This window comes from Dipodomys ordii, unplaced genomic scaffold (assembly GCF_000151885.1).
Source record: "Dipodomys ordii isolate 6190 unplaced genomic scaffold, Dord_2.0 Scaffold98, whole genome shotgun sequence".
NCBI classification, from domain to species: Eukaryota; Metazoa; Chordata; class Mammalia; order Rodentia; family Heteromyidae; genus Dipodomys; species Dipodomys ordii.
The window spans coordinates 8,098,972-8,171,060 of NW_012267314.1; positions in this window are offsets into that span (position 1 = coordinate 8,098,972).

Consider the following 72,089-nt stretch of genomic DNA (forward strand, 5'->3'; position numbering starts at 1 on the left):
TTAAATTTGAGAGTAAAAAGCTAGATCCTTATATATCACCCTGCACCAGAATCAACTCCAAATGGATCAAAGACCTCAGAGTCAAAGCAGACACCCTGAAAACATTACATGAAGGAATAGGAGAAACCCTAGGTTTCATTGGCACAGGCTGAAATTTTCTTAATAGAGACCCAGAAACACAACAAATCAAAGAAAGGTTGGACAAATGGGATTGCAAGAAATTGCAGAGCTTCTGCATGGCAAAGGACATAGCTAGCAAGATCAATAGAAAGCCCACGGATTGGGAGAAGATCTTACTAGCCCTACAACAGACAAGGGTCTCATATCTAAAATATACCTGGAGGGGCTGGGAAGGTGGCTCAGTGGTAGAGCGCTTGCCTTGCATGAATGAGGCCCTGGGTTCGATTCCTCAGCACCACATAAGTAAAATATACCTGGAACTCAAAAAATTAAATCCCCCAACACAAATCCTCAAAAAAACAACTCCCCAATAAATAAGTGAGCAATAAATAAGACTTAAAGAGAAACTTCTCTGAAGAAGCAAGAAGGATGGCCAATAGACACATGAAGAAATGCTCAACCTCTCTAGCCATAAAAGAAATGCAAATCAAAACAACATTGAGATACCACCTCACCCCAGTTAGAATGGCTATAATCAAGAACTCTAATAACAACAGATGCTGGAGGGGATGTGGACAGAAGGGAACCCTACTGCATTGTTGGTGGGAGTGTAAACTTGTTCAACCATGTTGGAAAGCAGTATGGAGGTTCCTCAAAAGACTCCACATAGAGCTCCCTTATGACCCAGCAATCCCACTTTGGGGCATTTACCCAAATGATCTCAAACAAGACAATACTACCAGCACAACTATGTTTATTGCAGCATTATTTACCATAGCTAAGATATGGAACCAACCCAGATGCCCCTCAGTAAATGAATGGATCAAGAAAATGTGATACACACACACACACACACACACACACACACACACATATGTATATATGATGGAATTCTATGCCTCTATCAGAAAGAATGACATTGCCCCATTTGTTAAGAAATGGAAAGACTTGGGAAAAATTATAGTAAGTGAAGTAAGCCAGACCCAAAGAAACATAGGTCCCATGGTTTCTCTTATTTGCAATAACTAGTATATGTCTGAGACAAATAGAAAAGGTCAAAAGCTATGTACATATGACCAGATAAGAGGAAATTAAGTGAAATGAACTTCAAGTAGGGACACAAGTGATATTTCCTTTCTTGCTATTGTTTCTAACATATTTATAAGGTACCATGTGATTTTTTTGTTATTTCTTTTATGTTCCTCCCCCACGGTATAACCCCTGTTTTCATTCTATTTGATGTTGGTATACTTTGGGGAGGGGAAGGGAAAAAAACAAAATGTTTAAATAGGGATACAGGTTGATTCGTAACAATGAGATATACAAGACACTATGCTGAAAAACAAACTTTACAATTTCGGCGGGGGGAGGGGGGAGGATGTAGTTGTGGAGGTGGGAGGGAAGGGATGGTAGGGGAAAAACCAAGGAAGAGGCAACAATGCTTGATAAGAAATGTACTCATTACCTTGCTCATTAACTGTAACCCCTCTGTGCAGTATTTTCACAATAAAAAACTTATTTAAAAATTTGAGAGTAATGAAAAGTTATGTAATTTATAGCTTGTGTTTTCTTAAATGTCAGTTGTGTATATATATATATATATATTAATAAACCTTTATTGTTTATTGCTTTGTGATATTGAGATTGAAACCAGGCCTTTAAGAGCACTAAGCTAACATCCCCAGTCATATTTGGGATTATAATTTCCCTGTTAAAATAACATTAGGACATGTGATGATACGTGAAGTGGAATTTCTCTACAAAGAGAATCTTTCGGCTTTTATTTTGTTTGTTCACTTATTTTGCCATTTGTCTTTGTTTTACATTGTTGTAACAGGATACTGAGGAATGAATAATTGATCAGGAAAAGGAATTTTTTCTTACCGTTTTAGAAAACAAAAGTATCCAGTATCAGGTACAGACCTCTTGTTTTGTCATCCTATGGTGGAAGGCAGAAGGGCAAGTGTCGGAGAGAGAAAACAGCAGACTAAGCACAGAGCCATGGCCTGTTTTTTCATTAACTCTTTTTTTGTGTGTGTGAAAATACAGTACAGAGGGGTTACAATTACATGAGCAAGATAATGAGTACATTTCTTATCAAGCATTGTAGCCTCCTCCTTTGTCTCCTCTTCCTATCCTTCCCCTGCCCCCTTACCCAACTCTCCTCCCCCCCATCAAAGTTGTAAAGTTCGTTTTCGACATAACGACTTGTACGTCTCATTGTTGCAATGGGTCCACCTGTATCCCTATTTAAACAATTTGTTTTTCCCTTCCCCTCCACAAATTATACCAACATCAAATACAGTGAAAGCAGGGGTTATACCGTGGGGGAGGGACATACAAAGCAACAAGGAAATAATCTTATAAATGTGTTAGAAACAATTGCATGAAAGAAAAAAAAACATTTGAATATATATCTTAGGGTTCATTTCCCTAACATCAACTTATCTGACCTTTTCTGCTTGACTCAGACATATACTAGTTATTGCAAATAAGGGAAACCATGGGACCTATGTTTCTTTGCAGCCATGGCCTTTCTATACCTGCTACTAATCACCTCGTGAAGGTGACCTAAACATCTGCCATTAGGCCACACCTCCCAGCATAATAGCATTGGAGATTAAGTTTTCAATAGTTTTTGAGTTAGGTACTGATTCAAATTATAGCCCCATTCAATAGCACCATGCTAATCAATCACTATTTTCCCACAGTGGCTGCTTGTACTAGACCAATTTTGGAAGTCCATTAATGGTCATTTAAAAATGAGAACCTTAGCTACTTCTAGGGCACAGGCATTTAGATTCAAGTTGCATTACCCAAATCTGAGTTTAGTTTAAACAGTATTTAAAGAAAGTGAAATTTAAAAGAATAAAATATATTTGAATATCCACAACCTGTTAAACATTCAAATGGCCAATTGCCAACTTGCTCCTTGTTTGAAATAGATCCACAAGTAGAGATGACATTCTAGAGTTCTACATGAAACAGTGAACTAATCTGGAGCTTGCCTTATTCTTTTCTGTTTTTTTTTTTCTCTTGTTTGTTTTCCAACACTAAGGATCAAACAGCACCTTCACATGTTAGATGTTCTAATGATGAGCTATATTCCAATCCTCTATGTGTTTTTCTTCCTCCGTCCCTCCCTCCTTGCTTCCCTTCCTTCCTTCATTCTTTCCTTCCTTCCCTCCTTTCTTCCTTCCTACCTTCCTTCCTTCCCCCCTCCTTCCTTCTCTCCCTTCTTCCTTCCTTCTTTACTTTCTTCTCTCCCTTCTTCCTTCTTTCTTTCTCCTCACTTTTTTCTGTTCTCCCTTTTTTCTTTGTCTTTTTTTGTTTCTTTTAGCAGAATCCAGCTTTTATTAAATTAAATATATTACAACAAGGTTTAGCCAATAAACCAAAGCCCATATCCTCATCAGACTCCCCTGCTTCTCCCTGCTGTACGTCCACTTCCTTTTCCTCAGCCTGGCAAGGGGGGGGCAGGACCCACTGTTGATGTTGAACCAGCACCAGAGCAGGACCAGGGCCCCTACTTTGCACACACGTGAGGATCTCTATCTTCACATTGGCTAGAGCCATTACAAACAGACCTGGCTAAAAGTATTTGGAATTTATGCCAACTACTTTGATGAAGGCACTGCTCGTGTCCTCCGTGTTGGTAAGCTGACTATTGTGCAGGCTGAGGGCAGAGTAGATATGGGTGAGCCTAGAGATGGAGGCCATGGTGCAGATTGCCACAGCAGGTGCGGGTTGTCAGGTGAAACTTGCAACTCAGCCTTAGCTTCTTTCTCAGAAGAACAGAGCATCGTGGCTGAGGCTGAGTAGAACCTTGACCTATTCTGACCAAACAACACACACAAACTCAGGGTATGGCTCTTTCAAATACAAACGTCTCTATACTAGTACACAAGGGAGTCTTTTCCTTCTGCAAACTCTGTTGAGTCTAGGAAAAAGATATTTTTTTCTTTCTTAGTGCATAGAACATAGTTCCAGGTGTGCATTAAACATATGATCTCATTGAATCATCCTTTATGTACTTCCAACTGGTCATTATCCCTGTTACTCAGAGCAAATTGATAAAAAAAAAGTTATTTGTCAATACCTGTTTAAATTCTAAAATAAATTTCAAGGATTGGTTTTGATCATGGGGAATGTTTTGCATTCTTAAAGGAGAATTGATTGGGTGATAGCAGGATAAACTTCATTTTTTCTTACTAAATAGATCAGCCCTTTGACTTCTCACTAGAAGTCTGTCTGTTCCTCACTTTTATAGTTATAAGTATGGACCACCAGTCATATGTGGGTTCACTGTAAAAACTGTGGCTCCAAAGTATCAAATAAATATCAAAAGACTGATTCTAGTTGCCATAGGTGGGAGAAAGAAAACAAAAGAAAGAAGACCCTCTGGTTATTTCTTTCAATTTGACAGGATGAAGAATGTAGCTGAGAAGATCACAGGAAGGCGGGGCAGGTGTGTGGGAGGGGACAAAGTTTCATGAAGACAGGTGAGTTATTTTGTATTGTTGGGAAGAAAGGAGTCAAGATAGAAATCATGAGTGCTGTAAGATCCAATTGTAATAATTTTGTTGACTTGGCCAAAATCCCTCGTTGTCTCTTCCAAATGGATGCATTTTCATCTTTGTTTGATGAGCTTGTCTGTGGAGTTTACAAAAAGTGTGTTATAACAACACTGTGTGGGTCAGGGTGAAGGCTGAGTAGCAGGCCAGCAGGCTAGGGGAAAGGATCAAATCAGTGAGTAGTTAGCTTGGTGAACCTTGAAGAGCTCTTAAACTACTTCTGGATCTTACTTTTCCATAAAACCCATCTTGTGACATTTTATGACCCTAGTAGCCTGATTGACTTGTCACCTGTAATTGGAAAAGTAACACGTAATTACAGTGCTTTCTTTCAGAGAACCCCTTGTAGTTTTTATTTTCCATTCTCCTCTAAGATCCCTTGTATTTCCCATCATTCATGGCTAACTGCTATCTATCATAACTATCTATTATTGGGAGGAAATGTGAGCTCATTTCCAGTGCAGTCTAAATGATAGAGTTTTCTGCTTTTTCCAACCAAGATTCCTCAGTGGGTGGTGAAAACTAGAAAATGGAAAGCATTCAATGTTGATTATAAGTTTAATTCAACCTCTTGGACTTCATCGCAAGACTGTGAGGACACATGTCGAGGAAATAGAAGCTCAGCTCAGAGTCAACTGGAAAACGGAGGTGCCAGCTGTTTGACAATGGAAAAGCAATGGCTACTCAGAGAAGAGAGCCTCTGGTAGATGAGACACTCTAAGTACCACACCACGGGCCCTCCCTTCTATTATACACAAACCAACCAAGCAGATTTATTTACTACAGTTACATTTGCTTTCTCATATTAATGGCTATAAAGAAAAATGCATTGCTAATCATTCTTTCATACTGCCTTTAAGAACTACAAAATTTAAAGAGAAAGAGAACACTGTGAAATCTCTTCTCTTATCCTGGAGGATGGGTTAAATGTGCCCTGGAAAATCTTAAAAATAATCCCCATTAGAGAGACACCCAAAATGAATGGGGTCAGGCCCATCAGACATGCCTTTGGGAATTAGCTCAGCTCAACTGTATTCGTTTTCCTCACTGTTTCAGAGAAATCTGACCAGAAGATTTATTTTTCTCCAACAAGAGGGCGAAAGACAACAATCCTAGCGAGGGTAGCACTAGGAAAGCCTTTAATACTTTCATTTATACTAAATTGGTCACAAAGAAGAAAATGTTGCTTTAAAAGCTTTTCATAGAGCTTCCTATCCTGGGGCTACCTCATAGATGAAGATAATCACCTCCAGCTGACCCCTAATTACCTCGTTTGGATTGGATCCACACCGATTATGTACCGCCAAATGGATTTCACTGAAATTCAGATTTTCTAAAAATAAAACAGCCAACAACCCAGCACAAGTAACAGTCTCTAGATGATTCATCCTAAAGACTAAACTTAGCAGGATTACGATGTGTGCTTGCCAGAGCATTTGCTGTCTTGTTTTTGTGGATATGATATTTTTCGTCTTCCTCTAAAATCCTTTAAAATCAGCAATCGTACTGAAAGTCGCATGTGCTTGGTAAACTGAAAGATAGCTTCTGCACGAAACCAGGCCTTCTAGCCAGGGGCTATTGCCATGATGGTAGAAAGCAAAGCCAATGGCAGATGAAATAGCTCAATGGCACTCTACCGAGATAGAATAACACTATCACTAATGCACACAAGATTACTACCCACCAGACAGATGACACTGCCTACTGACTTGTCACTGTGCAAGTCAGTCGAAGACACTGGGAGAGGAAGTCACACTGTTGAAGGTACAGGGCTCACCTGATGCCCTTATTCTAATGATAATCAGAGGGACACAGGAGAGTGAAAGGAAGCATTCCTACAAAGTGAGAGCTCCTGGGACATTCACCACACCACTTGCTCACTGGGTAAGTTTAAGGCGATTTACCTAACATCTCTGAGCCACAGCCTTTTCGTGGACCGAATGGAATATTAGAATAATAGCGTTGTTGAATGAGATATTTTGTAAACTGAAAAGCATTCTACAAATATTTGTTTCCCTGTTGCCTTTGTATTAAGTAGTCTCAAATTAAGCTAACTAGAATAAGAAGCAGTGAAAGTCAACTACGAAAACAGAAACAGTTGAACTTATTTATTCAACAAAATTCATCCTGTGTATCAGTTCAAAAAGCGTCTAACTAGGTCTTAGGCATAGCAAAACAGACAGACAGACAGACAAATACATATGGAGCTTACATTCCCATAGAGAAAGAAGATTAGTTCAAGTTTCATAGATACAATGAGACAAATCAAGGTGCAATGTATTTTAAAAATGTGGTGTATGGGGTGCAAGAACCTAACATTTTAAAAATAGTCCTCTTGGACATAATAGTTGACTTAATCTTAACGGTATGAAGTTGATAGTTCTCACTGTAACACATTGGGAAAAGATGGGTTGTTGTAGGTGTCATATAGAAAACAGAAATGTTTAGTGAGTGTTTGAAGTCTCTTATGTTTGACTTCCTCTTTATTGGAATTAACACTGTGTGTTCTTCAAGGATGTCAACTGCCATTCTTTTATTCATGCTAAAAACTTCTTGGAGTAAGGGCAAATGGACAGATTTGATAAACAGGTGCTTACATTGGAGTAAGAAGAAAGAGAAGACTCTCAGTTTGGTACACTGCCATTGTGCTAATTGAACACCCTATGTATGTGCTCACTGACCCAAATATGTCCCTCTAAGGATGTCTATCCTTCTTAGCTATTTTCTCCTTTGCTGTGGAACCATGGTAGGGTGAGCTAGCCACTCAACTTACTAGCTGTCAGAAATAATGAGATGATATCTACAAATCTCATGATAAAGTTCTAGAAAAATTGAATCAACAAAGTTAGTGCAAGAATATTTATCTCAGCTCAGCTCATTGTCTATTTCCATATATGATCTCAGTGTTTAGGCCAACACATGAAAAAAAATCCTGTTTGATCCCCAGCACTGCAAATAAAGGAAAAAATAATGAAATGGATTCTAAGGGAATTAGCCACATCCTAGTTGGCCTTGGATTCCAATGTCTAGAGAAATAAATTTCCAGTGAAGAATAATTCTCTTCCACGTTTGGCACGTGTTTATGTCTGAGTATCCAGTAAGGTTTACAAATACACATTTTTGAATCTGGTTATTTGAAGCCTAACCAAGAGCAAAAATATGGAGCTGAAAAACAAATTTTATTGACTGAACTGTTTGAGATATCAAGTCAACTTTGAATGACCTCGGGCAGAACGCTGACCTTCCCTAAGCCTCAGCTGCACATGTGAGTGAAGGCAATATGTAGTATTTGCTCAATCCTTTTTCCTCCAGGAACTGTCATATAGACATACAGAAGAAGATTTGAGAACATCATGCGCTTTGGAATAAGTATTCCAACTAGCCATTTTAAAAAAGATTTTTAGTGCTGGAATACATGTGTGAGAAGTGGAGCAAGTACCTTAGCTGATCCTAGACTTGATTTTTCCAGTGTCATGCTTCTAATGGAGTGTGGAGGAATGCTTTAAAAATACTAAGCTTTTCTCCCATGGCTCTGAAGAATAAACCAAAGGCTATATGACCTTTCAGCCTTTATAATAGTATGAAGAAAGGCCATTTAATAAGGCAGAAAAAAGTGTCACAAGTTTATGAGTAATGAGAGAAGCCAAGGACATTCCATTTTCAAGGAGAGCACTGTGTTCTATCTCTGCTTTGGCAATGGCTTACCACTTATCACTCTAGTAGAATAAGTGAATAATTCTCTAAGATGGACCTTCACAATGACATTTCCAAGAAGCAACAAAAATACACTAGACGGAATACTGTCTGAGGTGCTGTGTTAACATAATTCACTGTCGTATTTACTCCCTATCCCGTTAACCAATACAGAGTTATATGTCAAGCATTTGCAGCTACCATATGCCCTATTCTGTTTGCGAACCATCAGTACAATGCTAGAGTATAGTACCTAGTCAATTAAAATTCTCTAATACTCTCTTATGCTTCTTGTGTTGAACATCCATTCAGAACGATTAAATTCCATTGTTCATTCAGACAAATTTTCTTTAGATAGAAAAAAGCACTAAGCTGGGAATGTGGCTCAGTGGTAGAATGCTTGCCTAGCATACATAAAGCCCTGGGTTAATTCCTCTGTACCACATACACAGAAAAAGCTGGAAGTGGCACTGTGTCTTAAGTGGTAGATTGCTAGCCTTGAGCACAACAAGGCTAGAACAGTACCCAGGCCCTGAGTTATTTGCCAGGACTGGCAAATAACAAAATAAAAATAAAATAATAAAAAAATTAAAAATTACATATTAAAAAAGAAGAAATAACACTAGAAATGTTTAAACACACTAGAAATGTTCTAAGAAATGAATATGTAGAAAGAACATTTTAAGAAATTGGATATGGTTTGAGTGTGTCCCTCCAACAATTCAGGAATTGAAAGCTTGGTTACTAGTGTAAGAGTATTGAAGTAGTGGATTTCGAACAGGTAGTTACATCACCCACAGAAACTATTAATGTACTTTGTGCAGAACTGAGCTAGAGTGTATGAGAATTGTCATAACATGAATCAACTCACTGTGTTATATCTCTTCTAAATGCATCCACGTTCTTTCTGCTTTTCACTATTATAACACAGACTTGGAGGCCCTCATTAGATACTTACACCTTCTCTTTGGCCTTTTGAACCACTAGAGTAATGAGACAAATAAAACTTTTCTTTATACATTACCCAGCATAAAGTATTTTGTTATAGCAGCACGAACAGGTATAAAAGACAGATATAAAATAAGAGAGGTATAAAATCAACAGACACACATATAGACATTATCTATGTTATGGAAAGGAGAGCTGTAAACAAGTCACTTAATCCCTGCTATGCTTCAAATGCACATGAAGAACAGGTGCCATGGATCTAAAAGAATAACCAAGAAATACTGTAACTGTCATTGCTAATCAGTGCTCTTAGGTCACAGCTCCTGACCACCCAATGATTAGTGGTGATGGAGGACCAGCTCTGATGACAGTCCAGAAAGAAAAGGCAAATACCTCTGGGAGGGTGAAAAGATCTAATTCTCTTTTAATTATCCCTAGCCCAACTTGCCTTCAGTTTCATTTGTACTTTCATTTAGTTTAACTTTTAGCTAACTATTACTTTAACTATTCAGCTTTTAAAATGTAAATCTTGGTTTCATTTTGAGGTTTTTTTTATTTTGTTGAGTTGTATCCTAAGTGCCTTCTCTTATAAAAATGAAATACCCATCTTTGTTTGGATGACATCTTTCATTTTTTATTACCATTTATGATTGTATTATTTTGAGCTTTTAGTATCTAGTTATTATTTTTATTATTTTATTAGTTTGAGTTTTGTGGCACAAATAAACATCAAAAGTAGAAAGACTTATTTCATGAAACATAAAACTTCATGAAAACAAAGTTGTTGTTGTTTTTTAATCTTGATGGTGACAGAGGAGAATGATTCCCCAAATCTACCATGGCATTTTGTTTGTTATGAAGTATGAGAGTACCATCCCAAACTTGAGATAAATAAAGCACCAAAATGCCACTTCACGGTAGTCAAGATTCATTTGCAATGCACCATTGGCTGAACTGACATTAGATGACCTTTCTGTACTGGTCATCTAGAGCCCAGAAGCATTTCTCAGTGTCAAGATCAGATTAATAAAAATCACAGAGAAAACAAGAAACTAGAAATAATCCTCGCCATTGCATCATAGTGTTTTCTCACATAAACAAAAAGCAACAGCACCCTGTCCAATTTTAGCAGTTGCTTCAGTGTGAGCAGTGGCCATGAACCTGCACTTCTCAAAAATTCATATAAAGAGGTAGGAAGATTTGAACCAATTCCTCAGTATTTCAAAGGCTGGAGAAGTGAAGTCTGGCTTAAAAATTTATTTACAAAGAAACTGTATTCCCAATTTACTAACATTACATTTTTGGACTCATATTTCCAACTTAAACTATTATAACTTAGGGAGACAGCAAACAGAACCCATTGACTAACGAAAGGAAGATAGAGACTCCAGGATACTTCACGATTTTAACCTTGAGGTTGACCAGCTATCCATACTTTTCCTACCATTTTCATTCTTTTCATTTTTCTTCTTCTTTTTTTAATTTTTTTTAATTTTATATGTTTTTATTGTAAAAATACCATACAGAGGGGTTGCAGTTACATGAACAAGGTAATGAGTACATTTCTTAACAAGCTTTGTTACCTCCTCCTTTGTTTTTCCCTTACCACCCTCTCCCTCCCACCTCCACAACTACATCTCCCCCCTGCCTAAATTGCAAAGTTCATTTTTCAACATAGTGTCTTGTACATCTCATTGTTACAATGGTTCAACCTGTACCCCTATTTAAACATTTTGTTTTTACCCTTTCTTCCTTGAATTAGAGCAGTGTATATACAAGATGCAGGGCACTGACATCAAATACAGTGAAAACAGGGTTATACCTTGGGGGAGGAACATACAAAGAAACAAAAAATCACATGGTGCCTTATAAATATGTTAGAAACAATAGCAAGAAAGAAAAAACCATGTGTATCCCTACTTGAAGTTCATTTCACTTAACATCATCGTATCTGGTCATATGTACATAGCTTTTGACCTTTTATGCTCTTCAGACATATACTAGTTATTGCAAATAAGGGAAACCATGGGACCTATGTTTCCTTGGGCCTGGCTTACTTTACTTTACTTAATATAATTTTTCCAAGTCTTTCCATTTCCTAACAAATGGGGTGATATCATTCTTTCTCATGGAGACATAGAATTCCATCTCATATATATGTATATATGTGTGTATATATATATATATATATCACATTTTCTTGATCCATTCATCTACTGAGGGGCATCTGGGTTGGTTCCATATCTTAGCTATGGTAAATAATGCTGCAATAAACATAGTTGTACTAGTAGCTTTAGTATGGCCTTATTTGTGATCATTTGGGTAAATGCCCAAAAGTGGGATTGCTGGGTCATAGGGGAGTTCTATGTGAAGTCTTTTGAGGAACCTCCATACTGCTTTCCAAAGTGGCTGAACAAGTTTACACTCCCACCAACAATGCAGTAGGGTTCCCTTCTGTCCACATCCCCTCCAGCATCTGTTGTTGTTAGAGTTCTTGATTGTAGCCATTCTAACTGGGGTGAGGTGGAATTTCAATGTTGTTTTGATTTGTCTTGCTTTTATGGCTAGAGAGATTGAGCATTTCTTCATGTGTCTATTGACCATTCTTATTTCCAATTCAGAGAAGTTTCTCTTTAAGTCTTTAGCCCACTTATTTATCAGGCAGTTGTTTCTTTGAGGATTTGTGTTGGGGGATTTATTTTTTTGAGTTCCAGGTATATTTTAGATATGAGACCCTTGTCCGTTGTATGGCTAGTGCAGATCTTCTCCCAATCTGTGGGCTTTCTATTGATCTTGCTAGCTATGTACTTTGACATGCAGAAGCTCTGCATCTTCATGCAATCCCATTTGTCCAACCTTTCTGTGATTTGTTTTGTTTCTGGGTCTCTATTAAGAAAATTTCAGCCTGTGCCAAGGAGACCTAGGGTTTCTCCTATTAGTTCCTGACCTTGGAGTAGTTCTCTCTCTCTCTTTTTTTTATCCTACCTTATCTTCTGGCCTACTTTTGCAAATATCTGACCCTTTCAGATTCCTTGATTTTCCCTTTCTTTAGATGGCTAACCAATCACTTACTATTTGTCAAACATTGTGTTAGGTTCTGGGGCCTAGAAAGGTACAAAGTCTATGACCTCAAGGAGATGCCCTCGTTCTGCCTTCAGTTTCACTGTACTTCCAAACCTTCTGTTTTCTGATTCCTAACCATTTCCCTTAAGAGAAGGAAACGTTTTTAATCAATCAAAGCCCCACTGATTTTCAACCAAAATATTGACATTTCTATGGAAAGAGTCAGATGTGCTTGTCCATCTTTTTAAGGGATGTTCATGAACACCAGACTTCAAAAGAATATAGAGAAATTTACACTTATTTCTTAAAGGACTGATGCCTGATTTTCTTCAGATTCCTGTGATCCTTATGAAATATATGGATATCCAATAAGGGATTAGAGGCTCATTCTTCACTCAGTCTGAGGGATCTTGCCTTACAGGTTTTCTTCTTAAAAGAACAAGAAACATATTACAGTTGTATTGTCAATATATATACATATATGTATATATGTACATATATATGTATCATTGGCTTTCACTTTATTACACATTCTGAGTGTGAATTCCAGTAAGTATATATAGTTAATTATCCAAGTTATTCCTTGCTGTTATGACATGATTGCATCTACCAAGAACTAAGATGAAGTAGGTAAAAGTTAAAATTAACCAGAGTATAAGACTGGATTCCAGGAAGGCTTGAGTACTCTCTTACAAAGCATTTCCTCTGGGGCCCATGAGAGTTTGGGCCACCCTCCCCCATTCTTTGTTTTGTCTTCAAATTAAGAACGATTTTCTACAAGAGAACAATGGGAAGAAGACAGAAATATTAATTCATTCCCACCCAGTTACTGAAATAAATAAGTAGATACAAAACAATAAAGTAATATAAAATCAAAATATGATTCCAGAGGAAGGACAGGGGAAAGAAATCAATCTCTTTAAATCCAGCTATTGGAAAGGAATCCAGCTGGAAACAAACAGGCATTGGGTAGAAATTGATCACTTGGAAAACAAGACAGAAGAGCACAACAAAAACTAGCAAAGCTTACAGAGTAATGAAACGAAAAGTGCAGGGTTAACATTCACATAATCAATAACTAACATTCAGATTAATGATCCCCCTGGCAAGAGTGACTAACTTTCCCATAAGACACCTTTGAAGGGGATATGAATATCAATCCAACTAAGTGGACAATAAAAAGAACTCAAATTTACCTACTTGTCATTAAATAAAAGGAGATTGTACAGAGAAACCTGGTGTCTGTCCACTTTATTCTTCAGAAAGAAAGTAAAAGGAAAGTGAATGACTAAGAATAAACCTATCAATTTTCAGGAACCACATTATAAATAAAACTTTCCAGCTAGAAGAACAGAAGACTAGAGGTAGAATAAAAGCCAAAACAACAAGAATCAAATATTATTTCTAACTCAATCAGCAGCTTAATAAACCATATAAATAGAATACTTCTAATAACAGTTTGCAAGGTTTCCCCATGATGCATAGCTTCTGAAAAATCATTACTTTTTTGGAAAACACTCTAATCTGATTATATATCTTTTAACTTGCTTCTAGTTGCATTTATCCTAATTATATATATAAACAAACATGAATCAATTTATTTCATTGTGACAATTAATTGGACTATTTAGGACTGATTCAGGATTTTTAATAATTTTACAACCAAAATAAATATTTAGTTAGTAGAATTTGTAGGAAATTACATTTGGAGAGGAAGGAGCACTTTATCTCCATCAAAAAATAGAAGCACATCCATTTGTTATTTTTTAAGTGGTGACAGTAAAATCAATTCTAAGGGGAGGGAAGGAAAATGAGATTTTGAGTTCCTCACCAAAACTCTCGGTCCCACTTGACACACAAATTAGTCTCCCATCCTCTTTATATTTTTTGTATGCCTTACAGGATGTGTGCCTGGAAGAAAAAGAAAACTGGTAACACATAAGACTGACAGTGACTAATGAAAAGGACAGCAGAGAAGTGACAATTCCTTTGAATGGAGCCATTAGCTACAAGCTGTTAGGCTGTTTTCTCAGCTCTAGGCCTCAATATTGTAGCATCTTCAATTGTTTACAGAGAGTCCTATGGAGAGCTACAGAGAGTCCCTTGTTTGTCTCTGATCATTAGGTACTTGCACAATTAAGGTAGGTATGTCTTCTCTGTCTTTCTCTTCCTATTGTTGCTTTCCTCTTGAGCCTAAAGAGGAGTTATAAGAGTATTTCCTTACCCTATCATCTTGCAACATTTAGAAGACATATTGTTTAAAGTTTTGAATATCAAATATAAGTGAGAGCTAAAATCCCAGAATCCATTGCAAAATGGCCATCTGCATTGTTCCCATACCCCAAAAATTAATTTAAAAAAATAATGAGTCTAAAACAATGAGGCTTATTTTAGCACTTGTAATTTTAGGGGGTCCTTGACACAACACAGAATTATATTGGTACTTAACCAGAAATCACCCATCTCAAGTCAAAGCATGTGACTTAATCAAAGTCATTAAGAAATGGTAATGCACTCAAGCATAAGAGACCATCAGTATTACTGCACTTGGTCAGGCAAAACAGAGCAGATCTAAGGGGAAAAACAACAATCACAAAGCATCTTTCAGCTCTTTATTCTTATCTTGTTATATCTTCTACAATTTACTGCAGAACTAATTTTTTTCTGATTAAATTGAGGCCTGAGATTATTTATTCCTAATAGAATTATTTAAAAAAAATGTAACTTACACAAGTGATCACTAAGACCTCGTTTTAAAATTTTAGAGTGAATGCAGCAAATTGACATTTAGGGCTCAACCTGAAGTGTGTGTTGTGGGTAGGGGGAGGAGATCCTGTTGCTGTGGAAACCAGCATGTGTATGGCATTTGTATAACGTCTGCTTTTTTGTATCAAAGGGCTTGTTTTCAATGCATAGATGCTCACAGACAGACTGATCATGCTGACACTCTCACTTTTTTAACTATTCTCTGCACACATGTACATATACACACCCACACACCCACACACCTCATTGAAGTTTAGAGTACAAATAATCTGGCTTTGTCAACATCCTAAGAGAAGTCCCTTATCTATTTGCTACATTCAAGGCTGGCTCTCACTAGCTGACAAAGTGGAATGAACTCTAGCATCCAGTTCATTCTTTCAGAGAACATCTTACATATGAACACGTCTGTCTCTTGCATTTCTGTCTACTTCATGGGCTTCTCTTGGGCACTTCCTTCCAGGGACTATTAACTGCTCATAGTTAAGCAAATTCCAAGCAGGCAGAAGGAAAGCCAGGATTACCTCCAAACTTCTATGAAGGTAAAAACTGACAAATGTTTCAAACAACTCGCCTTCCCAGTTGCTTCCAATATGAATAGACACTTGTTCTCAGTACCTAATTTTTTTAATTTGATTTTATTATCAAGGTGATATACAGAGGGGTTACAGTTACAGTTGTAAGGTCGTGAGCACATTTCTTGGTGAACTTGTTAATTTTTCTGTGCACAAATTTTGAGGAACCTTGAGAGAAGTGAGTAAAGAAATTTCTAATAGAACACAGATTGTTTGTTAATATCCAATACTTGTAACATTTGATTCAGCCATTGAACAAAGCTGCTGAGCATGAAGGCCTTCCTCATTTAATGCAAAACCTACACAGATGTCCTTCAAATTCCCACGTTGCCTAATTACTGTGAATGAGTAGATTTTATTTTGACCTGTGGTAAATGGCTAGCTATTTATAGTCACAGAGAATTTGGTGCTTAGTTTTCATTGCTTCCTTTAATGAAAGAGTGTGGTTTTCAGTAAAAATTTCAATCAAATGAAGTCTTGCATTCTTGATTTCTTTAGTGGGATGAAGGAGAAAATCCAGCATCAAGTATTTCGATCTAGTCTTACTATGCATTTCTATTTAGCCCCTTTCCTCTTTGGAACCTCAATGATCATTTATTTATTCATTTATTTAAGCAGTGTGCTTGATCAGAACAGGAATGGAACTTCCCAGCCTTTGGGGATCTTGAAGGTATAAATAAACAACAGTAAAAGAAATGAAGGGAAGGAATGGGGTAATAGACTGGAGAGAGTGTTATGTCTTTGCTGGGAATGGGTCTAGATTTTCAGAGAATTTGGGTACTACCTTTTATACACTCCTTTTATGGTGAGCCTTAATTATCCTTTAATTCCTACCATGTCTTTCTTTATCAAGGCAAAAAAGTGAACTAGAATAAGATATGCTAATAGATAGATGGCGAGCAGATGGATGTAACAAGCTAGCAGTAGTCATATAACTATATATATATATATCCTTCCAGCTACAGACATCAGCTTCAGGTTAACTAAGAAGAATTGGGATAGAGAATGAGAAATGTATGCATAGGTAAAACAGTCCCAAATCACTATCCCAGACTGGCTGACCATTGTCTCAGTCCTTGGAAAAGTTCTGGAGAAGTTATCATTTGATCACTGGCACGGTTCAGGAACAAGTTGCCTGGTTGGTGAGGGGTTCTGACTTTTCATCTGTTTTATGATGATGAGAAGAAGGCATTGTCTGTCTGAGAGGTAGCTTGCCTTCCACCTATGATGTGTATTAGTGAACTCTGTCTTTCCTGAAGCCAGGGATGATTGCAAAGGGACTACAACAGAGAATATCTCAGATATTGTGGACATGGGAGGGAAAGGATGGTAGGGGAAAAACAAAGGAGGAGGTAACAATGCTTGATAAAAAATGTACTCCTTACCTTGCGTGTAATTTTAACTCCTCTGTACAGTATTTTCACAATAAAAACTTATTTAGAAAAGAACAAATATTCAAGTGAATTGCAGTGTCTATTATTAATATATAGCTAACATAATAGCAAAATAAAATCCTATATCTTAGCTTTTTAGGCTTCTTCATGTGCATATTAAGTAAAAATAACTAAAGAGAAATAATTTAATCATAGCTGGATTTGATAGTATCATAATATATCTATTTAAAAATAGTTCCCCAAATCTCTTTGGTAACATATATTTGGAGTCTCACTAAGTTAAATACAGTAATGAATATCTAATGAATATCTACACCATTTCCAAAGAAGATAAAAAATACTGAAATTTAATTGCTGAACATTTTTTCCACTTCTTATTACAGTTTCTTATTGCAGACTAACTGAATATAATTCATCTTGGTGTCAAACATGTTTTCATATTATGTTGAAAAATTGTCCCTGGGAAGTTCGTACTTCTAACAATTAAATTTACTGAATATTAAGAATTCTAACATTGGAGATGTGACTCAACTGGTAGAGAAAGTACAAGGCTCTGAGTTCAAACCTTAGCCCCCCCCCCAATAAAAAGAATTGTAATAAACATAGGACAATTTAAACTAGAAATAATAAGAGGAATGACCCATCTCAATATATAAGTGAAGACATAACTTTTACAATGTAGATTTTCAGGTTTAATAAAGAGAGCAGCTGGCCATGAGGGAAAAAGCAATGGGAACCTAGAATGAAGAGTGAGATCACAAAGTTTCTGTGAGAAAATATTGTCATCAGACTTGATGAGTTATAGAAAGTCCTTAGCCTTGCAGACTGGACCTAGGAAGAAGAATTTGTCAGAAGCACTCTCAGTAAGTCCTCAAATTCCAAAGGCTAAGGACATGGTTCTTACCCTAGAGACAATCTGCCTTCAATCCACTGAAACTCTATCTGTAACAGGTATTTAAATTGTTTATCCAACAACAGCTTAATTAAACATTGGAGAAAAGCCTGGCATCTCTGCTTCCATTTGGTGAGTGTCATGGTTCTAAGTCCTTCCTTCCACAATCACTTTGCAGTCACTTTGGTACCAGGAAAGACCGGACTGATGGATAGAGGTGGGACTAGACCCCCCTCTAAGGAACAGCAAAAAAGTCTTGTAAGGTGGCTAGTCCCCAAATAAGGATAATTACCAATAATGACCAAGAAGAACCTGGGAGCCAGGAAAATCATCTCATGAGAACCCAAAGGCTCCCTTCAGGCGATGACAGTGATAAACAACTTCTCTGGAACCTGGGAGAAGGAGAACTGAAACATTGACTAAGGTAGGCCATACCAGTAACTTGGACTCTTAAACTATGCATACCTTTGCTCCTAATTCTTCCTCTGTTTAAACCTAACACTCATATCTGTACTCAAAGATGACTGAAAATGAACTAACCATCTTCCCACACTATTGTGCCTCATAATCTTTCTCTGCCATACCCTGTCCTAATAATCTTTTCCAGCACTTTCAGTGTATTTGCCTGAATTCTTCGCCTGCCAGACGCAAAGGCCAAGTTTGATTTGTTGTGCTGACTTTCTGGAAGCAAAGTTTCAAAATTGGCTATCTGTAAATAAAAGGTGGTTTTGTTTTCTGAATAGAAGGATTAGTTGTTCTACAATGGTAGAGGAAGAATATAGGAAAACTGAGCAAATATAAGAAAGCTGTAGACATTTTGTGAAAGAAATATTTTGGAAAATACACATGTGATCAAGCTGGCTAAGACTTGAGTAGATTCATTTATGCAGCTATAAACCACAATGGACTTTAATATTTTAAAAAGTTACCGGAAACCAGAGATTTGAGATAGAAAACTCCACCTCCAAGAGTCCCAACTGGATTAGGTTGGAACATCCATCCCTATCAGAGCCAGGACAGTGCAGGAAAATGTCCTAGAAAATGGCAGCTAGATATTCAGAGATAAGCACTGTGTTAACAAATAGCCGATTCAAAGCATGTAAAGAATTTCTTTGCTTTAAGCCTTAACTCCCTCAATAAGCTGCAACATTTAGAAAAAAAACCCACAAAGACAATTAGCTCTTCATCTCCGAACATTAGTATCTGCTCAGATGATTGGTGGGCTCTGCACTGAGCAAAGATTGCCTTAAAGAAAAACACTTGCCCTGGAACACGAGATTGAAAGGACCAGTCTCTCCAGTACTGAGTGTTTGCAATGAAACGTTCCTATTTGGGGAATGAAGACTTGTCTTCAGCATATGGCTGAATCTATCACTTATTTGAAGGTTTGCTTAAACATTGAAGACCCAAGTTCAAAGAATAGACCAACCTTGAGTCTTTGGACCAAATTGATAAAGATAAAATAACAACAAGAATAACTAAATATTTCAGGTGTCTGATCAAGGGGGAACATTTATTCTAAGGGAAATTTGAGCTGGATTTCCCAGCTCTGTTTTTTTTTTCTCTTTTCTTTTGTTGTGAAAATACCATACAGAGGGGTTTACAATTACATGGGCCAGGTAATGAGTACATTTCTTATCAAACATTGTTGCCTCCTCCTTTGTTTCCCCTTCCCATCTCCCCCACCCCGCCCCGTTGCGCCCCCCCCCACCAAAATTGTAAAGTTTGTTTTCACTGTATTTGATGTTGGTATAATTTGTGGAGGGGAAGGGAAAAAATAAATCGTTTAAATAAGGATACAGGTCGACCCATTGCAACAATGACATGTATAAGACGTTGTGTCGGAAATGAACTTTACAACCCAGCACTGTTTTTTTGTAACCATAAATGCCCCTTATATCCACCTACCTTAGGCATCTCATTCAGAGTGAAACTGAGCATCAGGGTGTCTCCCCACCCCCAACTCAAACTTCAGGAGTCTCACCTGCTGTGTTAGGTTCAGCCACTTGCTCCCATAAGCCAAACAAAGGAAGATGGTAAAGGGCAGAAAGAGGAGATTTATTAAGTGACAGCCACAGAAAACAGCACTTTTGTTCATCTTTAGCCAGCCTCAGAGGTAGAAATATTTACCTTACCTTTCAGTAGGAAACGAGGAGCTATGGGTGATAAAAGTATTCATAGTTAAAATAATTCCAGGTTGCAAGTATGGAATTTCTCAAATTAGTTATTTTCATTCCTTATGAAATAAGAGATACTAAACTAATTATACTTACCTTTATAGGAAGTATTTTTTATACACTACATGCTTTTATTACAAGACTACTAAGCATACAAGGGAAATTCACCATTCAGTATCTACAGTGAAAGCACAGATATTTGAAAAAAGAAAAAAAGATTCATTAACTTATGATATGATTAAACTATGACCAAATAGTAAATTTATATAATAAAGCCAGAAAAAGTTGTAAAATATAGTTCACAATAATTATTCACATTCACAGCTGTACATCAATACATACAACAATGGTGTCCCGAACATGGATTCAATCCAAATAATTCATCTAGTAGAATTTAAATCACACAGACTGAACTAGAGGCCAACCTTAGCCAGCAAATAACCTTACATAAGAATAAAAATACAAACGTGCATATTCTAGAATCACCACATTATTTATTTTCTTAAGTTTTAAAACAAATTTGCTTTGTGTGTACATCACAGTCACAGCTACGGACAAGGTAGAAAGTGTTGCACACGTTCTAACTGACTGCCACCAACTTAAACAACAGCAACATACTATCAATTCATCGGATTTCAGTTATGAACAAGTTGCAGCAGCTCAAAATACTGTTATGTTTAACTTGCCCACATCCAATCATAACAGAGTCATAACAGAGTTTCACACTGACATAATGACCTATGCATAGTAATTATGCCAGATAGCTAGACTAGGGAGGGCTGCAACCGTGCCCTTTGTAAAATGTTGTACTTTTTACAGACATTTGGTTTCTTCATATTGAAGAAATGAGTTGCAGGGAAATTTCAGGGCCATCCATGAATTCATTTGCCCTCCATCATCATCATCATAGGGACAGAATGTTTTTAATAAGAAATAATGTTTAGAAGCATGAATATTACTGAGTGTCCTGCATTTGTGTGGAATATCTAAAATCTAAGCCTTGATATAATACCTCTAGTTACAATCCAGGTTATTGTATTAAAATGTACATGTGTACCATGGAAAAAGTCAAATTACATTGTCAATCACATCATTATTATAATGTGTGCTCATGAGATCTTTAATCATAACCCTTCTAATACTTGTCATCCACAGAGTTCATTGTTTTATTCTGATATTCATTTAGCTTTTGCAAGTAGCTGCATCCTAAATTCTTTCATCTTCGAGGAGATTAGTAGATAAGACTCAGACAAGCGTAAGATTATAACTTCAAGAACAAACCATTGAATTGAGTAACAATATTCAAAACTCTAATGATGAAAGTGGCTTCAGACCTCTGCAAGCCCAAATAGAAGAAAAATCAAGTATATCAAACTGAATGAAGAGAAGATTAATTTTATAGTTTTAGTTCGAAACATTGCTGAATTTTTAGTCTTTTGAGAGTTAAGGAAATTTTTTTCCTCTCCCTTAAACTATCTATGGCCTGCAGAAATTGTAAAATATATACTTGTGAATAATGGTACAATTACTTTCCCTATATTATTTTTCTAGAAATGTAAAAGCACTAGTAAGTATTCTTGTTTTAGGATGATGTAATAGTATACATAAGCTGAAGAAGTTGATCTTTTGGCAACAGAATATAAATAAAAATATTAGTTATATTATTAATAATTTCAATGGAATATCCATTTTGAGAATGCTCTTATAATCAGATATGACCTGAAAGTTGAAAAAAGCTAAGACTGACTGTGGAACCAAAGAAATAACCTGTTACTTGGTTATAAGGGTTACCTGTCTTTATGATAAGGCAGGCCAAGACACTGAAAAAAAAAAAGTAAGGGGTAAACCTGTATAAGAATTAATCCTTCATATTGTCTTTCATCTTGTTTTTTTAGATCTGTATTCTGAATCTTGCTTCCAGAGCTGTTTTCTAATTCATTAAGTTTCTCTTCAGCTATTATTTGGTCTGCTTTAACTTATTCATATGAATTTTACTTTGCATATTTTTAATTTCCAGAGATTCCTTTGCATTGTCTTTTCAATAGTTTCTTGCTTGCTCGAATCTGCCAGTTTCATTTGAGTTTTTTGTTTTGTTTTGTTTTTAATAGTTTATTTTATTTTTTATTGTGAAAATACTGTACAGAGGGGTTACAATTACATGAGCAAGATAAGGAGTACATTTCTTATCAAGCATTGTTGCCTCCTCTTTTGTTTCCCCTTCCCATCCCTTCCCATGCCCCCCCCCCCCGCCAGCTAAAGTTGTAAAGTTCATTTTTTAACATAATATCTTGTACATCTCATTGTTGCAATGGGTACCTGTATCCCTATTCAAGCAATTTGTTTTTTCCTTTCCTCTCCACAAAGTATACCAACATGAAAAACAGAGAAAACAGGGGTTATACCGTGGGAGAGGGACATACAAAGCAACAAAGAAATCATCTTATACATATGTTAGAAACAATCGCAAGAAAGAAAAAACATTTGAATCCTTATCTTGGGGTTCGCCTAATATCAACTTATCTGACGCCTCCATCAGAAAGAATGACATTGCCCCATTTGTGAGGAAACGGAAAGACTTGGAAAAAATTATATTAAGTGAAGTAAGTCATTTGAGTTTTTTAAAAGACATAGGCTACCATCCACAGTTTATAGGTTACATTCAGTTTCTGATAATACCTGAAGTTTTTGTAGGGCTATATTAGTACGCCTTGCCTGACCTATTCTCAGCTTTCAGACCTTTGTGGTGCCTTTTGTTTGTTTGTTTACTGTGAGCTTCCCATCAGTGGGAATACTTTGAAGCCTGAATGAAGTTAATTCCCCTCAGAGGAAATTTGTATTTTACCTATGTCACCAGGCTAGATTTACTTCCAAATATGGATCAATTTAACTTTTGTGATTATGATTTTTTTTAGGACATGCAGAATAAAACAAGAAGATATATCCTGACAGAGGCTGGATTTATTTACAAATTCTCAGATGGGATCATTTTTTCCCCGCATCTCCACCTCAAGGTAAAGATAGTTAATGTGAAGAATATAATTATGTAATTCTCTGGAGTCTGAGTTCTATTTCTAAGTCTTCTGGAAGTTCTCCATTTATGTAATTCCGAGGCTTTGTATCCATCACTTCTGCAAGGTCTCAATGCCAAAAATACCTACTTGGCCTTCAGCATTCTTCCTTAACTTTGTGTTTGCTTCTGTCCGCATGTGTTTCAGGCTTTTTAAAGTATATTTTAATCTAGAATTTTATTTATTTCAATCAAAAACTGTCATCAAGGTGTCTAATTTGCTGTATTGATGGGAACAGAAATTCCTGGGAGAAAAAAAATTGGGGGTTTATTTTTAGATTTTGTTTTGACTTTATAAAGGAGTTACACAGCTCAGTTATGTAATTAGGAATAATATAATTCATGACCATCCTCCAGTAGCTTTGTATTGTATAGTGTATATGGACTGTTGCTTAATATGCAATAACATATAAAGTGAAAAATAGCCCAGGTATGGAGGAAAGCTCTGTCACTAGCTCTTCATCCAACACGAGGTAAGACTAGGACCACGACTGAGTCCATCTACAGCATTTGTCTGTCAGCCACAAATCTTCTAAAATTGCTGCAGCATTGGCTGGCACAAAATGATTCGAAGCTGAATATTTGAGAGGCCCGGTTGAACAGATGGTCTCTACAGCATGCCTATTTAATCTGTACTTTTCAACTCTATTATTGATCATTATTTGTAAAATTACTCCAATAAATTTTCTTTTGCTTTCCTAAATTTTTTGGATTGACAGCCAGTTTTTGTCACAAGTTAACTCAAAAATTTCCAACTCTATTTGTAAATATCACTGGAAAACATGTTTCCTATTTACTGCAGTGCTACTGTTTCCCTCCATTCTTTTTTTAAATTTAAATTTTCTTTTATTGTAAGGGTGTTGTACAGAGGGGTTCCAGTTACATAAGTAAGTAATGAGTACATTTCTTGTTAAACATTGTTACCCCCCCACTCTCATTTTCTCCCACTTTCCCTCCCCAACCAACTCCCTTTTCCCCTAACTTGTAAAGTTCATTTCCAACATAATGTCTTGTGAGTATTGTTATTGCATTGGTTCACCCTTTGTGCTTTGTCTCATCGTTTTGTTATTCTCCTTCCCTTCGCCAAATCAGATAAATGTATATACAAGACACAGTGACAACAGGGGAGAAACAAGAGGGGGGAAAATAAAAGAAAAAGAAATACCTTTACACGGTATATTACAAAACAAAATCCCAAAAGGAAAACAGAAAAAAAAACCCTGTTGTTTCCATATCTTGGATGTCATTTCAATTAGCATAATTTTATATAGTCATATGCACATAGTTATTGAGCTATTCTGATCCTCTGCTAAGACTATCCTAAACATATACTGATTATTATGAATGAGGAAAACCATAGAGTCTATGTTTCTTGAGATCCCTCCTAACCCCTGTTAGAATGGCCATCAAGAAAACAAGTAACAGATGCTGGACTGTTGATGCTGTACTGTTGATGAGAACATAAACTGTTTCACCTGAAAAGCAGTATAGAGGTTCTTCAAAAGACTAAACAGAGAGCTCCCCTGTGATCCAGCAATCCCACTTCAGTGCATTTACCCAATCACAAACTAGACCACACTAAAGCTACCAGCACAATTATGTTCATTACAGCATTATTTACGTTGCTAAGATACGGAATCAACCATTCATCAATAGATGAATGGATCAAGAAAAGGTGGTATATATACACAATGGAATTCCATCAGAAAGAATGGCATTGCACCATTCATAAAGAAATGGGAAGACTTGAAAAAAATCATATTAAGTGATATAAGCCAGACCGAAAGAAACGTAGGCTCCATGGTTTCCTCCATTCTTTAGAGTCAGCCTCACTAGGAGCAACTACAGAGCATTGTTAAGCCCTTTTTTCCCCAAATGTCAGGATGCTAAGATTAAACACCCTTTCAGATTCTTTTAACATGAAAGAAAATTAGCTCTCTCTTGCTAGTCTACTAGTAAGTTGGCTCATAATTTCGTCTTTTTGTTTTGGTATTTAGGCTTTTTAATCTTTTCACTCATAGCTGGTAATTTACCATTTGAGCCAAACTTCACGTGCATAGCATTTTGATGGCTAATTGGAGATAATAGTCTCACACTTGTCTTCAAACCAAGATCCTCAGATCTCAGCCCCTGTGTAGCTAGGACTATCGGTATGAGCTACTAGTGTCTGGCTTATTATATTTATAAGCCAAAATAGAATTGATAGCTTTGTCTAAGTAAGACTTTGTATTATGACTTCTCTTCTATAATCTTAACAGTGATTCATGGATTCTCCAATATCAGGTTAAAAAAATCTTTAAAAGAAGTTTAAGAAATCTAAAAGTTAGAAAAGAAGGCAAAAAAAAAATCAAGAGTGGTTTGAAAATGTTGGTACATATGACAAGAAATCAGAGGGAACCATTAATGAAGATAAGGAAATCAAGAACATAAAATGACTTTATTTAAAAAAAAGAAGAAATTTATTTTTGACTTATTAACTTAATTTGACAAATGAAGAAAAATTTTGACCTAAATATCAAAAAAGAAAACTAGTACTCTAGAACAAAGATAATTCAAAACCAGAAGCCAAAGAGAATGACTACAAAGAAATGAAAGATACCATGCTTTTTGCAAATCACAAGATTACAATGAAATAAGCAAAGAAAAAAATGACTCACAACCTGCCTTTCAAAGAGGCCTTGTGTTGTCTTTATGGATGGATTATATATTTTTTTGGTCGGTTGTGGGGCTTGAACTCTGGGCTTGGGTGCTGTCCCTGTGCTCTTCAGCAATCTACCACTTGAGTCACAGAAGACCCATTGTAACAATGAGATGTATAAGTCGTTATGTTGAAAAACAAACTTTACAACTTTGGCCAGGCTGCGGGGGGGGGGGGGGGCAATGGAAAGGGGAAACAAAAGAGGAAGCACCGATGTACGCATTACCTTGCCCATGTAATTGTAACTCCTCTGTATGGTATTTTCACAATAATAAATTTTTTAAAAAAGAAAGCATTTCATTCATCACCAGTGAGGATTACTGAGGATATCAACTAATCATTTCAAAAATTCATAAAGAAAATAAGATAATTTTGCATACTGTCTCTTTTCTCTATGAATTATATTAGAGGATAAGAAAATAGATGATCAAGAAATTTCCTTAGAGTAATTCCAAGTAAATAGAAATAAAATAATGATTTTTCCAACTTTTCATAAAATAATGTATCTAGACAAAAACTGTCAAAGTCATCCAGTTTGATGGAAACTTAGCAGTGATCTCATGGAGAGCAACAACCTAATGACCAATAAGAAGAGACAAAATATTATGTGCTTAAATAGGTGATTTGCTAGAAAATACATGGCATTATCTATGTATAATAAATTCTTGTCTAAAAATAATCCAACCTAGACCTGGCATATATGAAACAAGATTATAAAAATATTGGCAGCTTTTAAGTTAGGCAATGGAAACCTGGGTAGATATTGCATTATTCTTTCTACTTTGTATACATATGAAAATCTCCATGGAAACAGTTTTTAACAAAGGAAATTACAGAAATACATGGAATAGAAACTTAAAGCTGGGAACAAATATAGAAGCTATCTAAACAAAAATAAAGCAAAGAGAATTGAGGGGTTCCTTAAAGAGGTTAAGAAAAGAAGGAAGGTTTTTGTTTTTATTTTTTAAAGAAGAAGAAGAAGAAATCCCAGGGGAAAATCCATATTAAGGTGTGTCAGGAGAAAAACAACCAAGGAAGGGAGCCCAGAAATATCTAAAAGCACGACTGATACAACCAGGAACAAAAGGTATATACCACTCTTGGGGGGAAAGGAATAAATTCTGATTCAAAAAAGACATAAAGAATTGTGGTCAGTATTAAAGTTGGTCAATATTAATGATGGGAAAAGATGATATTCAAGTTTGAAAAACACAACCCTTTCAATCAACAGGAATCAGAAACATTGTTTGAGATTGGATGGCTTCGGGGGGAAAATTGTTCTAATTCATCAAAAAATTTTTCTATTTGTCTGTCTGGGAGCCAAGAAATGGGTAGTTTCATGGACACTGATGTGCGGGTATAAATATTCAGAAGATGAAAGTAAATTTCATTTGACATGGCAATAAAAGATATATTACGGCATAGAAATCCATGTAATGAAAGATTTTTTTAATCTCTGGTAAGCAGATCTGGAAGCTACAAGAGGAAAGGTTGATGGTTTTAAAATAGCTTGATGGGGATATGATTTCTGCATGAAGGGAATATCGTTTCTCATTATTCTATACTATGAGAAGTACAATGAATATCCACTGTGCTCCTTAACAGAGCCATGTAACCTAATGCATGCAATGGTTTTCATTAGATTCCAGAGGATGTTGGCTTTTTACAGTACCGTACCCAGGAGTAAGTTGGGTATAGTACTATAAAAATGTGGTTATAATAAATCATTTTTAAAATATTTTCCTCCTTGCCCCATTCAGTTTCCCCAGAAACAAGCAGCCTGTCCTCAACACATTCCACTTAGATAATATCCTTTATCCAACCTCCCTGAAATAAAATCCAGGCTGCTTACTGCTGAAACCGACAAGAAAAATTAATCCAAACGTATTGTCACATCTACAACATCTGGGGAGGCACGGTACCCATGGCCACAGGGAAATTTTGGCAGGATTTTTTCCTAATACACCATTAGCATCTGCAAATGAAGAGAGCATATGTATTTATAATTAGAGAAAATCTCATGAGATGACATCATCTACACATGAACTGAAGTGTACACTTCCATAAAATGAAACCAAATATTGTATTTCTGGCAGCAATCTAGCTCACAAAGATTCATAAATCCAGTCGCCTAGAAAATGTGAAAAAAAATTTAAAAAATTGGCATTAGTTTTCAGCTTTACCCCCTTCCCTTGAAGCACTATACAGTACAGGAGTTTTTGATAAGCTTTGAAGTACCTTAATAAACTCTTGAATGGGCTTGAATTACTGGAGTGTGATTTTATATATTTCAAGATATGTTTTATGGATTAAGATTGAGGGTGTTTGACGGGATAAACTGAGATAAAAGTGGAGAAAACAATTCTAAAGATAAAATAGATGACTGGAGTAAATTTGTAATCCAAGTACATTTATGCATGTTATAACAAATGAAGGTATATTTTACTAAGTATAAGTTTTAGGAAGACTTATTTCAACAGCATGGTTGCTAAAGCCTGTAATTCTGGTTATTTAAGAAACTAAGATTGGGGATGGTAGTTTGAAGCTAGCCTGGATATAGAAGTTTACACGTGAGTTCACCACCCTTGATGACTGAGCACAGAGATGTGTACCATTCCCAGAAACACAGGGAAGCACAAGAAAGAGGATCAAAGCCCCTGCTGACATGGGCATACAACGAATTGTCTCATGATTATGAGGACCAAACTGTCCCAAGATCTACATACTAGAGGCTGATGAAAGCTAATGATTCAATTCTAGTATGATGGCTGGCCTGAGAACCAAGGAAGCTTATGGTATAAGTTCTAGTATGAATTTAAAGGCAGGAAATCAATGTTTCATTTCAAATACAGTCAGGCAGAGTGTGTATTGTCTTTTGTTCTATTCAGGCTTCCAGTGCAAAGACTGATTCCAATAGACATGAAAAGGAGAATCTGTTTTATTAAGTTTGCTACATTAAATATTCATCACATAAAGAAACATACATACACACAAGCACAAACACAAATGTTTAGCCAATTATGTGAGCATCTATGCTTCAGTCATGGACACATAGAATTAATCAGGTACTTCAACTCAATATTATTTCTTAATCTTTAAGAAATACTACTTATTACTCAGTGCTTAGAGTGCTGGGCCTTCTTCTCTTCTTCATTCTGTCCCCTATGCTCTGCGAATGAGAGCTACACATGTACATATACATGAACATATATGTGTATCTATGTGTACACATACATAGGTACACATACTTGTAGGTATATATATTTTATAATATATCTGTGTATGGATCAGAATTAGCAGTTTTATAAAATAATAGCTTGAGGATCTATGGTTCTTTCCCATACTTTGTATTCTATTTTACTATACTTTTATTCATTTTGAAATGTTGGTCTTAACCCTTTAAACTGATGTAATATCACTAATAGATTATGACTCATACTGCTCTGCTTATGACTTTAAACAATATCTATATGCTGAGGATCCTCAAATCTCTCTCTCTCTCTCTCTCTTCTTAGTTCTGGATTTGTAAATCCAACTGCCTACTTGCAACACTATAAGAAGATACAATATGACCTCATAAAAACTAAAATCTCTAGATTGCTCACAAATCTCTATTTTTTTCAATTAATGAATGATACTGCTACTTTGTACCCAGTTTGTCAAATTTGCAAACACTGGGCTGTTCTTGTTTTTCCTTAGCTTTAGTACCCTCCCTTCATCACACAAAGAAACAGTCTGGTTTTATCAGTTCTATGAGAATAGATAATAGGGTTTGAGATTACAATCGATATCATTATAAAAACTGAGGTCTAAAGGCAAACTATAACTTTTTACCTGGAGTTCACCAAAGCCATTCATACTTCCCTGTTTAGAGATAGCTGTGTACAGCCAGATTTGTACAGGTAGGCCCTACCAACTTTCTCATGGAAGAGTGAGTATGTTAGTATGTTAGTATGAGTCCAGTTCTTCTACCATTATCTCAACATGAATGAGGAAATGCAACCAAAATCTGTATTTCAAACCCATGCATTTAACATATTCCCTCTTTCTCAGTTCCAATGCAAGCATATGGATGATGACAAGAAAGAGCGTTGTAATGGGCTTAGAGATTCTCACTGGTCATTAGCTAATTGACTAAGAGGCAAGACACTAAAAGATCAATCATCAAATGATCAGTTTTTCACATTCACTTATCCAGTGACTACTTTATAATGTCTACAGTATTCTTCTGGAGCCTCATAGTCGCTATTTGCAATTCCTCTTTCTCTGCTCTTAGTCTTCCCCTCTCTTGGGACTGGCGACCTCCATCTTTGCACTGGCAGGAAGCTCCCTCACTTTGCCCACCTTCCAGTCCCTGTGGCAGCAGGGAGTCGGGACAGATGCAAACTGAATGTTTGCAACTCACCTACAAGGCAGATAGAGATCAGAAGTTCATTGTGGAGTGGACGGGCGGGGGGGGGGGCATTTTCTAGCATATTGGAGAATTCCAAAGGTGCATACATATTCTAAAATCCATTGAGCTCTACCCTAAATGTTATATACTTTTCTATGCCCATGTTGCACCTCAATAGAAAGTAATAATACCAAGCGTCATGAAAAATGTTATAAATATCTCATGCTATACTAAATTTGATAAACGTCTCAAATTTAAAATAATTATATTTTGTTAATTTGGTAAATGTAGTAATGACTACGTTTTTGTAGTCACGTCAAATGTAATAATGACTCACACAGCCAAGCCTAAACAAAAAAAGTCAATGTTTTTATAAAACAGAATGTGATTTCAAAGGATTTGCAAAAAAAATAAAAAGAATGGGTTGACATTGAAAAGCTCAAAGTGAAATGCTAAGTGTTGGAATATTTCCCTGAGACTAATATATTTAATATATTCAAAATATTTTTATGGAGCTATTTAAAAGAAGGATATATTCTTGTGGTTAGATTGCTCTTAATTTTGAACTAAGCATACCTTAAATTTGAATAAACCATATATTCTTGCAATATGTACTGCAATTGAAAATGTTCAAGAAGAACATCTGTATTAGCATATTCAGAAGGATATATTCCTATCCACCGCATACATTTAAGAAAAGGTTTCTATTTTTTGAAGTCTTGCATAAATAAGTTATTTGCATATTTAAAGAATTGTCGTTTCAAGCGATTCTTAGTAAAGAATTGATCTGCTCTTAGATGAGAGTGGGACTAGCTTTTTAAATCCAGAAAGTGCTGGAGTTGGCCACACATGAAAGCTACATTGGAGTAAGCAAGTAGCCAAAAGTAATGGCAAAGTCAGTGCCCCTCTTGGTAGGAACTGGAGAGACTCCGGAGGAGCACTGCGGGCTTGGCCTCCTCTGGCAAAGTCAGTGCCCCTCTTGGTAGGAACTGGAGAGACTCCGGAGGAGCACTGCGGGCTTGGCCTCCTCTGGCAAAGTCAGTGCCCCTCTTGGTAGGAACTGGAGAGACTCCGGAGGAACACTGCGGGCTTTGCCTCCTCTGGTGCTGCCGGCCAGGCTTCCGTCTGTGTTCTTCCCTTCACAGGAGCAAATAAGCCGCTGCTTCCAGTTCTAGAGTCCTCTTTTGCCCTCCTCATGCCTTTGCTGCTCAGTTTTCACTTGCCTTGGAAGTCTTTTAACATAGTATAATTCCGGATGCTTCATCTGGAATTTGTGTTTCTGTTTCATGTTCTCCTTGTGATGTTGGTATGGTTTTCAAGAAAAGAGAAGAGGGAAAATGCTAAGCTCACAAACCAAACAAGGATGACTGGCTGGTATATATATATTTTTTTGGTGGAGGGAGGGTCTGGTTGTGGGGCCTGAACTCTGGGCCTGGGCGCTGTCCCTCAGCTCTTCAGCTCAAGGCTAGCACTCTACCACTTGAGCTACAGTGCCACTTCTGGCTTTTTTTTCTTTTTGCTTATGTGGTGCTGAGGAATCAAACCCAGTGCCTCATGCATGCATGCAAGGCAAGTGCTCTACCACTGAGCCACCTTCCCAGCCCCTGGCTGGTATATTTTTAAAGCAAGTGAAGTGTTAGGGAGTCGGTTTTGATCAGAACCAAACAAAAGATTACTTTTGATTAAACTATTTTCTGGGTGAAAACAATCTCATTTTTAAATAATTCAGCAAGCCAAAAACCTTTTGGAGATAGAATAGAGGAAAATCTACAAGAGGAAAAAAAGCTGAATTGGGCAGCTAGGTCTCAGAGTCTTCTGAATCTCCTTCGTTACTTCAACCATGCCCATCAGGTCAAGAAGCTCTCCAAACCTCACTCCATCAGACCAAACAGGACAGAAAACAGCTGGTTGATGGGTTTCAGCTCTCTGAAGATGTGCTGTGATCCATGACCCTGGAAACATTTCAAAGACCTTTCAGAAGTACAGAGCAGGGATAGGCTGATAAAACTGACTTGGCATCCTTACAGAGGGCTTGCTGTGTCTCACTAGCAGGTGAGGAATCTGAAGGCTGGGCCGCACTGGAATGAAATCTCAGTCCCAGGTTTCCAGAAACTCTACATCACAGACCCTCAGCCACAAATTTCATCTCCTTACTTCAAAGTTTTAACTGTTTGCGTGAGGCCCGGTAACCTATCACACAACCCATCCACCCCACTGGTTTAAAAGCTCCCAAATCAAAATTCCATCTCTTCATTTCCTGCAACACAAATGAGACAAATCTTTTCCCCATGTCAATCTCATTTTAAAAATTAAGGCACTCTTGATTAAAAATACAGAGAAAGAGAAAAAATATTATAAAAACCCATAAAAAAGAACATGCACATTTTCTACCCTGCAGTCATGAATTTGCTAACATTATATATTCATGAGTAATAAACTGCCCTCCCTCCTCACACATAGGTCAACTCTCATTTTTTTTATTGTGAGAATACCGTACTGAGGAGTTACAATTACATGGGCAAGATAACAAGTACATTTCTTATCAAGCATTGTTGCCTCCTCTTTGTTACCCCTTCCCATCCCTTCCCAGCCTCCCCCAACCCTTTCCTCCTCCCACCCCCCACCAAAGTTGCAAAGTTCGTTTTTCAACATAACAACTTGTAATAGGTCCACCTGTATCCCTAGTTAAACGTTGTTTTTTCCTTTCCCTCCACAAATTATACCAACATCAAATACAGTGAAAGCAGGGGTTATACCGAGGGGGAGGGACATACAAAGCAACATAGAAATCATCTTATAAATATGTTAGAAACAATTGCATGAAAGGAAAAAAAAACAAAAACGCATTTGAATACTTATCTTGGGGTTCATTCCCCTAGCATCAACTTATCTGATCTTTTCTGCTTGACTCAGACATATACTAGTTATTGCAAATAAGGGAAACCATGGGACCTATGTTTCTTTGGTCCTGTCTTACTTCACTTAATATAATTTTTTCCAAGTCTTTCCATTTCCTAACAAATGGGGCATTACAGGATGGAATAGGAGAAACCCTAGGTCAACTCTCATTTTATATAAACTTTGTGGCCAGCCTCCTTCAATTTCACGTTTCTTTGTTCCAAATCCTACTCTTTCATCTGATCTGCTTTTTGACCTCTTGTTTGTCTCCTTCCTCCGGCCTGTGTCACATTATGGACCCCACCCACTGATTGTACTTCCCTTATCAAAAGTGATTGCAATGTATCCTTCCTACAATGGCCGTCTCAGAACTGCGGAAGCCCCTGGAACTATTCCATGGCATTAACATGGCTTCCAATTTGACCTGAATAGCTTTTCATTTTTATTTAACTGGCAGTATGGGATTTGAACTCAGGGCCTCACAGGTAGGTATTTTTCACATGAAGTCACTATGTTAGCCCTATTTTTTGCTGGTTAGCTTTGAGATAAGATCTCATTTCCAGCCTGGACACAATCTGCCTAAAAGTCAAATGGCACAAAATCTACCTCTCCATTGAGTAGGAATTATCTCCAGCTCTCCTGCTTGGGATGACCTCAAACCATGATGCTCATAACAGTTTCCTAAGTAACTAGGACCAACAGACATGAGCCATTGGGTGCCATCTCTGTAAACCATGAGATTAAGTGGAACACAATTCACCTCTCTGAAAAAAAAAATCTCAATTCTAAAATGTTATTGCCTGTCTGCTTCTCTTTCTACTACCTCATTCACATCTTTCCCTTTGAACCCTTCCAGATTTCCTGCCTTCCCAGAAAAAGCAGTGGTTAACAGGTGAACCATTCTACTGTCTTCCTTGGAAAGAAACAGTCAATGCATAGAAGAATCTTTGTTTCTTTCCCTAGCCTTCTGCGGATCTCTCCTCTCTCCCACTGCAGAGACAAGGAACAATTCCTTCCCTGGTGCACAGTTACAATAGCAAAATGTCATATACACATTGGAGAAATCCCCCAAGTCCTGTATTTGTTATGAATTTCCATTTATTCCTGTGGTTTGTGAAAATAGAAAGGTGGTCCTTGACTTACCATGGAGCTATAGTTAAAAATATCTCGAGTTCAAAGGCAACCTGATCATCTAGCCTACCAAACACCAGAGCTTAGCAACACTGTGCAGTGTAGATTATTGGTTGCTTCCATGTGGCTAACTAGAAGCTGTAGGTTAATTGCAACACAACACTGCAAGCATACTGCCAGTCAGAGAAAAGATCGAAATTCAAAATATGAACTGCAGTGTCCACTGAATGATACTGCTTTCACACCACCATGAACTCAAAAATACTTAAGCTGAACTCATAAGTGGGAACATTCAGTATGTCAACTAGAATAAATACATAATTCCCAGTGTCTATAGGTAAAGTACCAATGGCTCACATCTATAATCCCAGCTATTTGAAAGGTAGAGGTCAAAAGGATCACTGTTGTAGGTCATCCTGTGGGGAAAAAAGTTCATAAGACCTCCTTATCTCAAACAATACCTAGATGTGGCAGTGTACCCCTATCATCTAGCTACCTGTGAAGCATAATTAGGAAGATTGCAGTTTGGGCCAGCTGGGCATAAATGTGAGACCCTGTCTCAAAAACAATGAAAACAAAATAGCACTGGAGGGTGTAGTGTAAAGGTGGAGCACATGCCTAGTAAACTTAGGCCCTGGGTTCAACCTCCAGTAACACCAAAAAAGAAAAAGTGTATGTAAACACTTTTTTTTCCCCTAGCACTGATTATTTCTAGTAGATATCAAGAAATTTTAAGTACTACAAAGTCAAATATGAATAAGAAAAATTACTAGTATTCGAATAAAGGAAAGTTAAGAAATTAATTTAAATTTTAATTATTGTAGTACACAGGTAATTAAAATAAATATGATAAGCATTATGGGATTTGGGAAGACAGAAAAGCTAATTTGGGTATATTAGAGTAAGAATAGCAAGGATTATTTGATCTTAGAACTATGCCTTGGAGGTAGGCTAGAAATTGCATAAAATTTTATACAAGTAATTATTTTTGTGAACAAGTTCTGCTTGACTTTGGCTCTTCAAAAATCATAAATTTATACATACACACACATATATAATAGCAAAAAGCTTAAAATTGCATTACCCGGAGAATGTACTGAAAAGGAGAGTTTAAGGACAGCAGTAAATCCACGTAAATAGCCACAGCATCAGGACATACATTTGTTTGGTTAAAGAGATCTATCTACTTCCCTTCATGGCAAGATAAGAAATAGTGACCAGAGGGATCTATTACATCAGATGCTGGCCAAGGAATTAGCTGACATCCTATGCTCAGCTCTGCAACAAATGCACTTCTTGACCTTGAATAAATCTCCTAATTTCCTCTTGTTTACAGAATTACTATCTAATCCATTGGCATTTGGTTTATTTTCTACTTTATGGGTAGCCACCATTACAATTTTATCCTCCACATGTTCCTACTTTTCTGACTAAAGGGAAAAATACACATTCAAATGGTTTTGCCCATATTCACATATCAAGTTCAGAAGGTTCTAAGCCAGAATCTGTAAAGGCGGATGCACTGATCAGTTACTGGTTCCATCAGAATTGATTTTAAATTTCTATGATGAAATTGTTGAAAAACTAATTCTATTTGAAGTTATGGATTTTGATACATAAGTGCTTTCATGACAAGTGTCTTCAAAGTCAACACAACTTGGAAAGAAAGCAGAGGAAGAATAAGTTAGAATTAAATGGCACCTCGTTGTTGTTGTTGTTATTGTTGTGTCGGTCCTGGAGCTTGAACTATGAGCCTGGGCACTGTCCCTGAGCTCTTTCTCTCAAGAGAACGCTCTACCACTTGAGCCACAGCACCATTTCTGGTTTTCTGGTGGTTAATTGAAGATGAGTCTCCTGCCGGGGCTGTCTTTGAACCATGATCATCAGATCTCAGCCTCCTGAGTAACTAGGATTACAGGCGTGAGCCACCAGTGCCCAGCCAATGGCACCTCTTTTTAAGAAACCTTTCTTAAAAGACATCTCTATATCAACAAAGAGAGATATACATGAAAAACAAATGTAGTACACCAGGCCAACTCTAGTTTACCTAAGAACCACATGGAGCTAAAGAAAACTATGACACCTGCCCAGTGACAACCCTATCTGATTACAAAAGAGTTAAAAATGACTCATTAGTGTCATATATATGTGTGTGTGTGTGTGTGTGTGAGAGAGAGAGAGAGAGAGAGAGAGAGTTTTCCTATAGTAAGTAAAAAATGTCCTGTAGATATCAAGATCCTCAGGGAACAAAGAGAAATTCCACCAGGCTTAGTACAAATAATGCTCTAGCAACTAATCTCTTGGTATATCCCTTACCACTTGAACACTATCCTGATCAACTCATCCTCCTAGGATTAGCTACAATCCAAGTAATACATTAATATTCTGAGTAGTGAATCCTGACACCAGGGGCTGATAACATGAAGTCTCTGGAGGCTGAAGCAGGAGGTTCATGAGTTTGATCTTTTTACCTGGGCCACACAGAGAGTTCAAGATTCAAGAGTAGCCTGAATTATGGACAGACAAAGAGAGAGATTCTGTCTCAAACAAAATTGGTGGCAGTGCTCAGCTGCCAATTCAAGACTAAGTTACTTTGGAACACACATTTTTGTTTTCTTCAGAAAAAAAAAAAACCAACCAGAATCACCCATAGCTATGTAATTAAGAATTTAATAGTCACTTAGTCGTACTGGAGAAGAGAGTGGAGTAACTCGAACGCACACGCCCCAGACCGTAACAGTAAGTATTGTGTGTGTCATGGAAGGCCTCTCAGACAGACGAGGGTGTCTCTAAAAACAGAGCGGATGGAGAGGGGGCCCTTTCTCTCCCCCTGGAAACCTCCTGATATAAAGCAGCCCCAAGAGCATATGTCTTCCACCCATGTAACCACAGTGTGGGACATAAGATTCTTAACTACAGCCTGTCTTGATGAGAGAGAAAATAGAATCTTCAGCAACAGTGTAAGTGAAGAGACTCAGCCCTGGGAAATGGAAAGACAGCTGGCAGAGGAGATAAGTGGCCGTTATGACTGGCATTTGTTCCCTTGCAGACAGTTTCAAGGGTTAGGCCTATGGATTTTGTTCCTGTGATTTTGTATTCTTCTTCCTAGGTTGTAGTTTTACCTGACAAGGTAGGAAGATGAATGCAAACATAAAACCAGAACCTTTTTTCTTGAGTATTTGTTATATGTTGCAAGAGTCATTGTATTTTAAAGAATAGGATATGTAATACATAGAGTTATTGCCTCCTTCCTTTTTTAAAATAAACAAGGCAATCATGATTATGTGGATAAAAGATTCTATGTGCTGCCAGGATGTTGAGGTAGTTATAGAATATCAATTAAAAATAAATGCTAAAGAGTAAGCATCCTGGATAACAGAACCAGAAGAGAACCCTGCAAAAAAAAAAAGACAACCCACAATGATTTAATAAATACTTTCATTCCTCATTTTAGAGGGGAGGAAGTGAGCTCAGAGGGGTTCATATCTTGTGCTACCTCTCTGAAAACAGACTGTGTTGTCTTGATACCGAACCTCAGCCTTTTAATCATTATGTTCAAAATCTATTCACTTGTGTTAGGGCAAAATAACATATTCACAGTGCTGTCGTTGAGGAAAGGCTGGGGTAGTCTTTTGAAAAAATAATCTCAGCGTCATCTCCTCAGGATGCTCCATCACACTGCTTGCTTGGTCCAGGGGGTAAGGCCAAAAACAAGGACCAGAATCAATTAGGAAGTCCCTGATACAATTCCCATCTCTCTGCAACCTTTTATTTATAGTTAAAGTTGTTAAGATGATCATTAATGAAAAACAATCGTTTATATCTTTCTTACTGTTTCCAATTCACAAAATGTTTTCCCAGACATGGTCTCCTCTGTGATTTGATTTGGTATCTATTCTAAGGAATCTATCAGTTCTGTTTTGATCTGCATCATTCCAAATATTGGGCCGAGCAGTGATGGTTTGTGGGAGTGTGAAAATTCAGCCATGCCGGGATGCTTTTGTATGCTTAACATAAATATCCATGCCATTGATCGATTTTTTTCCCCATTCCATCAGGCTGTATTGCTATAAGCCACAATCTAACCCTTGGAAAAAGAAAAGGAGACTTAAAAAATATGCCCAGTATTTCTTGTTTGGCAGGTTTCCCAGATATTTTATGTATAGTTTATTTACTAACATCAGAAAGTTCAAGTAGATCGTTGTGCAGTGCTATCCTTTCAACCACTGCTTTTTTTCTCCTTCTGTTTCTATCTGACTTTGAAAACTTCAGTGCTCCATTTCCTCAGATTCATGTCACTAAACTTACGAACACATACATACATATACAGACCCCTAACATGCAAAGACATTTCTAAAAACGTTTCTTCAGTGTCATTCTGTATGATCCATCCACAAGTACTCATACAGAAATTATGAGCTGTACCTTATTCAAGAGAAAGTCTCTAATTGACGTCTCATTAATCAAAATGCAGCAACTCATCACTGAAATTAAGCATATATTGATGGGTTTTGGTTATCAGAATTTTGCAATTAAGTGTCTGAAAAATAAAGACGACACAATCTGTCCCCTAGCCTTCAGCAAGATGACTCTTAATCACTCTATCCACATTGATTTAAACATCAAAGATTGTGTTGCCTGAGTCTTACAAGGTTATTCATAATAACCAAAGCTCTTTTTGTAAATTGTTAGGAACTAAGCACATTGAGAATGAAGTGTTAGAAAAATACTTATTTCACAAACTGCCATGCTTCTTTTGTTACTGTCTTTAGTGTTATGGTAGACAGGGAGTGATGACAGCCATTGCTGATTGTTTGTTTTGGTTGTTTGTTGTTGTTTTGCTCTTGATTTCGAGGGGAATCGGAGCTATGTTGTCTTTATTAGCACTCAGCAGCATCAGTGACACCGGCATTAAACTAGATTCTTTGATTATGTATCCTCTACTCAAGGCCCTTTTTTATAGAACTTTTTATTGTTATTATAGAGTTGATCTACGGAGGCGTTACAGTTACATGAATCAGGCAATGAGTACAATTCTTTTTGAACCATGTCTCCCCTTCCGCCACTCTCTCTCCTTTTTCCCTCCTGTCCCCACCCACAGCATATCCAGTTCATCTAGGTTCTTTATGTGTTCCTCTTCTCTTCTTTTTTGTTCAGATCCTATTTTGTGTTGTAAGAAAATGCAGTTCAAATTTTTAAAAAATATTCCTGTATTTCCTGAGTGAATCTATGTCCCCGTTGTTTCCTGATAGATAGAACATCCTGAATTTCCACAACTGTTCCAAACTCCTTTATGAGTCACCATTGTATTCTTCCATGGAGTGTCTGTTCACCTGTGCATGGCACTCACTGCTGGGGCAGGGCTGCCTCAACCGGGCTGCTAGAGATGATGGTGGATTATGGGAACAGATCTACAGGTGCCCTCGCCAAGTTCTTCTTGGAGAAGAGCATCTCCCTCAACCCACGCATGGCCTCTGATATGCTTGTAGCAAGAGGCTGGTTCAAAAACTGATCAGCTCAGAAAATTGGCCCAACCAGTCACTGTACAAACACTGTATAAATACAGCAGTGGCTGTACCTTCACTTAGGGTACGCAGACTGGGTGCCCACAGCACGGAGCTCTTCAAAGCGCTGTGTTTCCTTTGCCTGCAGATGAATTCAGACATTCTCTGCCACCCAGAGCTGGTGTCTTTTCTTCCTGGTGTAGTGCCTTTGGAAGTTATAACTTCCCAAACCTGTTGCTTTGATTGTCGATTGAAGTCTTGCTATCTCCCTACCTTTCTGTATTAGGCATTAAATCACCATTGCCATTATTACCTGAGGGTTTTAGTACAAACTCAGTCCACTCTAAGCCGAAGGCTTCCTCTCAAGGGTGTCCACCTACCAAAGCACTGGTACAGTATTATTAAGAGGGCCACTGGCACAGGGAGATTTTGAAAATCAGTCCCATAAAAAACATAGGAGAGAGGACAGGTTTGGCCTGCAAGATACCATTTCTAGAAGTCCATTTGATAATTCAGATCATCTGAAGTAATGGATATCTAAAGCAATAAGTCTACTCATCTATTCTAGTAAATGATAGATGGGTATTCTCCAGGTAGTCATGTCCAGATCTTGGAAACCAGAAGAAGTCAATTTGTATTCTTTGTTTTCTCTCTGGTACTGTGTTATTGCGATTCCCCATACCCCAACAGTAGCATCAAGATACATTAAAAAGATGAAGGCATTTTGTTTCCTGAATAAGAGAATTGAAACCAAGGCTTATTCATTCAAGGCAAGAGTGCTATCACTGAGCTATACTCCCAGCCCAGATGATGACTTTTGAATGAAAGATCATCTTTTGAATAGAAATCTGAAAATAAAAACCCTGTACAACAGAAAGCCAAAATTTTGTCTTATGCAAGGATCTTACAAATAACCCCCAGAGCAAATAATTGCTCTATAGAGATGCTTTGTAGCATGTCAAATAATTTGCAAATACATTAAAGTCAGAAACTATTTTATTTATAAAGATTACAAAGCAAACAGCATTACTGCGTCAATGACTCTGAAAAATTCACAAGACTGAACTGACATAGTATCACTGCCAAGGGAAGAAAGTTCTTAATTTTAAATAGAGGTCACTGTGTGCCTACATTTACTAATTATTTTATGAGCTAATTAGAATAACTGGCGATTAGAAAGAGATTGTAAAAATCAATGTAAGAGATTATAAGATAGAAAAAGGAAGGAAAATGTATTTAAATTTGCATGACTCTATAAAAGACACATTTGCTGTTATGAGTATAACATCAAATACATTTTGCTTAGTGCAAAAGCTCTGCTTTTTTTTTAAAAAAAGCTGCCACTTTGCTTTAATTCTTACATTTTTCACATAGTAGTGTTAAAGGAAACCTTGCTCTAATTGTTTATAGCCTTTCTATTTCCAGCTCATGAAGTCTGTGGCATAGCATTCACAGTTGTATAATTCTCAGATTTTCCCAGAAATGAGCAAGCAAAATCAAGCCAGCAGAAACAAGCAACTGAGGTTCTATTTTACATCTCATCTTTGATGAAGTCCAACATGTCTTTGTTCTAATTTCTTTTCCAGAGTATCCTTATCTATTTCTTATAGAGAAGCCTGGCGTTAGCAGTTATTTTGTATCTAATGCCAAATTTGGTAGTGAGGATATAGGTACTGGGATCACAAAGACCTGAGTTCATAACCCACCTCTGCCACTAAAATGGTGAGTCTAGGCAAATTCTTTAACACTTAGAGGTCTGGTGCTCTGATTTCATGGTAGATTACCCACAACTCCTTGGTAAGAAATTGACTTTCAGAAACCTGTTGACTGTTCAATGTGTCTGCTTCTAGCACTTCACATAGAGATGGTCCCTCCCACCAAAAAATGGTCGCTTGTGATATTTAAAACAAAATAGAAGCAGACTTTTCCAGTAAATTTACCTAATTCCTTCACTCTAATTCCCTAAATTTATGTAGTACATAAACAACTATTTTCAAGCAATCTCCCTCTTGGTATGATCTTACTTCTTGAAACAAACTAATGATAACTTATAAACCTTGGCAGGGAGGAAATAAAAGATAATGCTCCAGCAATGATAAGATACGTGCGTTCTCAACATCCTTTCTCAAATTATTTGTCTCTGTGTCCTTCCCCTCCTCTTTTCATTTGGCTATCCTCATTTAGAGAAAGGATGTGGTCCCCCATTACTAAATTACTTACCTTCCATATGAGTGCAAAAACATGTTTTTCTTAGGCCTGAACTACATTTTTAAATTCATACTGTGATTCTCAGTGATTTTTGGTTGTATTAGATCTCCCAGCAGTGTACTAATAAATGTAAATGTCCAGGAAAGCATGACATAGACAAGAAACTTGGATCAAATTGAACCAAGAACCTTCCTCATGTTTCCTACCCCAACTTGCTACACAAAGTGTGGTTACAAGGACACATTTCTGGCTTATACCGCCTCCAAACATGGACAGGAGATCTACAGATTCTGGGTCAAAGTCTTATACTAATGGAGCACAGAATCCAGTTTTGTTTTGTTTTTATTTAAAAAAAAAAGCATTCAAGTCAGGCCTCCAGGGCTCACACCTGTAACCCTAGCTGAGATCTGAAGATTGCCATTCAAAACCAGCCTAGGCTGGAAATTCCTCGAAACTTATCTAATCACCAAAAAGCCAGAGACGGAGCTGTGACTCAAGGGTAGAACACTAACTTTGAGAAGAAAAAAGAAATAAACAAAAGCTCAGGAACAGAGCCTGGACTCAGTTCAAGCCTAAAAACAAAACAAAACCACAACCTAGAAAAACTTTCTAGTACAAATTTATTAAATAGTTTAGTACCATTTAAACTAAAATTTCTTCACTTATTTTTACTGACAAAAAAGATAAATAAATAGAAAAATCACTTCTGTCCCAGATGGAAAGAAAAATCATCTGTTGTTTTATTCAGTTCAAAACCCTAAGAACAGATTCCCTCTATTCCATCACTGCCCAGTAGAGACCCCATGTCTCCCATGCCAGTCTTGAGGATGCCAGAGAGAAACTAAAGGAAGCTGTAGTCTTCAACTAAAGTAGTCAAGAGAACATGGGTAGAAAGATAAGGCAAAGAATTTCCAGACCAGTTGAAATGAGCCAGGTGCTCTACGAAGGCCTGTCGATACCTTTGACAAGGTAGCAGAGCCCCTGCCCTCTCTCCTAGGCCCTCAGTTCCCAGCCACATGAAACCCCTGTATAGGAAATCAAACTATGACATTTCCTAACATCACTGGAGCTGATAACAATATTACCCTCTGTTCAATAAATTAAACGGCTTGTTCTTGGGGTTCCTTTCCCTTAACTAACACTGCCAAATAGTATTTTTAAATATATAGTATATTAAATATAGTACATTTGTATTTATTTACAATATATTAATAGAGTATATTTAATATAAATAGTATGCTTAATATTACTATTTGTGGTATATTTTAATGTGCTATTTGACATGGTAAAAATATTGAATAGCTATTTAACGTTGTAAAATATATTTTAGAAGAACTTGTCTAGAGTCAACCCAACAACTGTACAAAGAAGCTATTTTGGGGGCTAGCTAGCAGATAGAAAGTTATAACAATGCTTACAATGAAGTTTTCATTCAATGGCAGTTCCCAATGAATCAATATAAGAAACACTTCCTGACTTTTTCCAAGTCATTCTCTATAATGAAGACAAGTTTTCTTGCTTTTGACTTTATTTATTGCAAGCGTAATATTGTCATAACAGAAAAAAAAACATATCCAATTTCCCTTTGTGGTGAGTCTATATCTGAGTTTTCACAAAGGTCATGATATGCACTTTGTGGATGACTTAGAGAAGCAACTGTTGGAAGGAGGAGGGGAAGTGATAAATCATCTCCAAGAAAGAAGAGAATGAAATCGAGGAATGTCTCGGAGGAGGGCTGTGAGGAAATAGCTTCCCTATCACATTCTGGAATGTAAGTTGCTTTAAAATCTTTATTTCTTGGTAGTGCAAGGGAGGTTATCCAATATGAAGTTAACTTTTTTAATGTTCATGAAAGGGAACAGTAGCATCACTTTTGTAAATGTTCATGCCTGGGAAGAACATTATATTTGTATCCTTAAACCTTTATCATCATCATCATTATTATTATTATTAATCGTGGCAGTGCTAGAGTTTGACCCAACGCCTGCCTAGATTCCTAGTCAGGAAATGTCCACTTAAGCTAAACTTCCTGTCCTTTATGCTCTGGCTATTTTTGAACTAGTGTCTGTCTTTTTGCCCATGCTGGCCTCGACCACCATGATTCTATTTATGGTTTCCATAGTACCTATGGGGACAAGCACATGCCACCAGGCCCAATTTTTTCTGCAGAGATTGTGTCTATCAAGTTTTTGTCCAGAATGGACTCAAACCATAATCCTCCTTCCTCCATCCTCCCTATCCCCAATCTACATTTCCCTAGTAACTAGGATTACTGAACTAAGCCACCACTGCCTAGCACTTTGAATCTTTAAATAAACATCTATTGAGCTTGCTGTGTGCTAAGCATTAAAGTCCCTATGAACACATCATATTCAAAGGATATGCAAAGACTGAGAGCAAACTACACTATGGGCAATGAAAGAGGTACATGCAAGGGAATTGTGGAGACGTAAGATTTTCCAAAGTAGTCAGAAAAGATGTCATTGGAGGTTTTGATTCAGTGCTTTTCTTCTTTGACACATTACCAGGCTGATGTGAACTGATCAAGTTCTTCACCTCTATCCCATTCTGTTCTCTTGTACCCACCCATACTAGTTCTACAGTGGCCATTGGGGTCCATTCTTCGCTGACCTTCCTTTTCCTTGGGCTCAGCAGTCCTCACCATCCTAGTAAGTAAATATCTAGCTCTCTGGTATGTTTTGAGGTCTCAAGAGAAGGGCCAAGGAGGTCACTAAACTGCTTTTAGTACAGGCCAGAGGCTGTCAATACGTTTTTGCAGTTCATTTGTGGCCTAGCCTGGACTCTTGCAATCTGGGACTGAAATATTTTATTGGTTCTTTCAAAAGATATTTATTGAGCTCTACCAGTGCTAGGCTGAGGGTAAAGTAGTGAAAACTAACAGAGAAAACTCCTTATGTTTATATGAAGTAGAGGTAGAAAGAGGTGAAGTTATTTGGTAAGGGTCAAATTGAAAGCCACTAATAGAGTCAGGTCTAGCCTCTCAGGACCCTAGGTTCTAAAAATTATGGGGCACATTTCCGGTCACAGTTTTATTACTTACATTTTGACCTTGACTATTCAGGATTCTAAAAGTGTGTGTGTGTGTGTGTGTGTGTGTGTGTGTGTGTGTGTGTGTGTGTGTGTGTGTGTGTGTGTCTATGTGTGGGGGGGAGGAAAGGTGGAACGAAAGGAGGGAAGAAAGGAGGGTAGGAGAAGGAAGAAAGGAAGTAAACAGCACAAGTATACATGGTTTATGCCCAGTGTAGCAAAATTGGTTAATTATTCAATATGTTTACCCCATTATTTAATATGTCCTAGTGTACGACATAGTCCATATACTCAATAGTTGTACTGAATCAGATAAATTTTATCTTGTGTCATTAAATACTTTACGTCCTCCATACACACTTGTAGAATGAACAATGAACACATGAAACACAAAATGGCATCCCCCATAGTATCCCATAAAAAACATGAACTCACAAATGTAAAAGAATCCCCAAGTGAACGAGGAGAATCTGAGCAGGTCCACCTTCCAGTCTGTAAACATTCTGTTTTCATCACGGGCTCCCTTCTAGTTTCTTCGCCAGCTATTGAAATGATTTTGCATCCATTGATATTGTTTCCAAGTCCATTTTCCCTTTGAGCCAGGACTTCTGAAAGCCTGTCCATGGTCATTTCACACAGCCAGCACTCTCCCCCAAGTACCTGCACAGTTGCTCAACAAGGGATATAATCACTTCAGCTGTTCAGCAATTGATGTGAATTAATCTCTGCATGGGGGTTGACTGGGAAAGGGGCCAGATGACCACTTTCACTCACACATGCACTTTGCTTCACATTTGTGTATATTTTCCCTATCAAGCAACCTCTCAAAGCATCTTTATCATCAATAATCTGCCTTTATTGAAACCTGAGAGACTCCTTGTAAGAAAGAGAATTAATACCATTTGCTACAATGAGTGCTCTTTAGAATTCCTTATATAGTCTCTATCGTATTGACTCTTTCCTTGTTATGAATCCATAGTTACATTATCTTTAGGGTATCTTATTTCCCAAGGATTTCCTTTACTAGTAAAGGAGGTAAACTTTAACTTTTGACATCTACAGTGTATAGTCATGCCGCAGTGAACATTTGCTTCTAACGTATTCTCAGGAATGTAGAAAGCAATATTGAGGAAGAAGCTAGAAATTAAAAAGAAATAAAGTTTGAAACACAGTCCTATCCCAGCTGTCAAGATGCTGACATCTCTGTTTTAATCAGTCATTCTAAAGTTGGAAAAATGAAAAAGACAAAAGAATGATCCTCTACTTGGCTTCCCAAGTGACTGCAAGGAGCATCTAAGAAAGAGACACATTGAGGCTTCAGTGCTAAGAACAAAGGTACCTGTGTCATTTGAGATCAATCTCATTGTTAAGCCTGAGGATCTGAACCTTCCACTACCTATTTCCCTAATAGCCCAAGGCCCTCACTAGGAGCATGGAAAGACAGACTTACATACATTTTCCTGTGATGGAAAATACCTGGAGCCAGACATCTTATACATTCTGATGAGACAATTCACACTGAAGCATTTCTATGAACCTGAAAAATGTCTAACTGTGCAAAGATCAGTAGTAGTGCCTTTTAATTTAACTTTATTATATGTACTGATGAATCATCTGTGTTTTAAGTTTTATGCTTACTTCATTGCATGCTTTATTTATCTTATGGTTATTTAATGTATACATTAATATCAGAGTTATTATGTTGTATTATGATATAAGAAATACTTTGGGTGGAATAAGCCTTTTTACATTGGACTCCCTGGGGCAGAAGTATAGATAGAGATTTAAACATAAATATGTTGTTTTCAGGGTGATTCTAAGAAGCATGAGCAAAAGAGATGAGAAAGAAACTGAGATAGTGAGGAAATCAGGAAGAATGGTTTGTAGCAAGGCACTGGTGGCTCACATCTGTAATCCTAGCTACTCAGGAAGCTGAGATATGAGGATTATGGTTCAAAGCCAGCTGGGGCAGAAAAGTCCCCATGAGACTTTTATCTCCAACTAACCACTCAAAAACCAGAAGTGGAGCTGTGGCTCCAAGTGCTAGCCTTAATTAAGCATAAAAAAGCTCAGGGACACTGCCCAAGCCCTGAGTTCAAACCCCACAACCACTCAAAAGCAAACAAAAAAAGGAATGGTTTGTGACAAGGTAACAAACACTAGAGGTATCTAGTGCACCATCCTTCTAGAAGCATATAAACAACCTTGTACAACATCACTCAGTTCTCCAATCCAAAAGGTAGAAGCTGGACTCTTTATCCACCCAAATCTATTCATTCTCGCCTGGGGGCTACTGCCAAAGGTATTAAAACCAAGAAAATTTAGGCCTGGATTTCTTATAAAACTGAAATCACCACTGTAGTTGGAAAAGCAGAAAGTTAAAAGATGCTGGCAAAAAGATGGTGTGTGTACACATCAAAGCCCTAAGTTCTGGGGGATGATGGGAAGATCCTCAGTATTATCTGTGATGATGGGCCAGGGCCAGCTCCAGTGTAGGTAGAATCATTTTTAAAGAATATGACATATCTGGAACGTAAAGCATCATCAAGTCACAGTATTCTGAGACCTGGAAAATTGTGACCATTCTTGACCAGTCTTCCAAAGTGATTGTAAAGACTATTCTCAGACAGAGAGGAGAGAGAGAAAGAGAGAGACAGACAGACAGACAGACAGACAGACAGACACAGAGAGAGCTAACACAAATAACAGAAATGTAAAATATTCTCCCTCTGCAGGCAACCCATATTTGTGTCACTTTACCAGTTTTGTCCAGATCATAGCAGTAGTAATTTATTGTTTTTTTTTATCATTTCACTTTTCAAAGTGCTCTTACTCTTATTAACTTCCTTGACCTTGAGGGAACAGGCTGACCGTTCTCATTTGCATTCTCACAGGAGAAAGCTAAAAGCACTAAGATATTAAATGAATTGCTCCATAAAGCCAGGGTGAAAACCTCTGTCTTAATAAATATGTATTGAACATCTATATTCCAGAAACTATGGGGAGTTCAGAGATAGGGATTTAGTGCAACATAGATGTCATTGCTGAGGAACCCACAGGATCCTGAGGAGAAGGCTTGTGTCAAAGTATTCAATAATAATGGGGCATTGGTTGAAACAGATGTTTAACACAATGCTGTGACATTTAAGAAGAATTAGCAGGTGAATCTTCCAGAAGGAGCAAGGTCAAAATGGGGTGATTGTGGTATGGGAACAGACAAGTCCAAATACGTATGGCCTTGCCAAAACAGAAAATTATTCCACACTTACTTAAATTTTGCTGTGTGCAGTCTGGCAACTCATCTGGGCAACTTTTCCATATGAAGTAACACACAGTCCATGGCTAAGTGATGATTAGCTACCAGGTGGTCTGGTTCATCATCCTCAATACAAGGCTGCTTTCTCCAGTTTACAAGCAGAGAAAAACCTAGACAGAGTCATTTACAGATTCTTGAACATCTCCATGTAGAAGTGACAAGTAATACCCCCAAACACGTTGGCCAAACCTAAATTTTCTGAAGGAGCTGAGAGTGTAATCCTGTATAGAATAAGAAAAGAAGCAAAAAAGTTGGTTGAGCAGCATAATGGATTTCCAAAAGGAAGACATTTTAAACAGATATAAAATCATAAATTGAGGAATAGCATTTTTAGCAGAAAAAGAAACCAATATAAAGGTCCACAGATATGACCTGGCTTGATATGTTCAGAAATTCTAAGTTCAAGAAGTTAGTGGAGGAAGTGACACTGTGGCTCAAGTGGTAGAATACTAACTTTAAGGACAAAGAGGCCCAGAGACAGTACCCAGGCCCTTAGTTCAGGCCCCAGGACCAGCAAAAGCTATGCACATATGACCAGATAAAACGATATTAAGATAAGGACACAAGTGGTTTTTTTCTTTCTTGCTATTGTTTCTAAGGTATTTATAATGTACCATGTGATTTTTGTTTTGTTTTGTTGTACGTTCCTCCCCCACAGTTTAACCTCTGTTTTCACTGTATTTGATGTCGGTGCCCTATATCCTGTATCTACACTTCTCTAATTTGGGGAGGGGAAGGGTAAAAACAAAATGCTTTTGACCCATTGTAACAATGAGATGCACAAAACACTATGTTGAAAAACGAACTTTGCAATTTAGGCTGAGGGGGGAGGAAGGAGGGGGAAGTGGAGTTGTGGAGGGAAGGTAGGGGAAAAACAAAAGATGCTTGCTAGGAAATGTACTCATTATTTTGCTCATGTAACTGTAACCCCTCTGTACAGCATTTTTGCAATTAAAAAAAGGTATATGAAAAAAAGAAAATCTCCCTCCTGTGTCTAAAATGTTTCCTCTCCACCACACTTTAAAAAAATTATCAATAAGTTTTTTTATTGTGAAAATACTATACAGAGGAGTTACAATTACATGAGCCAGGTAATGAGTATATTTCTTATCAAGTATTGTTGCCTCACAATGAGACATACAAGTCGTTATGTTGAAAACGAACTTTACAACTTTGGTGGTGGGGGGGAGGGTTGGGTGGGGGGTGGGGAGAGGATGGGAAGGGATGGGAAGGGGAAACAAAGGAGGCTACAATGCTTGATAAGAAATGTACTCATGATCTTGCCCATGTAATTTTAACCCCTCTGAACAGTATTTTCACAATAAAAAAAGTATTGTTGCCTCCTCCTTTGTTTCCCCTTCCCATCCCTGCCCTCCCATCTCCCAACCCCCCCCCCAGCCGCCACACCACTCTTATATTTTTTTAAATCCTCTTTCTCTGATTAGCTCCTTCTCTTCCTTCTGATTTCATATCAAATTCTACTTCTTTGGGAATGTCTCTCCTGTCCACTTGTGCTCATCCTCAGTGTAATTCATGTCCCACTGTGGAAGGATGTCCCAGCTCCCTGCACCTTTTCTTCCCAGCTGTCAGGACTATTTTTTTCTGATTGTGTGGCATGATTAGAATGTTTCACTCATTATTATACACTCAGCACCATCCATGACGCCTAGCACATAGCAGATCTGCCAGGCAGAGTTGACTCATGTCTAATGAATGGAAAGGGCAAAATGGGGTGAGAGGTTTATGTACTTCAGAGAGTCTGCCTTATATAAGAAACATCTCGGGGCTGGGAAGGTGGCTCAGTGGTAGAGCTCTTGCCTTGCATGCATGAGGCCCTGGGTTCCATTCCTCAGCACCACATAAGCAAAAAGAAAAAAAAAGCCGGAAGTGGCGCTGTGGCTCAAGTGGTAGAGCGCTAGCCTTGAGCTGAAGAGCTGAGGGACAGCGCCCAGGCCCAGAGTTCAGGCCTCACGACCGGACCCAAAAAAAAAAAGAAAAGAAACATCTCTACTTTCCAGTGCTGGTGGCTCACACCTGTAATCCTAGCTACCCAGGAAGCTGAGATCTGAGGATTGCAGTTCAAGGCCAGCCTGGGCAGGAAAGTCTATAAGATTCTTATCTCCAATTAACCACCAGAAAACCGGAAGTGGCACTGTGGCTCAAGTGGTAGAGGACTAGCTTTGAGTGAAAAAGCTCAGGGACAGTGCCCAGGCCCTGAGTTTAAGCCCCTGACCAATCAAAAATATAATAATAAACATTTCTATCAAGTTACTTTTAGTCCAAATTGTTATACTTTGTCTAGATATTAAATTATATTATTTTAAATATTTAAATTTATTTTACATATGTAGTCTCACTCTTAGTTTTCCTTAAGAGGTACTTTTTCTTCAGTTGTTACATTTAAAAGAAAAATAAAAGCTTATAAAAGCTAGTACTATGACCTAGTAGTAGAATGCTTACCTAGCACAAGCAAGGCCCAGAATTGTAATAATCAAAACTGCAAACCTTTTTAAAAAATACTGTATATCTATTTACCTTCCCTTTCTCATCCATGACCCACATTTGTTGGTTTTAGATTTTTTTCTTGTAGAAACATAGATCCTTTGCTATTTCCTTGCTAAGGATACCAACAACTACCAAATTGCCTGATACATTCAACTTGCTTTAGTCTTTGTCACTGTTGAGCTCAGCACTTCCTCCCTCCTCCTCCTCCTCCTCCTCCTCCTCCTCCTCTTCCTCTTCCTCCCTTTCCTCCTCCTCCTCCTTCATCACCATTAGCTCAACAAAACAGCTTATAAGTACTATGCATCTTGGTCAATATCACGCCACTATGAGCCTTTTGCTCACCTCCCATTGTCTGATCTTTCTCTTGTGACCTTGATTCCATTCACCTAATGATAACCTTTACCCAGCCTTGACCTTTAAGTTCAGTAAAGAAGGAACAGGAATTAAATCTATAAACTTCTGCAAACACACATACTTCTGGAACTGCAAAGCTATGTCTCTATGTCTCCTTCCGGTGCTTCTCTTCTCCTATTTCCCTCCCTGGAAACTTTATTTCTGCCTTGCCTTGGTAATGAGGCATGCCCTGGATGCCCAGATTCCCAGGCATTCCAGTTCTCCCTGAACAGGGCTCCCACCGCATGTTGTCTGCACCCCGAAAGTCATTTCTTCATTGTTTGTTCACTCTCATCCTCGAGCTACATGGGGGAAAAAACTGTGCTTTTCATCTGTACATCACAGGCTTAGAATCATGTCTAGTAAGTGTTGAGGACTTCACAGAATCATCTGGCAAATACTGGAGATGGAGTCTATTTTTGCCTCTCTTCAAAATTATGATTCCTATAAGTGGACACATTTGGAGAGTTTACAGGATCAGAACATGATTATCCCTGAAGCCAAGGCTAGAAAAACATGAGTAACCTCAACTACCATGTGTGAGGTCTGTGACTCAACACTATGTTTCCATGCACTTTCTAATTGATGAGGAAGTGACAATTACCACTTCTAGTACTCTGCGAAGAAGTTACCCATACCATTTGGTCAGTCGCGAAGTTTCTATTTAATTCCTAAGGTTGTTCTCAGGTGGTAAATGGTTTGATGAGATGACTTGTATTTCTGCTATGCAAGAACATGTGCCTTCGATCAGCTCTTCCACTGAGAACATTTATAAAAACCAAATAAACTATTTTAGGAGGAGCTGTGTGAAACAAGTGGGAGGCTGATCAACTACAACAGTCAGGACTTGTTGGAAAAGAAAGATCCTGGAAAGACGGGAGACACATGGAGTTGCGTGATCTGCTCCATCATTTTTCCTTTCTAGGTATTTGCTAGTCCATATGAAATGCAGTAGTCAGAGGCTGTGCAGAAAATGGAGGTTCAAGCTTTAGTATTGAGAAGTCAAGAGTACTAAAACATCCAGAAGTTGAGAGGTCAAGATCCTTAAGATAACTTCATAGAAATAAGCACCCCCCCTGCCAATCAAATAAAGAAAAGTGAGTCTAATATTCTGCACCACATCTTTCCTCAAGGTATGTGCTTATTTCCATACTGGGTGTGATCAGGACAGAAATTAGGTCACACTTGAACTGAATGGTAATGGAAAGTAAAACATAGTTCGTGTTAGGGAGAAAATCCACCCTTAAAGAGGAAAAATGATTACCATAAATGTATGTATTAGAAAGTGAAATTTCTGACATCCCATAAATAGCTCTCTCAAGCAATTAGAGGAAGAACAGTTGGTAAATTAAATATGAAGAAATTATAGGAAAATGGTAATGATAAGAATAGAAATAATTAACCAATGAACGTCTTGACTTCCTGGAGAAAAGCTGTGGAAGGGCGGAAGTTGTAAAGGTGAAAAGTGAGAGTGAAAGGAGAGAAGAGAGCAGAAGAGCTCCATGGCCAGGAAGAGCAGCAGGAAGGAAGAATATGCACTGCCTGATGCTTAGGTTTGGAATTGGTAGCCCTGACTCAACCTACTGCTTTCTTGCTACTGTTCTGTCTTCCCAGTTCCTCATACTCTCAATGTTAGATTGAATATTTGAATCTTATGTGTAGCAAAAAGAAGAAAGCTTAAGTTCCTTCTGTGCCCTGATGCCTCGTAGACTAGTGAATTATTCCAGATTTGATAGGATTTGTCAGCTTATAGATGGCTCTGTGCTGCTTGACTTGTACACTTCTAAGTACACGGTGCAAGAACTTGTTTGTATTTCACAATTTTTATACTTTGAGGAGAAAAAAAGTCAAAACTGTAGTATGTAAGAAAAAAAGGTACTAAGTAAAAATAAATCCAAGCCTCATGAGGCTTACATACAAGCCCATGGAATAATGAATTGAATGAATGAATAATGGTTTTCCCCCTTTCCCTGCCCTCACCAATTGTTTTTATACAAGTGCTTTTGTAACTGAGAAGCCAGTGTTTTTGGTTAATGGTTGCTATGCTTTCTGAATTCTATCATTCTGTTTCTGTTTCTTGTTCTAAATGGAAAGGCAAGACTGTTGAGCTATGGAGAGACAGAGAGAAAGAGAATAGAAATTACTGAAATATGAACAAAAACATGTACTAGAAAAGGATGAAACCACAAATTTGATCTTTGAAAAGAATTTTTAAAATGGGTAAGCTTTTTTTCTTCCATAATATATTATTTCCATTGGTGTATATTAATTGTACAAAGTAAGGAATTTCATGTGATATTCCCATCCATTTATTCATGTTACTTTTACTTTTTTTAATCCTACCTCCACTTTTTTTCTTATTTTACAATCTGGGGTGGGTTTTATTATGACTTTTTTTGCGGAGGTCAGTTGTGGAGCTTGAACTCTGGGCCTGGGCGCTGTCCCTCAGCGCTTCACAAACTATTGTCAGTGACCAAATTCTGCCTAATACCTGCTTTTATAAAGTTTTATTGGTAAACAGCCTTTCCGCTCTGCTTACATATAGTCTCTGTTATTTTCCATCTGCAATAGTACAGTTCAGCCCTTGTGACAGAGATCATGTTAAACCCCCAAAATGTGAAGTATTTGATATCTCTTTCTTGACAGAAAAGATTTGCAAGCCCTTTTTCTAGATGCAGGCATGACCTTCCTTTTCTCAGAAGAAAAAAAAAATAGTCCTGTACAAATAAAGGTCAAAATAGGCACACTTTTATAGTAGAAGTGATTAAGATGATGTTGAGGAAGAGAGCTATTACAGACTTCTAGGGGAATCAGGAAGTGCTGGAAGGAACTTTTGTGAAGAGTATGCAAACCTGGGAGCCTCAATTGACTGGAAGTTCTGGTAGATTAAAAAGATATTATCAGATAGAACCACTTCCCCATGTTTTTTTTCCATTAAGTGTTTTAAATAGCATATTGAACATAATAACTAAATGCACTGTGTAATCTTTAAATAGATCTTGGATTGGTAATTGTTTTACAGTTTTGTAGGGGAAAGTTCTTTCTCCTCAAAGATAAGTCTTGAAATACACAGGAATGAAGTGTCAAGATGATCTACAAACTAATATTAGAAGGGATCCTGATGAGTTACTGGTGACTCACAACTGTAATCCTAATCACCCAAGAGAATGAGACCTGAATGATCTTGGCTAGAAGCTAACCTGGGCAGAGAAAACCCTAAAAACTCTATCTTCAGTCAGTTATCAAAATGCCAGTCTGGAGGCATGGCTCAAGTGAGACAATGCCAATTGTGAGCAAGAAAGCCAAAATGGAATAAAAAGCCTTGAGTCTAAGTCACAGTATCTGCATGAACAAAAAAGTGAGGAGTCATCAAATGGTTAGATAACAATGAGTGGGAAAGCAAAGGTGGCAAAGTACTGATAATGGTGAATCTGAGCTGGACAAGCACTTTCAAAGACACATCTTGAAATATTTGTCCCACTGAATGTGTAGAAAGGTGATCCTTTTCAATGGAGTAGCAATTTTGTTCAGCTATTCAGACATGGTTCTATTCCCTCTCTTCAACAGGTTTTATCTCAGATTTCCCTAGCTCTCTAAGTTCAGCTGTTTCCTACACATAAGAAAACCTTATGCTGAGTGTTTCCATGGGAAGACTATACATTACATTTGAGTATATCTTCAGCATGCATTCCAGCCATCTCTCCCTTCTATTAAGCACATTTGTTTTAAGATATTTTTTGGAAAAATTTCAAGTTATTTGATACAACAGATCTAAAGTCTATATGAAACAGTCAGATCTAAAGGTAGGTCAAGCACATGTTTTTTTGCCTTATCTCAAATATATTGTACATGAAACTTTGCAAGAGTAACAGACATAACAATAGCAGGTGACCAAGGAGTGGTTTTGACATGGGATATAGCCACCATGAGCATCGTCATATATGCATGTTGTTGGTAACCGTGGACAAGTATTCCACATGTAGTTTAGATACTGAAGCTTGAGTGCTGATGTGTATTTGAAAGCTCTAGGAAAGAGCGCAGTTCTCCCAACATTCCCTAAAGCAATGTGTTCAGTAGCTTGTTGGATGTCCAAGGGCCAATGCTTGGTTGACTCCAATCTGATCTCTTTTTTACATGGTATGGAAAAACAAAAGAGGAGGCAACAAGTCTCAATGGGAATGTACTCATTACCTTACTCATGTAACTGTAACCCCTCTGTACTGTATTTTTACCATGAAAAACTTATATAAAAATCTAAAAAAAATTAAGAAATAAAAAAAGTGTGATAGAGTGCTTGTCTAGCATGCAGGAGGTTTTGAGTTCAATCCCTAGTACTGCTAATAAGTGAATAAGACTGATCTGTATCTTATAGGACAAGGAAATAAAATTGGCCATTATTCTGAAAGAAAGAAAGAAAGAGAAAGGAAGGAAGGAAGGAAGGAAGGAAGGAAGGAAGGAAGGAAGGAAGGAAGAAAGAAAGAAAGAAGAGGGAGAAAGAAAGAAAGAAAAAGAAAGAGAAAGAAAAAAAGAAAAGAGAGAGAGATTCCTAGATGGTAGTTCTCAGATCCACAGCCGATGTGAAAAACTAACATTGAAACCAGCATTTTAAGACCACAGAACCAAATTCCATGAGTTCCACATATCTAGTCTGACCATTTACCCCTATCCATCAAAAAAATAGACGGGATGAAAGGAAGGGGAAGATTTATATGGATGTTTCAGGCACTTTGGTACATCTTTAGCCAGTTATATGCTTAAATAGGGAAATAGAACTAATGTATGATATGTACGCATTAATGACTAAACATTTCCAGTCACAGATCTATGGCCTGCTCACCACTATCTGAATCTTTGTCTCTGGAAGGGTTGGGAAGAACTTGTTATTACTTCATCACTTTGAAGGAAGCAGAAACAAGTCAGTCACAGCTGTCTGGTGAAGGGTTTGTCCTGAGCTTGTTTCTGTTCTCTCCTTGTGGGGACAGCTTTGCTTTTTTTTGGGGGGGGGATCCGGTCTGGGCCTGGGTGCTGTCCCTCAGCTCTTCAGCTCAAGGCTAGAGGCTAGCGCTCTACCACTTGAGCCACAGTGCCACTTCCGGCTTTTTTTTCTGCTTATGTGGTGCTGAGGAATCGAACCCAGGGCCTCATGCATGCAAGGCAAGCACTCTACCACTGAGCCACCTTCCCAGCCCCAGCTTTGCCTTTTGTAACAATATGCTTATTAGTTAATGTTGTCCTTTGTAGAGTCCAATGATTGAAAAGCAAATGCAGAAGAGAATGGCTCAGGTGCAAAGTGAGGATCTGAGATCCCAGGTTTTAATCCTGCTTCTAAGGGCCCAGCAAAAGCAGCTTTTATGCACCTCTTGCAGTGTCTCTATCTAGATTCTAAATTTGAATTCATTTCTCTAGACAAGAAGATATCTACTTGACAATTTCTTTGGGGGTCTTCTTATAACTAATAATGTTTTCTTTTCATTTTTTAAATTTTAAGCTTCCCAATCAACAAGACTTTGACTCAGAGTTGACATTTGGACCAGAGCTACACAATAGCATTCATAGACAAGGTTAAGATCAATCATTATTGGTGGGAGGAAAAAAAAAAGATAGGAAGGGTTTTAAATAGAAGTGAGTATGTGATTACAGCTCTGTGTGAACCTAATATGGCTCAAATTGATAAGTTGCTTAGACATGTCAAGTGACCCAATTTTTCAAGAAGACAAACGCTGTCCTGTCTCTTGGTATGATTATAGTAGGGCCACAGGGTCATAAGGTTAAACCATCGTGATGACAAATAATGTCAAAGATCTGCCACCTCACAGTTCTTGTTCAAGTTCCCAATGTGAAATGAGCAACAATTCTTGTGATAAACATGACTTCTGCAAAGGGATCAACAATGCTGGGTCAAAGCAATGATAGCATTTCAAGGCAATTAACTTTTTGTTTTCAAACTAAATAAATCAGTGCATTGTCTTAAATATGAAGTTTGTGGAGCTTTTTATAAATTAGCTTTGTGAAATTACCTAAGTGTCAGAAATAAAGTCAGTGATGGTCTATTTTCAAGTACAGGCATTTGATAATTGGTGGGAAATTACTTTGCTTGCCTCAATGCCAACTTGCGGTCATTCCGATCCCTTTTTCTCATATATAACTTTATCCGATTACGGGAAGGTAAGGGGAAGCACAGAAATGGTGGACAAAGGGTGAACCAATTCAGCAGTGATACTCACTTGTGTTAGAAATGAACTTTACCACTTGGGAGAGGAACATCAGGAGTGAAAATACTGGGAGAAAATGAGGGAGGGGGGTGACATTGTTAAAAAAAATGTACTCATTACCTGACTTATGTAACTGTAAACCCTTTGTATATCACCTTTACAATAAAAAGGAATAGTTATAATCCATGCCCAGTAAAATAAAAAAGTGTATGCATTAGAAAGTCTATAGACAAACCATGTGGAATAGAAGGGATCAAGCACCATGTGGAAGAATGGAATGCAATATTTTTTTAAATGAAAGCACATAACAGCAAAGCCTTTCTGCCACAAAGAATAAAGGTGAGAGGAGACAGCCAGAAACCTATTCTCAAATTCAACCATACTCAGGTCGCATATATTCGAAATGCCCAGTAGAAAGTAACGTAACTTAAGTGCTGTCCAAGAGAGAATGTACACCCCTTAGTACTCAACCTATTGAATTGGGGCATAGACTCATGCACTAGGGACAAACTGCTTTCACTAATTGCCTAGTGTATGCCTGCCCATCACACACTGGATTTTTCAAGACTACCATGAAAGTCTCACCTTTGCTGCACTTGCTGTCTCTGAGGCTATCCTCTGAGTTTGAGCCAGAGAGGATATTTTCATACAAGGTAAGATATAAGTTCTTATTGTATGAATCTGGTCAGATAAAGATGAAAGGTGCCATCTACATGCAGACTGATACTGTAAGAAGAATAAACACAATGTTGGCTTTGGGGCTTGGGACTAGCTGACATAAGGCCGAAAGTATAAACATTCATAACATTATATTCATAATGTCTAATATTAAAACACTCTCTAAAATTCTCCACCACTTTTTTGTAAAGCCCATCAAATGATGGGTTTTATGATTTATGAGGGAGATTGATGAGATCAGGAAGTTAGTCTGAATGCTTCAGGAAAGCACAGGAAGAAAGCTATAAATACAATCATTATTTGTTATTTTAAAATGAATCTTCAGAAACAATTACCACTTCATTAAAAGAAATAAATATGGAAGGGTAAAATCTACATTAAAAATTTTAGCCACCGGGGCTGGGAAGATGGCTCAATGTTAGAGTGCTTGCCTTGCATGCATGAGGTCCTGGGTTCAATTCCTCAGCACCACATAAACAGAAAAAGCTGGAAGTGGGTGCTGTGGTTCAAGTGGTAGAGTGCTAGCCTTGAGCTGAAGAGCTGAGGGACAGCACCCAGGCCAAGTTCAAGCCCCATGACTGACCAAAACAAAAATTAGCCACCAACACCTGAAAGGCAAACTCTTGTCAAGTTGATGCAAGGTTAGATCAATGTCTACTTAGAATTGCTTGAAATGGATATATTTCTACCCCAAGATACTCATTCTCATAATTGGAGAGGAAAAGAATACCACCAAACTAAAGAAAAAGAAATTGGCAACAGAACTTGAAGTAAACTGACTAATTGATTTACTTGACAAAATAGTTTACTTAAGCTCAAGCTCATGGCAAACTTTCTTTTAATGGCTTGCCACATGGACAGCACTAGCCACAGAATTCGCCCATTCACAGTATTCATACCTCAATAGACTACAAAGTCCACATGGACAGATAACTTGTCTATTCATGCCTGGAGCCTTGTACATATAATGGGATCTTAATTTCAAACCAATGAAATTAAGATGAAAAGAAAGGAAGGTGTGAGTAAATGAAGAAACAAATGCAGAACTAATATGAAACATAATGACTTTAAAACATCATTCCCAGCTGGGTGCTAGTGGCCCACATCTGCAATCCTAGCTACTTGGGAGGCTGAGATCTGAGAATCAAATCCAGCCTGGCAGGAAAGTCTGTGAGACACTTATCTACAATTAACCACCAGAAAACCAGAAATTGTGCTGTGGATCAAAGTGGTAGAACACTATCCTTGAGCAAAAGAACTCAGGGACAGCACCCAGCCCCATGACCAACCATTAAAAAAATTATAATTCCCATTAGCAAATATGAGGGCTTCTTCATGACAATCTGTGGACCATACAGTCATTTATAACAGAAAGATTAATCCCACAAGGTAATATAAAAACATATTATGTCTGCAGTTTAGGGGGAAAAAAAGCTTAAAAAGTTATGTCTAGAGGTGGGAAGGTGGCTCAGTGGTAGAGTGCTTGCCTTGCATGCATGAGGTCCTGGGTTTGATTCCTCAGCATCCACTTAAGCAGAAAAAGTTGGGAGTGGAGCTGTGGCTCAAGTGGTAGAGCACTAGCCTTGAGCTGAAGAGCTGAAGGACAGCACCCAAGCCCAGAGTTCAGACCCCATGACCATCAAAAAAGAAAAAGAAAGGAAAAATGTTATGTCTATCACTGCTGTCAGTCCCACAACTGCCCTGGGCAAACTGAAAGAGAGTTTTCCCAAACATCATGAAAATTTTGGTTTGCATGAATAATTTGTCTCATCAGATCAGATTATTGCCCTTGCCATGCAGAAGAGATGCCGGGGGCACACACTCCTGAAGAGAGGGCCTCTCAGAAGAGAAAATGACCCGCCACCATTATCACACATTCTCCTTGCTTATAGGTTTATTGTTTCAGGGTGGGTTTTTATATGCTTGATTTGGTTGGATTTTTTGTTTTGTTGTTGTTTTTCTTTTTTAAGAAAAAAGTCTTTTGTTCTTTAGGATATCATGTGGATGTTTTTTTACCAGCATATTCTTAAGTAGTCTCCAGGATAAGATATTTGGGGGGAATAATTTGCATTTTTCAGCCTGAACATTCATTTCTTTTTTCTTTGCTTGGTGTTTTGAGTTCCTTTGACCAAGAAAGAATCTGCATATTCTGGGAAGACTTGTCCAGGTATCAGCAGCATTTTGTTTTAGAAAATATACAGGCTCTCTGTTATGTTTTTCTGTACAACCAAAAGGGGCACTTGCTTCCAGATGAAATCCAAAGGTAAAGTGACTTTCTGCTAGCTTCCTGATCTTGATTTATATCTTATTCTCTCTGAATCTGTTCTTTTAACTCTAAAAGTTTGGAATTGGGGAGAAGGGTTATAAGGAAGGCAGTCAGATTGCTATAATTCTTGTAGGGATCTCAATGCAGTAGCAGTAGAAAGGTTTTGGAGACAAGAAAAGATATTTTCAATCTCTGTGATGTATGTTTCCAGGCTTTACTTTTTGGTTGAGAGAAACCTGGTTCTCTATTGGCCAGGATTGCTTGCAGAAATGCAAAGCAAAGGCGTTTCCACTGCTCACCTTCCTTTGGCTTCTCTGCTTATACACAAAGCTGAAATTTCTCCAAATGTAGAATGTAACTTCTTACTGAGATCTAGATTTTTAAATGCCCTCCCCTTAAAAACAAACAAACAAAAAGGTCATCCATCGAATGTTCAGCCTTGGTGCAAAGTGTTCAGAGGCAGGGCTTCATAGAAGTGATTGGATCATGACTTTATCAATGGTTACCCATTGGTTATCCAATTTGAGTAGCTTTTCGGGAAGTGGTAGATTGTGGAAGGTGGGGCCTGCCTGGGGAAAGTAGATCCCTGAAGACTTGCTGTGGAAAATGCATGTCCACTTCCCCTTCCCGTCATACTCTCTGCTTCCTGACTGTCATGAGGTGAACTGTTTCACCAGGTGCCCCCTGCCATGAGCGTCAGCCTCACCTCGAGCTCCCAATGATTGTTATCAGCCGAACTAGGATGGAACCCTTGGAATCTATGGCCCCAAACTAACCCTTCCTCGTCTAAGAATCCTGAGTCAGGATTGTCTCATATTTACTAAAAATAATATATTTTCTCTGTCTCCTCACCTGTCTACCTTACCGTGCTCTCTCAGAGTATACTTTCTCAGTCTCTCCTGTGAAGACTGTGGCCACACAGTCAGGATCCTATGCAAGGAACAGTAATAGTGGTGACAACATCAATAGGAAACACTATCACTGGATGAACAACGCCTTTCCATCCAGCAGTGCTCCAAGTACTTCATTTATTTAACGAGGGCAGTCACCTTCCTTGGGAGAGAGTCCTTAACACTATCACCATTCCCATGTTGAAATATATTCCTTGTTAAGAGAGCTTGAGGATGGAGATTTTGGGAATAATTAGATCATGAGAGTGGATATGATGAAAAGGATTGCTCTGTGTCCTTCAAAGAGGTTCCAGAGAATCCCTCTCATTTTACTATATAAGGTTGCAATAAGGTGACAACTGTCCATGAGCCAGGAAGAGGATGTTCACCTTGAATCCGTAGGCTTTTCCTTGATCTTTGATTTTCAATCTCCTAGAGCTATGTTTAGTATATTTCTGTTGTATATGAGCCTCGTAATATCCCTGGCATGCTGTGGTTATACCTACCTAAGACTGAAAATTAAGACACAAATGGGCTAAAGCATACTCCAAAGTCACAAAACTACTTAGGTGAAAATGAATTTAGTTGTGACATGGTGGATCACAAATCCAGAATATTAACCATGCTGTCTCTGGGATGTACAGGTTCTTTTCCATCCCATTGCCTGCAGCTTGAGATAGAACTCTTCTTGACATGTAGGGCATACATACCCTTTTTCCTTAATGTTTTATCTGTAAAATGGGGGGGGAGTGATAAAAATAGACATCAGGCCCGTGTGTCATTTTTAGACATCAGGCCCGTGTGTCATTTTTAGGACTCAAAACATTTTAAACAAATCTTGCTATTTAGCAAAAGTTAAGTAAATGTCAGACACTTGATCTCAATAAGTTTATAAGAAATTATAACTTTTTTCTCCCCAAGCAGGCATCCAAAGAAAACAATGACAGAAAATTCCCTCCATATGGTGTTCACATTTATTTATAAAAACATAAGGCCATTAAGAATCATTTATGTGCACAGAACATTAAAACATATTAAGCCAAGGGAAATGCCCAGTCTGTTGCTATTGAGTAAAAGGAATGCTTCAATTGGCCAGTGGAATAATGCTTTCTTGGATAACTTAATTTAATACCCATAAAACCCTAAATATGGCCTCTGCACAAATCCTGCATATTCTAGGGACATAACTGACAGCAGAAAATAAGTTTTAACCAAAATTGAGCTCAATATATACTCTACTTGATAATAAATAATTCAACGGGCCTCCCAAACTTTGAGAAACTTGAGAAGCTTTATTATGAGTTTAGTAAGGCATAGTTAAGTGTGAGTGAAAGCCAGACAGACATATTTTCTCCATTGGCAGTGATGGAAATGTCCTGGGTTAATTACTTCAGAACATCTAAGGGTAAGTTTTTGTATTTGTGTACTAATTGATGCTTTAATTTCACTAACAGATTATATATTGAGAAAAGGAATAGTGTGCACTGAGCAGTGATAAGTACAGATACACATGGAAGATTAGTTCCTTAACCCCTATAGATACCAGAATCTATGACATTGAAGTCCCTTACATGAAATGTGTAATATGCATTGTAAGTCATTACTCTCCTCATGAATATTTAAAATTATCTTTAGATTGCTTGGGACACTTTACAAGGCATTAGTAGAAACCAAACCCTATGTGAGTAGTTATTATGCTGTACTGTTTATGGCCTGGTGCATAAAATCAAAAGTGTGTACCTGTTCAGTGCAGTCACAGTTTGTTCACAAGTGTCTTCCATTCTGGGATGGTTGAATTTGCACATAAGGGTATAGAGGGCCAAATGTACTGGACGAATTGTGCCAAGCAAAGAAAAATTCATCTCACCAAAAGCTAACAATACACTTTAAACAGTTGTTTGTTGTGGCTTCTCAAATGTCATGTTTAACGTTATCAGAAGCTGTAATACCGGAGGTTAGAAATGACTAGAAATTGCCTCATAGGGAAATATATTGTTTGAACTTCTGGCTTGGTGTGATTTTATCTGGAGTCTGGGACACAGACTATATATTTTGGCAAGTCTTCACCTGGCCTAAGCAGCTATACTTTCTTGATCATAAACCAAAGTTGGCACTTGAACAAGTGTCTTCACGGTTACTATGTAACCATGCTACATGCTACCTGGAGTTGGCCCTGGACTTAGATGACCGACTATTCTCAGCCCACCTGCCTTAGAACGCTCTCATTACTTCTCACTGCCAGTTTCATACTGGTCCAGAATCATATCCTGCTTTCAAATATCTAGCACAAGCACTGCTTGAGACCTGCCCTTGTACACCTGATGGTATGGCTGACAAAAGGTTGAGACACTGGGAGAAGACTTTCTCAAGGCCTCATCCATTACTAAAAGGGAAAAAACTATGTTCCTATAGCTGCACAATGGCATATACCCCTACTTAACAATTACCACTTGGCTGTTAGTGCTCACAGTGTCTAACTCGTCCTCTTTGTGGGTCCATTTCCATGCAACGGGTACCATCATATCCCCCAAGAACATAGATTTAGACACATTCTTCTGTTAAAAATAGAGAAGCAAGACTCAGAGAGACAGAAAATACTCTGTTCTCTGTACCTAAGACATGTATTCATAATCCTCAGTGACTATCTGAGAACCAGTTCCTATCATTGTGATTAACAACAGAAATTCCCTTTAGAAAAGCCACAGACATTGTACAAAGGCTATTTGTACAAGAGTCCCAACTAAGCAACCATGCTCTGTATGTGGTAACTTCTGCACAAGCTCAAGCACACTACTTTATTTCATCCTTAAACCACCCTTTTATTTTAATAATTGATCTCCTTTAACAAGTACAGTTTATCTTCTAGATGTTAAAAGCCTGACCACTTTAGAGTAAAAGAAAAAAAAAGCCTTGGGAAATTAATGTGAAAAGCATTTTACTACTTTTTATAAAAGTGATGTAACTAGAACTTCTTATTTGGTAGTAAAATCATACTACTATTCATATAACATTTAATAATAATAATATGAACTTAAAAACAGAAGTGTTTTCCCCAGGAATGTGGCAGTGCCGCAGGTTGCTAAGATCTTGATGGTTGGGAAAAAAATGGCAAACTTCTACTTTGCCGGCCTCATTGGCGATGAAAAATAGGAGAGTAGCTGAATGATGTATAATCTCACTATGCAGATGCTAAGCTCTTGGGGATCCCCATAGCTAAGGACAAATTCAAATGATGTATATGGAAGGAAGTTATAAAATCTAAATTATGAAGAGAAATAGGAATATTATTTGAATTTTTGACAATTCATGAATTCAGTTTCTAAATTTTGCTAGATCACCTATCAGTAAAATATTTGGGGTTAAAAACTGTAGTGGTTAAAGAAATATGACTTGGAAAGATACACTTCAGCTTAGTTCATAAACTTGGCACTTTTTTTTAGGATGGAGGTATTTTCACTACTTGTTAGCTATAATGAAAGGAAACTATACTGAAAATAACATACCATTATATGATTATTTATACAACAGGGAAAACTTGAAAAAATTCATGAGAGGGAGGAAAATGAATTCATAAGGTGCCTAGATGTTCTTCATAATGGAGATATATTATTAGCTAAATTGTAGTTTTCCATCGTTCCTTATTATGGCTTTTGATTCATTTACTTCTGGTTCATTTGCTTGTCATAAATTCCAGAGCCCCCAAGGTACTGCAAATGCATTGCTGAATTGCTTTTTGCCACAGTAACCTTTCATTTCACTGCTTACGGCATATACTTTATGATGCTGGTTTATCTGGGATAATACCAAAATAATTCGCATATAATGCAGGCTCAGTGAACGTTGTTGAACTTGAACAATTTCTATGACCTTTAGCCTAACTTTCTCTCTGAATGCACACATTTTATTTCAGCACCTTTGTCACCATCCCCTTCACCCTACACCCAAACTCTCTGGAGACAAAGAAAATTAATCTACAATGCACAAACAGAGAAGGAACCCTTCCTCCTCCCTTTCTTTCTTCTTTTATCCTTCTGTCTTCATGCAATAAACATTGAAACCAACTATGTGACAGATGCTGTGCTATCTCTAGTGAAATAGATATAACAGTGACATGATTCCTACCATAGGAATATAAAGTCAGTGATGGTCCACTTTCAAAACAAGGTATCTGATCCTTTGTGAAAAGTTACTAGAAGCTTGTCTACACAATAACTTAATGGCTTCCTGATGTAGCATCTTTAAAATTCATGTTCCTGGAAGGTCCCTAGATAAATAGAATAGGAACATTCAGACATAAGAAGAGAGCCAGTTAACAAGGAGAAAGGTGGCCTATAATGAAATGAGAAAGTAAGTAAAAAGTGTGTGCCTTTCAGAAAATACATACCCAGAAAAACCTTTCTTCGAGAATAAAATAGGAGTGGGAATGTGGAGATGAACAAGACCCACTTCTAAAATTTGACCAGTCCCCAAGAGTGCATATATCAAAGTTGCTCAATAGAAGTAATGAAGCTTAGGGGATATTTGGGAAAATTATAGCCCACATTCCACAGCCATTGAGGAATGGGGGAGGGATAATTAATAATAATAATAATAATAGGGGCTGGGAAGGTGGCTCAGTGATAGAGGCTTGCCTTGCATGCTCGAGGCCCTGGGTTCGATTCCTCAGCACCACATAAGCAAAAAGAAAAAAGCCAAAGTGGCGCTGTGGCTTAAGTGGTAGAGCGCTAGCCTTGAGCTGAAGAGCTGAGGGACAGCGCTCAGGCCCAGAGTTCATACCCTCCCCACAAAAAATAATAATAATAGGTTTGCTGAAACTGCTTTGGGTGTGTCTTCCCACCAGACACCCAATCTTTTAAGACCACTGTTAACCCTAAGCCTGGCTTTCACTGTACCCTGTGTCTCCAAGTCCACTCTTTCAACTTGGACAAGTGAATGTATTTCTCACGCTCACCATCAAAGATGTTGCCATATGATGGAGAAGATCCCTTGGGCTGAGAGTCAGGGTTGATTTCACAATATAGTTCCAGGTCTTATCATATTGGTTGGGATGACAATTGCTCTCTGGGATGAGAAGTCACTGGAGAATATGTTACACAAGTCAATTTACATATGTAATGTTTTAAGCAAAAAAAAAAACGGAAGGCATTGGAAACTACAAAAGTAACTTCCTTGGGGAAATCAGAGGTTCAAAGATGCATCGCTCTAACTAGCAAGTTAAAAATCAGTCAAGCAAGGAATAAAATTTAAAAAATTAAAATGACAACTTTTATCCACAAAATATTCAGCTAGGTTGTAATGGGAGTTACACTTGTACGCTCACCTCATGGAGCCTAGAGTGGACTTGATGGAAAAGATTACTCTGCAGAAGAAAGATGGCTGTCCAGACATGGGAGCGCATCTTCACATGTGAGGAGTGACAGGAGGAATCTCCCCTTCCTACCACTTGATTCTGGAGCAAAGGAAAGGCGAGTGCCTGCCCTGGCAGCCTTCGGTACCTCCTGACTGACAAAGAAAATATCTCTTGAAATGCCAGGGTTCTGTTTTCTGCCTTTGAACAAAATGAGCCAGATGCTCATCATTACGTGCCTGTCTATCACACTGTAAGAAATCCTGCCATTGGAGAGTCTGCTATTTTAGAAATGCATTAAATTATAAGCATCCTACCCTAGAAGAGGACTGAGCCTCCTTTATCTAACACCCTACTGAAGCTGTATTAGCTTTATAAAAGATTTATTAAGCCCCATCCCTGCTCCAAGTGCTGTTGCTAAGCCTCTGGGGACACAGGGAACATTAAAGGGTACAGGTGTAGATGAGAAATGAGTAACTTAGACTGTATAAGACACAAGACAGCTGCAGAAGACATGCATGCTTGTGTGCATTTGGATGGGTGTTCATATGTGTGCATGTGAGTGTATATGTGCGTGTTGGAGCAGGTTGGGGAGGTGACAAGGACTTTGAAAGTGAAGTAGAAACAAGTGCAGAAGGAGAAGGTTGGTGACAATTTTCTACCCCTTCACACTCTTACCTCAGGCTGTGCCTGTAAGACAACTTTTTATACCAGGTCACAAAGAAGTAACACTTCCTGTTCCTCCCATGCCTCACAAAACATGGGCATATTTCTTTCAGTTGTGTCCCCAGTTACCCAATTGTTGATTTTCCACCCAAAAGACACGCCCATTCTGACCACTGAAACGAGAAAATGATTCTTAGCAGAGCCACAGAGTCAGGCATCTTGATTGATAGCCACCAGGCTTCTTGTGGCCCAGCTGCCATTCCATAGCTCATGACTTTCATCATTCCTTTCCCACCTTTATTGATATGTTGCTCCATTTTTGATGTTAGGATGATGAAAACAAGCTGGTGCAAAAAGCAATGGCTTAGAGGATAGTATATACCTCTTCTGGAACAGAGACTTCAAAAACAAATTTGGTGTCAAATAAACTAGAGTGCACTTTAGTTAGGCTTTCCCCACTGTATCCATTCACATCTTGTCTTCGCTGTCCTGAGACATATAAGATGCATTCTCATTCCCAGTCTATTTCTTTGTTAGGAGTAAATCTGGTGTCATATTCCTAGCAGGTGCAGAGCATTAAGATTAGATTGTTTTTGAGATTATTTACCTGATGAATAACTTCCATTATGCCCTGGCAATAGAGCCAATCCTTTATATAATTGCATGATTACAAAGGGAGTAATTTCAAGTCTTTGCCAGCAAAAGAGATCATCCAGTTCAATGGCCAAATTTATTCTACTAATAAGGCATAGAGTGACACTTGGAAGTGTCATCTGGTCTTAAACCTTCGCACATATGATCAATTCTGATTAATTTGACATGGTCCATTGCCCCCCCCACACAAAAGATAACACAAAATTGTGATGACATTTATCTTTTTCGTGTAGTTGCTCTTAAGATATCATGGTTCCCAAAGTCTACATCACTAAACATTCATGTCTCAGAACCTGCTTCTATAATATTCAAAGCAATTTAGCCAATACTCTTAAGGAATCTCATATGGGCTAGATATTGGGGAAGGCCCTTCCAACCATTAGAAAGCATGAAAAAAAAAGAATGAGAAGTCTGATGGAACCTACCCAGGGGTTGTTGAATTACCTGTTTGTATCTTCTTCCTTCAGATCTATTCTCTGCTTTTTCCAACCCTCTGAAAGCTGATGTACGTGGTCATGGTGTATTAGGCAATTTTCTGTTTCAATTTTGAATAGGTTTTATTATCTGTTGTTCAGTCACATAGCAGTAGAGGTGTTGTGGCCCAGTGAAGGTATCTTTTTTAGATGAGATTAAAATTTTAATTAGTAGACTTTCAGTAAACCTATTGCTTACCATAGTATGAATAAGGATTCACTTTACCAGATAAAGGCTTTAGAGCAAAGAATGAAGTTTCCTGAAGAGAAAATAATTCTGTTTTAAGATTTTCTTTGATTTCAAGACTACGATATCAATCCTTCCCTGTAGTTGCTAAGTTGTAATGCAGATATGATTGTCTTTCTTACCACATGAGCCAATTCCTTATAAAGAAATCTCTCTCTATGTCTCTCTCTCTGTCTCTTTGTTTCTCTCTGTCTCTCTCTGTCTCTCTCAGTCTCTCTCTCACTCTTTTCTTGTTTACTTATACCAATAAATTTCCAGTATTCACAGGCTCTCTATATAGAAAAAGATTCGTGGAGGGCAGGGATGGAGGTATATACATAATGTATAACCTTGTCTGTTATAGACCATATAGTATCCATAGGCTCCCTATTATCTGCCTTTAGACTTTATTTGGCCAATAAGCACAAACAGAATAAAGAAATAGGATAGGAGAGTAAGGTATTCTCTTGGTTCCCTTCCTGTAGAGCCATGACTTGGCAATGATCGCATCCCTCCTGCTCCAGGCCATGCTACCTATGTCGCGATACTTCTACTAACATTATATGTCTCACTCTGGGTTCTAGTAACACTCTTACTCCTCAGGCCTAGAGAAAGGAACACTTCCTAATGTGGTTTATTTGGGGTGTTCATTTTACCTCTTAACTATCCTTCAATTCCACCTACACTTACATAAAGTTACTTCTCCTGAATTCTCCTACATGTGTCACCTGAGGGCACCAGCTATTTCCAATGGAAGCTGTGGCTCTGACTCAGAACCGTTCCATCCAACACTCTCTCCCTTCCTACTTCAATCAAAACTTGTTTGGAGTATACCTAGACCAGAATTCAATAAGCAGATCACTCTTTACTGGTGTCTATGAATTATTGAGAGATAATTTCTCTTTAGTGTGATTGGAACCTGTTTATAAAAAATTTTGGGTTTGTTTTGGAGATGGAAAAAAATTGATTAATTATTCAGTCCAGCCCTAACCCAGTTCAGTTTTCACACCGAAGAAACAAAATATAATAAGAAGATGAGATTACACAGAAAAATGATAGAACTGATTCTAGAACCTCAGTCTAACACTGTTACAGGGAATTTTATGTCTTAGCCTATATTTTTTTAAAAAAGAATTTTATGTCTTAGCTTATATTTTAAAAAAATCTTAGCTACAGAGAATCATTCTGAAATGATTGTAAAAGATACGATTGAAAAATAACTCTGCAAGGGCAGGGCATATGACTCAGTAATAGAGCTCTTGTGTAGCCTACACAGAATCCTGGAATCCATCCACAGCACAAAAAATGAAAAGGGGAAAAAGTATCATTCTCCTAACCAAAGGAGACCACACCAAAGATCTCCTGCTTACTGGATAACTCAGCATCACCTTTATTCTCAAGTTCTAACTGTGGCTATTCATTCCCAAAGAATTAGTAGCACACCATTTTAGCAGATGCTTACACTTATCTGCACACACACACACACATACACACACACACACACGCACCCTAGCCATCTGACCATATGCAAAGACTTGTTCAGTGATAAATACAATCAACAGATCATGACAGATCCATGCCTTAGGTAGCTGTTGAGGCTTAATGAATGAAACCACACTACTGGTTTCCATTTCAGCACAAGCTGACACCTTTGTGGTATTAATCTGGTCAGTTTCACTGGCTGTACTTATATTAATAATGGTCTCATACCTGATGAGTTGGGTAAGCTTATCCAGTGGGTCATACATAGCTATAATAGTTTACCCTTGGGAAATTCTCCTTGCCAATATTTTTTGGCATTATAAAAGAATCAAGAACCAAACTTGGACTTTTTTGGAAACTTGTAAACTATACATATACAAATATATATATATATATATATATATGTCTCAAAAGACAAATAGCTGTTCACATTCAAAGCTCATAAGCCAGTAACCAGCTGATAGACTCCCTGAGATGAGCTTTCTTACTTTGCCTAGATCCAAACCACTGGAAGCTGGAGCTGCTGGACTTCACTGCTAATCCCCTGAGCCCCGCAGCCAATCCCACAGTGCAGAAGAAGAGAGGCCCTTCCCGGCATCCTAACAGGCTCCAGGGGAGAAAAGTTCATTTGGATTTAGATAAGGCTGAGAATCCACCTGAGCCCCAGAGCCACAGGCACCTATCTCCAGCAAGGGCTCAGTAGTCAGCATTTCAGGACTGGTTGAAAAACAGGCTGAGGCTCCAGCTGAGCTGAAAATATTGGCTCTTCTCTCCTCTCCCTCCTCCAGGGCCCAAACCATTCCTGCCACGTACTTCTTCAATATAGATTAAAAGCTTGTACTTCTATTTTTAGTTAAACTGTGTTTTGTCAGCTCCAATGTGTTTTTTCTCTCAGACACCAGTGTGGAGGTGTGCTTGTGATTTATCATCAGAGTCACAGGATAGCAGCAGCTAGTTTCTTTGGCTGACCCCCTTCAGCACAGAATCTGGGAAGAAAATGCATGATCATTTAATATATAAGAAATGTCTCTTAGCCTTGGCTCCTTTACCCTTAGGCTTCCCAGAAAACCTACTGCCAAAGGAGAAAAATGCCTGGACTGTACTTAGCTGAACACATCTTCCAAATGGTCTCCATTCAGTAGGAAAAGAGGGAGGAAGTGAGAATGAAAAGGGAAGAAAAGAGAGAGGGAGAAAGGGCAGTTGTATTTTCATATGATACATTTGTCCAGTCTTTATAAAACGAATCAACCACTGTGGTAGAGCCAACCAACTTGATGGCACCACTTCAACCGATGGGAGGGGAAGGGAGTTTCCGAATGATAAGTTTCTGCCCTGTACTCTGTGCTTTGTGTTATCCCTAATAAGAATATCAGCTGACATTTGTTAAAGTTCTCTAGATAACATATTTTGTGTCTTATCCATGTTATGCCCATAGCCATCTGGGGGTTATTTTTGACTTCGTTTAAAGAAAGGAAATCTGAGATTGTCCTTGGACATCAAAAAACTAACTGAATTTTGAACATGGAAGACAGTTAAAATCGATCACACTTGTTAAATGTCCTCACTGAATCAAGGATTGTTGGTTTTAAAAATAGAAAGGCAAGATTAGATGTAATTCTACAACTTGTCCAAAATCCTATTTTCATTGAATGATGGGAAACAATTCTATTCAATCTCTACAGCCTAGCTTCCGTCCACAGCACCATGCAAACTCTAGGATTCTGACTGAAATCAATGTGTATTTATTATTCTCTTACTATATTTCCTCCAACCCCACTCCTTTTTGACTTTCTGCCCTTGCACATAGTTTGAGAGAAATTAAGCTCGCCACATAT